The sequence below is a fragment of the Bidens hawaiensis genome, unplaced genomic scaffold (genome assembly GCF_021521415.1).
Source record: "Bidens hawaiensis isolate Kalapana, Puna unplaced genomic scaffold, B.hawaiensis_p1.1 tig00014618_1, whole genome shotgun sequence".
Taxonomy (NCBI): domain Eukaryota; kingdom Viridiplantae; phylum Streptophyta; class Magnoliopsida; order Asterales; family Asteraceae; genus Bidens; species Bidens hawaiensis.
This window is the reverse complement of record NW_027492275.1, coordinates 289,523-361,611: the sequence shown is the minus strand read 5'-3', so window position 1 is coordinate 361,611 and position 72,089 is coordinate 289,523. Positions and strand designations below refer to the sequence as shown.

At 38.0% G+C, this 72,089-nt stretch overlaps 2 protein-coding genes and 1 non-coding gene across 3 annotated transcripts; 1 reads left to right on the top strand and 2 right to left on the bottom strand.

Moving 5' to 3' along the window:
• Positions 1 to 24,961: 24,961 nt before the first annotated feature.
• Positions 24,962 to 29,530, bottom strand: LOC143547108 (uncharacterized). Its single transcript, XM_077038613.1, has 4 exons — positions 29,353 to 29,530; positions 29,159 to 29,263; positions 28,930 to 29,016; positions 24,962 to 25,653 (listed from the first exon to the last, which is right to left on the bottom strand). Exons 1-4 carry the CDS (start codon positions 29,461 to 29,463, stop codon positions 25,180 to 25,182), a joined length of 777 nt encoding a protein of 258 aa, XP_076894728.1. The 5' UTR covers positions 29,464 to 29,530; the 3' UTR covers positions 24,962 to 25,179.
• Positions 29,531 to 45,887: 16,357 nt separating this feature from the next.
• On the top strand, positions 45,888 to 45,964 carry LOC143547116 (small nucleolar RNA snoR53Y). The gene has a single exon (XR_013137722.1). It is a non-coding gene; the product is annotated as a small nucleolar RNA snoR53Y (small nucleolar RNA).
• Positions 45,965 to 49,927: 3,963 nt separating this feature from the next.
• Positions 49,928 to 56,128, bottom strand: LOC143547113 (uncharacterized). The gene is made up of 16 exons (XM_077038618.1): positions 55,838 to 56,128; positions 54,783 to 54,977; positions 54,618 to 54,692; positions 54,341 to 54,508; positions 53,968 to 54,131; positions 53,659 to 53,880; positions 52,954 to 53,080; positions 52,663 to 52,851; positions 52,499 to 52,585; positions 51,887 to 52,041; positions 51,684 to 51,803; positions 51,368 to 51,593; positions 51,217 to 51,276; positions 50,466 to 50,639; positions 50,278 to 50,387; positions 49,928 to 50,199 (listed from the first exon to the last, which is right to left on the bottom strand). Exons 1-16 carry the CDS (start codon positions 56,027 to 56,029, stop codon positions 50,034 to 50,036), a joined length of 2,430 nt encoding a protein of 809 aa, XP_076894733.1. The 5' UTR covers positions 56,030 to 56,128; the 3' UTR covers positions 49,928 to 50,033.
• Positions 56,129 to 72,089: the final 15,961 nt, after the last annotated feature.

Here is a 72,089-nt window from a genome sequence, read left to right as displayed (position 1 = left end):
AAATCGTATATCTGATCTAATGCCCAAATATACTCATCTAAAATGTTTATGATTTTATGTTTCTCTCAAGTTCGGATTTTTCAACCATCCAATAACCAATGTGTTTATGGTCCCATTTTGATGTGGGCCCAAGTATTGAAGACCGGGCTATTATGTATTTGGAGGCCCAAGATTGCGCTATAAAATGTGGCCCACGAAAACGAGCATAACTTGGCCCAAGAAGCTCTGTTTCAGGCCTATTACCAGTCAAATCGAAGCTTAAGACGAGGAGAACATTGTGGTAAACGGCCTATGGCGTTTGGCCCCTGTCCGAAGCCCAAAAACACCTCCTAAATAAAGTTTTGGGTCTTTTTATGTTTTTTCAGCACTTTTTATACTTTTGTTTTTGGGTTTGTGTTTAACCCATGGCTCATTTCGTATTAGACTCTTTATTTATATGCTGGTTATGTAATCTGAATGGACAGACTTGAGTTTTAATAATTATCAATTTTCTCTTCATTTTCCCTAAACCTTTGGGTGGTGTTTTGGACAAAAATATGTTAAGGATAATGTATCCAAATCCGTAAATGTGAGGTTTAGTGCTACGATAATAACAATGATTATACGAATGAAGTAAGAAGGAACATCGTGATTTGTTGCGAGGAAAAACCCTTGATCTTGTTTAGATCAAAGGAAAAGAACCTCGGGTGATGACAACTCGTCTATCACCACTTTATTAATATCAAAAAAGGGTTACAATGGGTGGAGTTGTTGAACAATGATTACAATAAAGCTAAGTGTGTTAGATTATAGAGAACTTATGAGCTAAACTTCGCAGTTGTTAACTAATGAGTGCGTACGTGTGTCTACCTAATGTTGATCACAACTCAATATATAAAGAAAAAGAAATTAACAAACTAACAACTAGGTCCTATTAATCCGCTAGTCCTTCACTCTTCTCCACCGTGCTATTTGACCACGTGCTTATAGAAGTTCAGTAGCGAAATAGGTGGTAGACTAAGTCTAGGAGCCGTTGCAGTTATTAAACATCAGTCTTCATATGACAATCATCCATCAATAGTAATGTTGACTAAGGATCCTGGATCTAGACTCAGCTAGAGAATTCTCCAGAAGGATAATTGATCCAAGCTCATCATAAAAAATAACGTATCCTCGGTGGTTAATTATTTGTGGCTCAACAATTGCCCCCAATTTGGCGGTTGTTGATAACTTTACTGCTGTCAAGTGGCATTCAAAATTCAAAAACAGCTGTCAAATTGTTAATACGAAAAGACATAATTAGGGATTAGATAAAAAATAATTAAACAATGTAGGGACCAAATAGAAAAATTTACTCCCTTCATATTCGCTTCATTCTATAAGTTTCTCACACTTCTTTCATCCTAATCCAGGTTATCCTTTATCTTCCTTTCTCTCTTTCGTATCTAATGTCTATCGATAGTCACTTGTCACATTCATCTAACCAAATGGCCGAAGATATGAAAAGCCAAGGTTTAATCCAAAACCGTTCATCAGAAATTTGCAAATTTATGGACCCTGAGATCGACCAAATAACACCCTCTTTTCCTCCTAACAACGTGTTTAGACCTTATGATTCTTCAACCCTAAGCGATGCATCCTCAAAGGTGTGGGTTTTCTTTCCGGCTTGTCCTTTCTTACTCGGCTACTCGTATCCATTCCCAGAATTTACCCAGAGGTTCTTCACCCTTACCGGCATTAGCTATATCCTGGCTATGCCGATGATATGGCAAGCTTTGTGGACCCTTGAAGAGATAATAGCAGAGCACGATCTTGAGTTTGGACTCTCTGAACTTTCCTTTCTTGATTCCTTGTATACCCATGGTTCCACCCGCTATCTGCTTAAATCCAAACCCCACCAACCGATTCCGCTCGATAAAGTCACCTAAAACAATTAGGCGGGGTAGGATTTCTGTTTTCTAATGTTGGTCATTGATTTAGGTTTGAATACTGATTTGCTTCTTTATTTGGTACAGTGGAGAATTTTGCGCATCTTGCTAAGCTTCCGGGATCCAAGGAAAGGGTAGCTGCATTCCACAAGTTAAGCCCAACCATCCGATCCTTTAAGATCAGAATCTCCGATTCAGATGCAGAAGTCGAACGGTCATATACTTCTCCCCAAAGCAATATGTCAAGTAAGTATAAATTGTAAAGATAAGTATTTAATTTTATCAATAAAAAGGAAAAACTTATTTGTTTTATTGCGTTTGAAGGCATGTCGAAGTCTGCTAACAAGTCTGCTACTAAGTTTTCGTTGGACGACATTGACCATTTGATCTCTCCAAAGATGGTTAAAAAGGAACCATCCAAGTATGTTGTTCCTGCTCCCAGCCCTCACATTGTGACCGCTAGGGCTAAAGCTCAGTCTGGGAAGAAGAGGAAGCAACCGGAATCTCACGCTGAAGTCTAAAATGTTGAGAAGCATCTTCAAGAGGAGGTCACTCAAGCACTTACTGAGGTAAGGATCCTCAATTCTGTTTTTCATCTTTGCCAAATATTTGTTGTTAATACGAGCTTCTGACTTGTAGGGTGCCCAAGGTTTTCACTCCTATTACGGGCCTATCATCAAAGATCTCGAGGAGACTCTGACGGGAATGAGGACTCTTGTTGCTGCCAAGGATAAGCATGTTTCCAAGCTGACAAAGGAGAAAAAGAAAGCCGATTCCCAAGTTCACGCCATGGAAATGAAGATGAAAAAGGGGATCAAGGCGGCAACTGATGAGACAAAGATGTCAGCAGCTAAGTTTATACTGCAGGAAATGATCCGGTTTGTGACTGAGGTGAACTACATTTCCTTCGACAGGACCAACTTGGAGGTGGATGAATGGAAGAAATCTTTGGCAAGGCTGGACGGAGCAGAGGAGAGAGAGGATGCTGGTGAGAAGGAGAAGGCTGCAGAAGAAGGCGAGGCTGGGATAAGTGGTGCGAAGGATGCAGGTGATGATAGTGAAGGAAAAGAGGCAGCCAATGAAGGGGATGTTGTGAAGACGGACAATGAATGATGATAAAGACAAGTCCCGAGCCCAGTTTTGTTTTTCTTTTGTTGATGTTTTTATGAACAATTTGGTTGTGTACTTTAAGACAATAGTAACTTAGGATAAAGGATTTAGCATCCTTAAGACAATTAATAGGGGTAGCAAAGGTGGAGGGATCCTCTGTTTGTGGGGATAAAGCCTTTGATGCCCCTGTCTTTAATTTCCTACACTAGTTTGAATCGTTAGTAACAACTTGCTTTAACCCGGATGGATGGTCCATCTTTTGAATGGTGAAGTCCGGGTTGGTTTTCGATAACACTAAGTAAGTTTAATAAACAATATCTTTTGAATATCTGTGGATTGAAAGTTTGTTTAATATGTAAGAAATTTGGCAAAGATATCTACAAGTCAGAAGCTCGGATAAACAACAAATATTTGGCAAAGATGACAAACGGAATTGAGGATCCTTTCCTAAGTAAGTGCTTGTGACCGCCTCTTGAAGATGCTTCTCAACATTTTAGACTTCAGCGTGAGATTCCGGTTGCTCCTCTTCTTCTCGGACTGAGCTTTAGCCCTAGCGGTCACAATGTGAGGGCTGGGAGCAGGAACAACATACTTGGATGGTTCCTTTTTAACCATCTTTGGAGAGATCAAATGGTCAATGTCGTCCAGCGAAAACTTACTAGCAGACTTGTTAGCAGACTTCGACATGCCTTCAAACGCAATAAAACAAATAAGTTTTTCCTTTTTATTGATAAAATTAAATACTTATCTTTACAATTTATACTTACTTGACATATTGCTTTGAGGAGAAGTATCTGACCGTTCGACTTCTGAATCTGAATCGGAGATTCTGATCTTAATGGATCAGATGGTTGGGCTCAACTTGAAGAATGCAGCTACCATTTCCTTGGTTCCCGGAAGCTTAGCAAGATTCTGATCTTATCTTTGAGGTAAAGATATTCTATCCAAATATCTGGGGACTCGCTCAAACCGGGATTTAGCCCAAATATGAGACAACATGAAAATGTTGTAAACCGGTGGTATGGTACGTCTACAGTAAATCGTAGGATCCTCCACACAGCCGAAAATAACGAAATTGTCAGCCACTAAACGTGTACTGGTCCCTCTGCCCCGGACTATACGTTGGATAGCGTGCGCTCCAGGCGAGAGTGTAGAAACTCTAATTTATAAGAAATGTGAAAACCTTTAAACCTTGGGGGATATGACCATCAGGGGTCATATCCAATCGTGGGTTAGGCAAAGGGAAATAGTAAACTACCTTAAAATATAAAGGAGAGGTGGCCAACCTCTTGATCATCAAACATATTATTAGAACCCTGCATTGTTACTTAAAACTTGAAAGAAACAAATCGTTAAGAATATATTATCCTTGAATTAATATTAAGAAACTGAAAAGAATAAGTGATCAGATAGATATTACCAATTTTAGGATCCTTGATCCTGTAAGGATACTCCATCCTCGGAGGATACCGGATCCTGATCAGAAAAAGTATTTCTTGAGATGGATGGCATTCCATGCTCTTGGTAATCTGTTGCATTCCATAGTGAGCAAATGATATGCCCCCTTCCCCGCTTCTGACTCAATCAAATAGGGACCTTCCTGTTAGGGCTGATATTTTCTGCTGAGGATATGCTCTTCTTAAAAAAGTGACTGGATCAATTATCTTCCCGAAGAGTTCCAGAACCATGTGTGATTATAAAGAAAATAAAAGAAGAAAAAGATGGATACCTGATGCGTCGATTGGATGTGTGATTATAAAGAAATAGGGCCGCATATATAGGCGGTTATCATTAACTCGAGGGCTAAATGGTAATTATTTCTGGCAAAATCGTCCCATCATCCAGTTTTCGCAGAAGTTCAGAATTCAAAATGACAGTTGTGTTCCACTATCACCCGCCATTTTGGGGGCAATTGTCAGGGCTGATATTTTCTGCTGAGGATATGTTATTCTTAAAAGATGTGACTGGATCAATTATCCTCCCGAAGAGTTCCAGAACCATGTCGAAGATCAAGGGTCCTCAGAGGTTAATATTATTAACAATTGTTTCACACGTGTAGGTTATTGTTCAACAGAAGTAACGGCTATATGACTTGGTCCACCTTAAATCTCGCTACTGGAAGCTACCAGCACGTGGTCAAGGAGCGTTGGAAGAGTAGTGGAATAGTGGTGGATAGTTAGGACTTTTTGTTACATGTATTTTCTTTATATACATTGAGATATGATCGATTAGATATCATCACTTGTACTCACACACACTAGAGCAGAATCAATAACTCTCTCTACACACTAGCTTACTTTGTAACATCGATCACAATCTCCAAACACTTGTAACCTTTTTTGTTATTAATAAATTGGTGATCGACGAGTTGTCATCACCCGGGGTTTTTTTTCTTTTGATCTGAAAAAGATCAAAGGGTTTTTCCTCGCAACAAATCGTTGTGTTCATTTCATTTTTGTTCATATAATCATTGTTATCATCATAGCACTAGACCTCACATTTACAGATTTCGCTACATTATCCTTAGTTGATTTTTATCCAAAACAATTTGGCACCCACCGTGGGGCAATTGGTGCTATAATCCACATACTCCTATCAATTTTCGATTTTTTCATACCCATATTACTATCAATGGCCTCTCAATCAACCTCTGCTTCGTCAACCATGCCATCATCGGTTCCTCTCTCATCAAGGACTTTGCCACCGATGCCTCCGCCAATTACGGGAGCACAACGGCCTGCTGCTGTTGGAAGCAAGACGCAACTACTAGTCTTCCAGAGCTCTAAAACCGCTGCTGTTGCGCCGGTGGTTAATACTAACAATGATGTTTCATCTATGTTTTCGCGGGTTAAAGAATATATGGAGCAGCAGAATAAGACCAACCAGAGGATCCTTCGTGAGATAGAATATCTCAAGAAGACTAAGAGGCCAACGGAGGATCACACTCCTCTGATGCCCAGGATGCTGGATTTCACCAGTCCAGGATGCATGGCTCAGTTTCGCAAGGATATTCTATCCTTCAACAGGGGTCCATGGGTCCACAGGCTCAAGGATCCTCACTGTTTCAGTCAGGATCATCTATCCTTCAACAGAGGTCCATGGGTCAATAGACTCAAGGGTTCTCGTTAGTTCAGTCAGGATCATCTATCCTTCAACAAGGGTCACTGGGTCAACAAACTCAAGAATCCTCACATTTCCAACAAGGATCACCCATCCTTCAAGGGGGATCCACTGGGCTATATGTTCAAGGAGCCTATAATCCCCAACCTCCAGGATCCTCATTTCAGAATCAAGGATCCTTAGGAGTTCAACATCAACGATCCTCCGAAGTGCATGAAAGAGATTTCATTCCCATGCAGACTATAGCGTCGGGTGGTCCAACTCCTGTAGCAGACTCCTCTTACCCCATCTACTCATTCGGTATGCCGACCTTCACCCAGCAGAGAGGTAACTTGTATGATCATATACCCTTAGATGCTAACCGTGGTTCCATGCAGGATGCATGTATCAATCAAGCTATGGCCAAGGAACTACAAAAGCTCGAGGATATGATATCCAGTGTTCCCGGAGTAATACGCCCTATTCCCGAGATACCCGAGGGGAGCCACAATTGTCCATATTTGTTCCTCCAATATGTGATGCTGAAATCCCTAAACAATTCCAGACCCCCAACATGAAGATCTATGATGAAACCACAAATCTAGAGGAGCACGTTGCACAATCCAGGGAGAGGATGGAGATCAATCCTATTCCTGAAAGGCTTAAGGAAGCCTGTCTATGCAAAGGTTTCGGATCCACACTGACAGGATCGACATTAAAATAGCTGCTAAGTCTTCCTCCCTTCTCTGTTACTTCATTTTCTCATTTAGTTAACTTGTTCAATAGTCAATTTTCCTGTAGTAGGAAATTTGAGAAGTTAACTAGTGACTTATACCGAGTTATCCAACCTAGTGATGAATCCCTTAGGGATTTTGTTACTAAGTTTGGTAGGGAAGCTCTTGAAATCCCAAACCTTGACATGGCTACTGCTGTTGAGGCATTCAAGATGGGACTTCACAAGGTCTCACCCTTTTTATGATGATCTTGTGATGACTCCATGCAGGACCTTAGATGAAGTAAGGAACATGACGCTTAGATTCATTCGGTTGGAAGATGATAAGAGGATCCAGGATCGTCTGGGGAATCAAACAAAGCAAGAATCCCCCGACAAGAAACAAGGATTTTCCTACAAGAACAACAACTCGAATCCCTACACCAAGTTTAACAATCAAAATGTTCGAGCTGTTGAAGAAGGGGATGATGATGAAGATTATCCTTGCATCTCAGAATATTGCTTTTCCGTAGATACCTATGGCTTAATATGTGCTATGAAGGATCTAGGGGAGAAAGCAAGATGGCCCCGAAAGAACGAAAAGCTAACTGCCTTCAAAGACAAGTCTAAGTGGTGTGCCTTCCACGAAGATTTTGGCCACATGACAGACGAGTGCATTGGCTTAAGGAGGGAAATTGGATACCTCCTAAGCAAGAGCCACTTTAAAGAACTCTTGGGAAGGAAGAAATCCAAAATCCAGGATCCTGAAGATCTTCCTCAACGAGCAACACCACCACCACCAGATGCTCACGTGATCAACTTCGTCTCCAAAGACTACGACATATTTCAAACTTCTTGTTCTATAGAAGAGTTCAAGTTGGATGACGAAAGAAGACTACTCATCCCCACTACCCGAATAACTGATGGGAGAATCTTCTTCGATTCGAGTATCCAAGATCCTCACCAGGATGAACTGGATGTGCGAATGGTCAATTTCATCTCTGGAGGTTCAGACATATGTGGGACTTCCTTTTCCACAGCAAAAAGGCTCGCCAAAGAGATCAAATTGGATAATGGAGACCGACCAATAGTATCCACCACCTTAACGACAGATAAAAGGATCTTCTTCGATGAGGAAGATAAACTAAACATCCAAGATCCTCACCATGACGGTTTGATCATTATTTATTTATCGCTAACCATTATGTACGCAGGATCCTAATTGACGGTGGAAGCTCGGTCAACATCATTCAGCATGATGTCCTTAAGAAGATGAACATACCAGATTCGGAGATCATTCCTAGAACGTCAGTGCTAGTTGGTTTCAGTGGAGAAACCAAGAAGACATTGGGGGACATCAACCTCCCAATTTACATTGAAGGGTTAAATTCATATAAAAAATTTTGTGTTATTGATAACCTTTCTTGTTGCAATGTTATTCTTGGTAGGCCCTGGCTGCATGGAATGAAGGCGGTGGCCTCAACTTACCACCAATGCATCAAATTACCTACTCCATGGGGGGTTGTGAAGATAGTTGGTGATCAGGCGGAGGCCAAAAACAGTTATTCTTCATCGATGAAGCCAACAACCAAGCAAACTATAGCATAGAAACCACAGCAACATCCTAGGGACGTACTGGAAGCTCGGGAGAAAGATATTAAAGAAGTATCCTTGGACCCCGAGGATCCAGAAGTAAAGGTGTTCCTAGGATCTAATATCCCCAGAAAGATCGAGGAGGATATGATATCCTACTTAGGGCGAAGAAAATCTATCTTTGCATTTAAACATTCAGACATGACAGGTATTTCAAAGGAGGTAATCACTCATAAATTAGGCCTTGATTTATCTATTAAACCCGTCCATCAGAAGCGAAGAAAATTCGCTCCTGAGAGGAACAACATCATACAAGAAGAAGTTGAAAAACTTCTTAAGGCCGGTATGATCAGTGAGGTTAAGTATCCTCGATGGTTAGCTAATGTGGTTGTTGTTTCTTGATGTGTGAAAATCGTATATAATATTAAAAACCAAGTTTTACCGACTTCACCTAAAAAACCACACACAATCGGCAAGTGTACCGGACGCAATGTAGCTAGAAAGTAAGAACGGATATCAAACCTAGGACAGTATGGGTAAACTCTTATTATTAAACCTAAAAGATTACTAAACTCGACTTTCTTTTGATTTTTTATAATTTTTTTATATTAATTAAACTAATAAAACTCAAGTAATTAATAATTAAACTAAAAATAAAACTTTATAAAAATCGGGTTTTAAAACAAATATGAGAAACAACTACCTAGGTAATGGAATCCCACTAGTTAAATAAATAGTTAACGAACTTGAATTGGTTGAAAAACAATATCTTTAAAAAATATGAAATTAAAGACCACTAAAATACGCTAGATCGCCTCCCGGCCTCACCAACGAAACCTTAAAACTCTAATGACATGTGAAGCTCAATTGTTAAAGGTTTGGATCACCTCCCGGTCTCACCTTGCCTTATAATATTATGGTACCCCAAAACCCGAATCACCTCCCGGTCTATTCGAATACAATATATATTAATATAAAGGGGGTATTTTTAATTAACTTGAACACAACTTGTATCACAATAATCTTAGGGACCTAGGATAACTCACTCCCGTACAATTATTACCCAAACCCGCAAAAGACAAAGATGACACAACACTAAATCACCTCCCGGTCTCTCTAGTGAAAGAACAATAAAAATCTAACAAACTTTTATAAATTACTCCTACGGTAATTTCGACCATATACCGCAAACAAGTTGAAAATACAAAGTAGACAACCTAATCATATGTCTAACAATCACCAAAAATTATTAAACACAAGTGGAGTAAATATTAAAGAAACAAACTAGATTCAATTACTCAACAATATTATGACCAAACCAATTAAAAACCTTTACCATAATATTAAATCAACCAAAGTCAATAGTAGTCCGTCAAACCATTAATATAAACTAGTATTCAACCAAAACCTAGGTAGTGTAAAGTCTTTAGCTACTCATAATAAAGTATGAAACAAAAGTAATAATAATATTCTTGTTGTTCATAGAAAAATAAATGAATAAAAGGTACAAAGTAGTCATACACCACAATAAATATTCTCTCTGTTTTGCATTACACAGCAGCCAAGAGACGAAAAATAATAATATTCTTCTTTTCTTCCTTTAACTTGTTCGCACAGTAGCCCAATAACATCAACCTTTTTTTGTTGACTTCGTCTCACCTCCCGTGAACTCCAAAATCACCAAAAAAAACACCAAAACCAATATATCTCTATATTCTGTCTGCCGTTCGTCTCTTTATTAATATTCATAGTGTAGGGTTTTTATTAATTCTCCATAATTAACAAAACTTGAGCCCCACTCCAAACTCCACCAACAAGTTTAATTTCATAGGCCCAATTCTCTTTCTCTTTTTGTTTACTTGCTTAGCCTTGGAGTCCATTTTCTCTTAAATCACAAACCGTCTCATAATGTTTCTTTTGTGATGGGCTTATGATCTTTTATTATTAGTGTATGGCCCACCAAGCTAGATATACCACCGAAATCATCTTGATTTTCCTGTCAACATTAAATAAACAGTGGATATTAAGATTTTGGCATCATACTTTTAAATAGTAAAATTTTAATAACAATAATACTACTAAATACTAATATATGATGTCTAGTATTATGTAAATGAGTTGGACTCTTCGCTCATTGGTCTCAAGTTTTGAAAATACTATAACTTAGCTCGTTTAAAATTTAACCTTTAAAATCCAAATATGAGCCAATTAGATATAATTTAATAACAACTAGCCCAAAAACTACTCAAAAGTGTAGGGAATATCTATGTATTTTATATATATTTTAGCCCATATCAAATATCCCCACACTTAAACCTTTTTCGTCCCCGAAAAATATATATATCGCAATGGAATCAGAATTCAAGACTAGTTTTCAAAACATATAGGTTATCTTTTAAGCACAGATAAACGCAAAAACCGCGATTGCCGATATTTTTGTCCACTTAAACCCAGCCACCAGCCTATCAAGCCCCCCTTTGCATTAAGCGTTTTAAGTTCAAAAACCACGGCTACACCTACCCCATCTCAGACAAAGAGAGCTAGAAAGAACTAGAGTCAAAGCAAACGGGTTTGACAAATCACCATAAGCCAATAACTCGTTGATGGTACTAATTAGATGCACTCGGTGAAATTTGATGGATGAATGGCCCTGTGGAGGTCGTACGAGCTATTCCTAAATATTATTGGACTTTGTCCTATAAATTCCTAATTTGATATTTATTGATTAAGAACCTTCGAGCCCCAATAGTGTATCCTCAGAGTCACTATCCCCTTGGTAACACGTAAACTCTAAGTCCCGTCTAGTATGTGCATCTTTGGCCACTTTTTCTATTTTTGAGAATGCTTCTTTGGCATTTTTTCATTACATAACTTTCTCATGGTCATTTGTTTTTCGGACCAACTTTTGATAATACACATAACTTTCAAAACATACTTCTCACTTTTTCTTTTTCTTTTTCTTTTTCGCTTTTTTTTCTTTTTTTTCTTTCTTTTCTTTTTTTTAATCACCCTAAAGTATAGAAGTATTTCTAAGCTCGTAAAAAGATGGACATGTGGTGGTGTGCTGGTTGAGTGCATCTAAGTCTTACCATCTCAAAGTTTTTAAATTATGGTAATCCTCCCTAAGCATCGAAATTCGGTTTCACCGTTTTTCAAATTATTGGATATATAAAACTTGCTAAAGAGGACCATCAAAGCTAGTTGGGCCTACTTACACATCCCAAGCTTAGTGCGTTATCTTACATTTAATCTCATATATAATAGTAGTTTTAAAAACCAATCTCAAATTTTTCTATCATATTCCATTATTTGCAATAAATTTCATTAAAATTTCGGGACATTTTTTTTTTACTTTTTTAACCATTTTTTTTATTTTTATATTTTATATTTTTTTATAATAAAATTTGAAACTTTTTTTTTATTTTTATTTTTAACTTTTTTTAACCAAAAGAAAACATCAGTTCTCATCTCCACACTTAAAATCTATATTGTCCTCAATGTAGGAATAGAAAAAGACAGAAAATAAAGCAGAATAAAAAATGTAAATAAATAAAACAATAAATTGGAACAGACTCCCCTAGTAATAATGCAGTATCTTCACAAGTCTTGTTCCAAGGCGACCGTATAACATTTCATTCGCGGCCGCAGCTTCTGGGTGTCCTCTATAATATGATAGGCTCAGAAAATCCTCATCCGGATGGAGATTGAGTACGAACAAGAAAAGTTCGAGTGAACGGAAAAACATGAGGCTACTTTGAGAGCCTTAAAGGATTACTTATCCTCAGCTCCAGCTCTGATGAAGCCTGTGGATGGAGAATCCTTATATCTCTACTTAGCCGTGTCAGTTAATGCTGTAAGTGCTGTTCTTGTAAAAGAACATGAAGGTGAACAACAACCCTTCTATTATGTGAGTAAGAGTCTCTTAGATGCGGAAGCCAAGTATTCTCATTTAGAAAAGTTAATTCTCACACTTATTATGGCCTCTACTAAATTAAGACATTACTTTGAGACTCATACTATTATTTTAAAAACTAATTATCCTGTTAAGAATGTCCTTAGAAAGCCAGAGTTATCAGGTAGGATGACCAAGTTGGCTGTGAAGCTGAGTGCATATGATATTCAGTACGAGCCAAGAACAGCCATCAAGACACAAGCACTCGCAGACTTCGTGGCTGATTTCAGTAGCGATATGCAGAAAGAAGCTGACTTGGAGGTTCAACAACTAGAAGAGACCAAGGATCCTTGGATACTCTTCACTGATGGAGCTTCTAACGTGAGAAGAACATGATTGGGTATCCTACTGAAATCGCCACAGGGGGACACATTACCCTAGTCCATAGCTTGTGAGTTTCAAGAAACAAACAATGAAGCAAAGTATGAAGCTCTAATCGCAGGTTTGCAATTAGCCAAAAGTATGAGGATCAGGTATCTTCAAGTATATGTAGATTCTTTATTAATAGCTAACCACTTTAACGGCTCATATGCTGTTAAAGGTGAGAAACTAATCAAATATTTAGATGTTGTGAAGGAGTTAGCAAAATCCTTCGAAATATTTAGTATTGTATAGGTAACAAGGGAAGAGAATGCCGGGGAGGATGCCCTGGCAAATTTAGCCTCATCCTTGAAGATTCCAATCATTCATATTCTCTCACCAGCAATAGGGGAACAAGAAGTTGGGGAGATAACGAATGACAAAGAGATTGTACTTTGGGATCCATTATCCTCGAATTACCAAGGATCATGGATCCACCTGATCAAATAATACATTAAGACTGGAGAGATTCCTGCCACTGAGAATCCCAAATCCTTCAAACCCAAGGTATCACAATATATTATATTACATGATATGCTATACAGGAAATCTCTTGCAGGACCATACTTGAGATGCATCGAGGATCCTGAGATCCAAGAAGTACTCAAGGACTTCCACGAAGGAGATTGCGGCAACCACACAGGTGGAAGAGCATTATTTTCCAGGATACTTAGGACCGGATACTTCTGGCCGTAAATGAAGAAAGATGCGACGGAGTATGCAAGGAAATGTGATGCTTGTTAAAGACATGCTAACATCCTCCATCAGCCAGCTGAACCTATGTATCCTATATCCTCTTTATGGCCTTTCATGAAGTGGGGCATGGACATTGTAGGCAAGCTACCAAAGGCACCAGGCGGAAATGTCTTTATGCTTGCTATGACTAACCACTTCTCCAAATGGATTGAAGTAGAAGCGTTCGTACAGGTCCGTGAAAGGGAAGTTATATCTTTTATCTAACGAAATATTATAACTAGATTTGGTATCCCTTCTGAAATTGTATGTGGCAATGGTTCCTAGTTTATCGGGAAAAGAACCACTAACTTTTGTGACAGTTGGGGCATCAAGATGATAACCTCTACTCCAATGCATCCTCAAGCTAATGGTCAAGCGGAGTCTAGCAACAAAATTATCATCAACAATCTGAAAAAAAGCAAGGATCCAAGAAGGGAAAATGGGCCGAGGAGCTACCTTATGTTCTTTGGGCCGACAAGACAACACCCAAGAATGCAACAGGCCAGACACCCTTCTCATTGGTGTTTGGTTCAGAAGCAGTAATTCCCACAGAGATGGTGGTTCCTACAGCAAGAACGAGAATCCGTGATCCTGAAGCCAATGAGGAAATCCTTCTTGAAGACTTGGATACTGTTGAAGAACTCAGAGACCTGGCCAAGATCAGAATAGCAGCTTATCAACAGAGGGTAGCTGGGGCATACAACAGAAATATAAGGATCAGAAGATTTCAAGAAGGAGATTTGGTTTTGAGGAAAGCCTTCTAAAATACAACCAATCTGGCTGATGGAAGTTAGCACCTAAGTGGTAAGGTCCTTATCAGATCGAGTCGGAGGCAGGAAAAGGGGCATATCATTTGCTCACGATGGAATGCAACAGGTTACCAAGAGCATGGAATGCAATCCATCTCAAGAAGTACTTTTTCTTATCAGGATTTAATATCCTGTGAGGATATATTATCCTTAAAGGATCAAGGATCCCCAAAAATGGTAAAATCTATTCTATCCTTTATCCTTTTTAGTTTCCCAATTTTCAATTTATGGATAATATACTCTTAACGATTTGTTTCTTCCAAGTTTTAAGTATCAATGCAGGATATTAATAAGATGTGTAATAACCAAGAGGTTGGCCACCTCTCCTTTACATTTAAGGTACACCATTGTTTTCCTTGTCCTAGCCCACGTTTGGGTATGACCCCCGATGGTCATATCCTCTAAGGTTTAAAGGTTTTCACCTTTCTTATAAATAGAGTTTCTACACTCCCGCCTGGAGCGCACGCTATCCAACGTATAGTCCGGGGCAGCGGGACCAGTACACGCTTAGTGGCTGACAATTTTGTTGTCTTAGGCTATATGGAGGATCCTACGATTTATGGTAGACGTACCATACCACCGGTTTATAACGTTTTCACGTTATCTTACGTTTGGGCTAAATCCCAGTTTGGACGAGTCCCCAGTTAACATCCGTATTTGGGCTTGACCCTAGTTTTGGGCTTGTCCCCAGTTCACGGGCTTGTCCCCGGTTCACAGTGACGAAAACACAATGACAAACAAAAAGACAATGACAAACAACGACCACATTATTACACAACGGTGTTATTAATATTAAAAAAAACACAATGATCAGTTGAAAGACACAGTGACGAAAAAAACACAATGACAAACAAAAAGACACAATGACGAAAAAAACACAATGATGACAAATAGGAAAACACAATGATGAAAAAAGACACATTTGTAAGTAAAAAGACACAATGACGTAAAATTTTATTTTTTTATATATAATAAAATCATACTCATATTTTGTTATTATGGTGAATTTTATTTATTTTTTAAATATCATATGAAAAAATGACGTTTAAAAATGATGGGGAAATTAGCATGTGACTTGCATGCGGAGAGAGAAAATGCGAACTATTACTTTTCTACATTTTTCCTTTGATTCATAATTAACACATGTTAATTAATTATGGTTTCTCACACTTCTCATTTTTGTTGGCATTTGTAGAATAACTCAACCCATTAAATGCATTCGGATATGTAATAAAATCCCAAAATAGATAACAAACTATCAAATATGTTATTGTATAACTAATTTGGTAGCATGATATTTGACTCACGTAAATAATACTATCTCTGTCTCATTGTAAGTGTCCTAGTTTGACTTTTCAAGTCTTTCTTTTGCAACCTTGACCGTAAATATTTTTGTTTGTGTCATATAATACTTGATGAAAATTATATCAATGTAAAATACATTTAAAACCCAATTCATTCATATATTTTACATCAAGTATTATATAACACAAACAAAAATATTGTCGGTCAAAGTTAAACAAGAAAGACTTAAAAAATCAAACTATGACACTTATAATGGGACGGAGGGAGTACCACATATTGAATTTTTTTTTAGTTATGAAAATAATCATTTGACTAATCTATCTTTTATCTTTCTTAATTTTCAATTTCAACTAATAACAAGCTATCATGTGTTAATTTGTTCAAAGTTATCCATTAGGATTTCCATACGTGTTTCTTGCTATTTAAACTTTTACAATTAATTACCCAAGAAAATTAGAAACATATAATCTGTATAATGTTAAGACTTATGGGCATTATGGTTCTGGGTAATTGAATGTGCGCAGATTTGAATAATTAACCGAATACCATCCCGTTTCATATACGCGAAACTTTTAAAACTAAACACGTACTCAATCCCATACCAAAAATATGTTCAAAATTTTTCACGTTTCAAGCTTTTGCTTATCATGTTCGGTTTCATCTGTCATCCCTATTAATCTATTGTTGTTAAGAGGGTGAAACAATATATAAATGAAACTATAAATTATTTAGTTTGGGCTAGTGACATGAAACTTGCATTTATTGTGAAAAGTAGCCATTTTTTTACGAAACAGGTCTAGACCCTAATCATATCGTCTTGAGTAGACAATGGGATATTGGGATTGTGAATTGTGTGCATTATACTATCTTGATTGTTAAAAACTAAAATTCAAGGTCCAGATGAATCTTAATTCTTGTTGTAGAATGGTTATGGTCTTTACTTGGACATACCAAAAGTTGCATATATTCACTAGGGGTGTTTACGTTCGGTTTTCGCGGTTTTTACGTCAAACCGTAACTAAACCGTAACCAAACCGTTAGTTACGGTTTTTTATTTTCGTAAACCAAAACCAAACCGGTTGAACGTTTAAACCGAACCAAACCGAACCGTTAGTAACGGTTTGGTTTCACGGTTTAGGCTTGTTGATGTTTTATACAAAATGCCCAAAATAATTATGATATGTAATTATATAGCTCTTCATAATTTACAAAATTTAACAAATACCGTTACAACAATTGATTTATGGCTTCTTATTATCAAATTTGAAAGACAAATAAAAGTCTTTTGCGTTTTAAATTGGGCTTAGCCCACATTTTTTATATTTACAAGTAGTATTTATATTTAGTGTGTTTGTTATAAGCATTAATAATTTTTATTTAATTATTTCTATTAGTATATTTGTATACACATACATATACAATATAATATAATATATTTAGACAATATATACAACTAAATCATACGGTCCGGTCCGGTTTATACGGTTGGTTTTGGGTATAAACCGTAAACCAAACCGTTCGTTACGGTTTGAAAATGTTGAAACCAACCGACCGAAAATTAAGAAAGAAAACCAACCGTGAAACCAAACCGATGACCGGTTTGGGCGGTTTCACGGTTTCAAACCGAACCATGAACACTTTGTTATTTGTTTGAGTTTTACTTGAAATGTCTCAAGTCCAAGTTTTTCTAAGTCCCATTTTAGTAACTTTTTTTTCTTTTTAGTAAACTAGCATTGTGTATTTAGTTGGAGTATTTAATAGCTAAAAAAAAAATTTGTGTATGATGATTTCCAGACATATTCACACATCACACATTCACAACTCATTCATTGTAATTTTTTTTTCATTATTAATGATCTTACATGTTTTTTTTAAATTAACATATTGTTTTATTATGGTATCATATTATATAATATTCTATAATAATGCCCGACCGGCCCGAAAAAATTAACATTTAATTGTGTGAAATTTGAACATCGAAAAAAGGTGAACCAATAGAAAAAAAATCATGCGATCTGCCACTGGAAGCAAGGGGCAAAAAGTTTGCTGCGTGTGAGGTTTTGTGGTTTGGTGGCATAATAGGTGAGGCGGTATGGTTGGCGCCCCCGACTACAATCACAAAGTACGATCTAAAAACCCATTAACTCACATTAGCACAATCATAGAGGTTGTTACTTACATTAAGAAAAAACTAGACATACTACATACAAAGAAGCAGCAATTGTATGCGTAAAACTTGCATCACTATGCAATTTATCATTATCTTATATTATTATTATTATTATTATTATTATTATTATTATTATTATTATTATCATAGGCTGTCTTTAATGTAGTCGTTTTTTCGGTTAGGAAGAAGTTGTCAAAACTTGTCATACCAAAGTTGGTTGCCTATTAGATGTCTTCGTCCTCTTTGGGTCATCCATTGGATTGAGACATATTTAGTGTTACAAATGTTTAAAATTTAAATACTCAAAATCTAAATTAACTCTAATGATTGTATAATTAATGGTTTTTACAACCAGACCAATTGTTTCATAAGTCCATTGGCCGGATCACTTTCAAAAACCGAATGATGTCAAAACTATTTTATCGTTTCTAACGAGCAAAGAGTATACCACAAATTTGAAACAAAATCAAAATCTAGCCCGAACACACAATTTGGTTCATTGGTACAACTTGTAGTTGTATGGTCTATTCAAATAGACTCAACTGGACTGGTTATGTAACCAGTTTTGGTCCGGGTCTAAAAGAAGTGAGTATGATAGAACTAATACGGGTTAAATCCAGAATAGAAATATGAAATACATAGCTTGTAATATTATCCTATAACTATTTATCATGTACCAATATTCATGGGCGCAGCTATGAAGGGACCCGGGGTGGCCCCGGCCACTGCCATTTTCTCCGTTAGTAGGGTAAATTTCCCGATTTTTCCCGAAATTTTTTATAGGTATTAAGCGCGGTCACCCCCAACGTATTTTTCCAAAAGGCTACCGGTCACCACTGATTTTTTTTTAAATATGATACCCCATCGTTTGAAATTTTTTATAAAACCTCGCAAGTTTTGTAAACAAAAGTTATAAAATGGTAACCAGATAAAAAAAAGCTTTATTTTTGTTAAACTTCAAATTGAGGGGCTACTTGTAAAAATCAAACTTGTTTAAACAAAACAAAACAAACAAACAAAAAAGACCGGGATTATTTTTTATTAGGGTTTGAAAATTGGAAAAACCCTCACCCCTGTTGTACGTTCTTGCCGTAGACCAACCAGCCAACCAGGTGACCACCGTCCGCCGTCCACCCCACCGCGTACCGCCGGCGCTCAGCCTTGGTCAACAAGGTATTACTTCATCTTTTTGTTATTGTTAAACATTGTATGATTTATATTGATTAGTGTTTAAGGATTATAAACTTAGGGTTTGTAATTGTAGAATTGGGGATTTGGGGAAATTAATCAAACTAGGCTTGTAATTGGCATTCTATGGTGAAAGTTTACTTTAACTCACCCTATTGAATATTCTTAATTAGGTCAATCATGAAAAAGCAAGAGACTATAATTTTTTTTTTCAAAAAAAGCGGTGATGAACAAACGAGTAAACGACAAAGAGCTTCAACTAGTGAGCCGGTTAATAATGAAGCTCCACAACAACCACAATCAAATACTAATTAATCAAGGAATTCAAAAATCTTAAAGGTCGTCGAGCTGCTTTGTAGTTCTTCTTCTAAGGTACTCAGCCTTCCACTCGGTTCTCGTATTATTATGAATATTTTATGTCTTTTTTGGTTAAAAAATCATCTAGTTTTTTTTTTTACTTTTATTGTAAGAACAATCGTTTGATTGAATGAAAAACTTTTTGATATATACATGTCATATTGTTTGATCCAATCCGAACCACCGACACGAACCGAATTATCGACCCGAAAATTTTTGGGTCCGTGACTTCGGTCACGCTGTGACGAAACCCAAGCTTCGCCACTGCCAATATTTAGACTTAGACATATTAAAATGATTAAAAACTTAGATATGTTTTACATGTGTTGAATAATGAATATGGAATCCAAACTAGATATTGTTGAGTACGTCTATAAACTGATGACCCTACTACCTTTCAGATTCATATACCTTGACAATAACTAGATATTGGGGTTTACGTGTGTCGAAGCATCGACATGAAATGAATCTGACCTGATCCATTACGATGTTTCCACGGATTTTGAGATGAACGAACCGCATCTTGAGCTTCTCCTCCGGCTGCTCCGGATCTGCAGTGACTTTTTTGGGGGTGTGGAGGTGACCGCTAAGATGATCTTGAAGATCTCTTTTTCACAGACACAAAAACTGGTGGTGGCACTTATTGAGCATGGCCTCTAATAAGGAGGTGAAGACCCCCTTATATAGAAAGCCTCATGGCCACCATCATGGTACCCTAATAGGGTTACCTCCACAAAACCCCCTCAGCCCAATAACATTGTATTAGTCCATATAATAAGATAAGCCAAATATATAATAAATTTAGGATTGTAAAACCGGGTTTAATACCATACCCCTACAAGCCCCCCCAAGTCCAGCGTTGCTCCTGGGCGCGCAAGCGCTTAGGTGGAGCGCTGGACTTTATAAGGTGTGTTAGGGCGGTTTTTTCCCTTTTCTTCGGCTTTATCCTTCGAGTTTTGGGAGATTTTCTCCATGATGGTGACGTGTTGTGGTTTAATGATAATGATGGTGCGCTAGTATGAATAAGATATAGCACGCATCATAATAATAGTGGCGCGGGGCCTGATAAAAGATAGAGTGCGCGTCATAACTTGCGCGCGAGGAAGCTTACGAGCTATAAAAATGATACAGCTTGCGCGCGAGGCGACTTACGAGCTGACTAAAAAAAAAGCCTGCGCGCGTGAGGCGACTTACGGGGCAATGAAAATAACAAAAGCCTGCGCGCGGGGCGTCTTACGGGCTGTAATAATAATAGAAGCCTGCGCGCGTGGCGTCTTACGGGTCTGAGAATAGTAAGGGCCTGCGCGCGTGGCGTCTTACGGGTCTGAATCATAAAGCCTGCGCGCGGGGCGTCTTACGGGCAATGAGAATAATAAAAGCCTGCGCGCGTGGCGTCTTACCAGCTATAATAATAATAAAAGCTTGCGCGCGAGGCGTCTTACGAGCTCTAAGAATAGTAAAAGCTTGCGCGCGAGGCGTCTTACGAGCTACAAGGATAACGAAGCTTGCGCGCGTGGCGTCTTACGAGCTGTAATAATAATAAAAGCCTGCGCGCGAGGCGTCTTACGAGCTATAAGAATAATGAAGCTTGCGCGCGTGGCGTCTTACGAGCTGTAATAATAATAAAAGCTTGCGCGCGAGGCGTCTTACGAGCTATAAGAATAATGAAGCTTGCGCGTGTGGCGTCTTACGAGCTGTAATAATAATAAAAGCTTGCGCGCGTGGCGTCTTACGCGCTATGAGAATATAAAAGTCTGCGCGTGGGCGACTTACGGGTCCTGAAAATAATAAAGCCTGCGCGCGGAGCGACTTACGGGCAATGAGAATAATAAGCATGCGCGCGGGGCGTCTTACGGGTCTGAGAATAATAAGCCTGCGCGCGGAGCGACTGACGGGCAATGAGAATAATAAGCCTGGTGCGTGGCCAACGGGTTTATGAGGATTCCCAACCTTTAAGTATGGCGCAGAGCCGTATGGGAAATTATGAGGATTCCCAGCCTTTAAGTATGGCGCGGAGCCGTATGGGAAATTATGAGGATTCCCAGCCTTTAAGCATGGCGCGGAGCCGTATGGGAAATTATGAGGATTCCCAGCCTTTAAGCATGGCGCGGAGCCGTATGGGAAATTATGAGGATTCCCAGCCTTTAAGCATGGCGCGGAGCCGTGTGGGAAATTATGAGGATTCCCAGCCTTTAAGCATGGCGCGGAGCCGTGTGGGAAATTATGAGGATTCCCAGCCTTTAAGCATGGCGCGGAGCCGTATGAGAAATTATGAGGATTCCCAGCCTTTAAGCATGGCGCGGAGCCGTATGAGAAATTATGAGGATTCCCAGCCTTTAAGTATGGCGCGGAGCCGTATGGGAAATTATGAGGATTTTCAGCCTTTATCGCTTACGCGCGGCCTGCGCAATGCCTCCTTTGTTCTCACGCGCAGATGTGGTGCGTGAGCGTGCATGATGCGTGAGCATCTGATATGCCTGAGCATACGTGGAGCCCAATAACATGCGATGCGTGAGCAGAGGAGATGCGTGGGCATGTGATATGCGTGAGCATACGTGATGCGTGAGCATACGCGATGCGTGAGCATACGTGGTATGCGTGAGCATGCGTGATGCGTACACGTGTGACATGCGTGAGCCGAGGCGTAGAGTGATCGCCGGGAGCGCGCATGCGACCCGCTGTGGCGTAGTAATCGCCGGGAGCGCGTATGCGGCCCGCTGTGGCGTAGTAATCGCCGGGAGCGCGCATGCGGCCCGCTGTGGCGTAGAGACCGCCGGGGCGCGCATGCGGCCCGCTGTGGCGTAGAGACCGCCGGGGCGCGCATACGTCCCGCTTTGGCGTAAAGACTGCCGGGGCGCGCATACGACCCGCTTTGGCGTAGAGACCGCCGGGGCGCGCATACGTCCCGCTTTGGCGTAAAGACCGCCGGGGCGCGCATACGTCCCGCTTTGGCGCAGAGACCGCCGGGGCGCGCATACGTCCCGCTTTGGCGTAGAGACCGCCGGGGCGCGCATACGTCCCGCTCTGGCGTAGAGATCGCCGGGGCGCGCATGTGGCCCGCCTTGGCGCGAGTGATCCAAAGATTTTGAATATCCCATCAGGTAGGTTTTATGAAAAAACCAACAGATCTGATAGGGTTTTTGGATTTATGAATGTGCAGTGTGGCTGCTGCTCAAACGAACCCAGATCTGAGAAACAAAGATCTAAAGGTTTTTCCCCAAAGCTCGGTGGTTTCTTCCTGTATATTTCCAGATCTGGAAATACTTTAGATCTACGGGTTTTTTGGATTTCCGTAGGTCATCTGAAAGAAGAAACCGTGTATCCGAGGTATCGATGAAGAGATTGGAGGGCCGAGACGAGAAGCAAAGTGCAGTTCATTGCCGTCCCACGGATGGCGCCAATGTCGAAGCATGAAATGAATCTGACCTGATCCATGACGATGTTTCCACGGATTTTGAGATGAACGAACTGCATCTTGAGCTTCTCCTCCGGCTGCTCCGGATCTGCAGTGACTTTTTTGGGGGTGTGGAGGTGACCGCTAAGATGATCTTGAAGATCTCTTTTTCACAGACACAAAAACTGGTGGTGACAGTTATTGAGCATGGCCTCTAATAAGGAGGTGAAGACCCCCTTATATAGAAAGCCTCATGGCCACCATCATGGTACCCTAATAGGGTTACCTCCACAAAACCCCTTCAGCCCAATAACATTGTATTAGTCCATATAATAAGATAAGCCAAATATATAATAAATTTAGGATTGTAAAACCGGGTTTAATACCATACCCCTACAACGTGTATTTACCAATGAATACAACATATTTTACTTTTGTATTAATGTATTTATTGCTAGGAAATACGTTTATTCACCTGTGATGTTTACTTGTTGAATATGCAATATATTCGGTGAATACCAACTACATTATAATGCATTCTCAATCATGAAAATAGATCTACGTAAAATAGATCTTCGTCTCACGTATTTGACTGGTAGAAAGTGGTTCATATTTTTTTCAAATGATTCTTATGGTCATGTATACATGGAGCTCAATATAATTGGATTTTTCATGCTAAGTGTAGGTGTGTTGTTAGTCAATGATCAAACTTTTTAATAGATAAAATTTAGACAATTACAAGGGTTTTTTATTTATTTACTTACTTTATATATGTAATATTACTTTGAGTTTTTATTCATGTTTTATATATGTGTAATCACAAGTTAGATATGTGTGTTTACATGTGTAAATAAACCAATTAGATATAAATAATTACTTGAGAGTTTTCATTCATGTTTTATTCGTTTATATATAACACATATATATAATATAATTCAACCAATTATTGTTGTAGCGTATTCTAGAACAATAAAGTCATCGCCATTAACTAATGGTTTCAAATGTTTATTAAGATTTGTTGGATTATACCAAGTGATTATCCATAAGTACAGCTAAGTCAGTTCTAAAGTAGATTAAGTACTTAAGATAATGAAAATGAAGGTTAGCATGAGATAATGTCATTGGTAATCCAGCCAAAAGAGTGGGTTTACTTAGATCCAAATCAATAATTAGATTAAACTGTGCTCTTGGCCATCATTAATTATTGGTAGGTTAGATTCATTCCAATCAATTTGTTTAAAAATCGCCATTGGGGTGGTGGTCCAATGGTAGAGGCAAAGCCTCTAAAAAACACCTAATGTTTGTGAAGGTTGTGGGTTCAAGTCCCACTTCAGGGATTAAGAAATTTGCCTTTCAAAAAAAAATTTGTTTAAAAATCATTAAAACCCTCTGTTTATATTTTTGTGGGTGTATATTCTGTTAGAAAAAAATTTAAAAAGTCTCATTTTTATTTAAAACCATAAAATATATATAGGAGAAACAATTTAAAAGGTCAAACTACTTTGCGCACTCTTATCAATATAAAATTTGTAGCCCGGAAAGATATCCGCTCACCCTTTAGTTGGATCGATGTCGACCACAAATAGAAGAAACATGACTACGACAAGTATCTAGAACGACAAGTTGTTAAAACTTTAGCTTAATCATTTCGGTATACCTAACTTGACCTAATACAAGTCAATCCAAAAGATATTTGATTTTTATAAAAGTTAATAGAGATAACCATTTAAGTTTGTAAACAATAGAATAAAGTTGATGCCATGACACGCAAATTAAACTAAAGCGTGTCAAAACAGAAATAAATCTTTGTCAGAGTACACTTGAATATGAATAGTTTTTATATATCCGTGAATATGCTACTAACCAATATGATAAAACGCAGTTTACATTAGACATTTGACTGTTAGGAAGATTAAAGACAGAAAGCTTACTAGAGGGACTCAAGTGGAAACATATTGGATCCTAGATCCAACTTACTTTAAATTAGACAACCATCTAAATGTAAATTAGATAACCATCTAATTGAATGGGAAAGAAAACATGGGGACATAACATAACAAAAAAAGACAAAATGAAGTGGATCCCACTACACATTAATGGGACTACACCATGTTATAATAAAGATAAACCTCCTTTGATAAAATGCTATTGGCCAAAGGAAAAAAGATCCCACTAATCACATGGGATATTATCATTGTATCAATATTATGAGTCCCTTTATAACAACTGCCAGACAATCAAATTAGATGATATCAATCAATCATTCATTCATTTATTCAGGTTCTGTTAGACTTGTGAAATGTTGTTGATACTTGTGTAACAACTAACAATATATCATATACACATTCTAAATTCAATTTTTAAACATGTGTTGGCCAAAGTATCATCTTATTCTAACTAGATTATTCATTATTCAATCAATAAGGCTGCTAATTAATATCCATAACAGAATATACTAAAGCAAATAGAATGATGAGAATCTTACATTTTAGGTTGGTGGAGGGCCATGATAGCTGTTTTGTGCATCTGAAAGTAGGAAGAAACCAACAGAACCAAGAAGCATCACTAGCAAATAGCTCAGCAGCACAAACTTTACTTTCTTTGAAAACCGCTCAACTACCGAACCCTTATCTTCATGTGAAGTACAGAACTGTTCGATCACTGTCTTGATCAATGCATCCAGAAGTTTCTTGTAATTGGGCTCAATGTCAGATGAATTCAAAACCTGAATTATTGATTCCCTTAGATGCTTTACTAATGGTTCTGGCTTGACTGATTTTGATTCTTCTATTGTAGCTTCATGAATCACAGCATCTGTAGTTATTTTGAATGTTGATGATGGTGGAGTTGTTTCAGCAGTTGTTATGCATGACAGAGGAGTTGTTGCATCAGGTGACTTGGATGACAATGGAGTCGTGATAAACGATGGTGAAATATGTTGATTAAAAGACGCGATGTAGCTCTGAAATATGAAGAGGAAACTTATGTTACTACAGAATTAAATACTGTAATAGCGAATATTAGCACATAGCATATGGTAATGACTAGCTAATGCTAATTGAAGTGTGAACTCATATTACACTATAAGCATGAACATGAGCTCAGATTGGAGAAATAAGCAATAATAAACGGTTAATATGATATAAAGACCAATGGAAGAAAGTACTGCATTTGAATCAGATCACTTATGGCATTAAATTTCAAAGGAACAGTTTTTACCTAAGAGATGTAATCAGTTCTAACTTCTAAGAAGCAAACATTTACAATGTTTTCGCTCTAAACTTTTATTCTTGAAAAATTGAGGAGCAACTCTAAACTACATATTTAGATCCTATAATAACAATAATCAGAATAATTAGCCAATGTTAATTTAAGTTGTCCAATTTCAATCAATGTCATTCATGTGATGAGCTTCGTCAGATGATTTGCCGTGTAAACAATTAAGTTTCTGGTCTTCTTATAAAGCGTGTTTCTAGTCTTCTTATAAAGTGTAAACTCATATCACATTCTAAGCAAAATAATGACATCAGATTAATAAAGATAAGAAATCATAAACTGTAAATATGAAATAATCACCTAGGGCATTTACATTCTAGTTAATTTTAATTCAAGTGTGAGCTCATATCACATTCTAAGAAGGAAAACGAGCTCCGATTAGAAATATAAGCAAATAATAGTTGTTAATAAAAATTCTCACCAAGTGTAGAATGTACTGTGTTTGAAACAGATCACCTATGCATTGCTTTCCAAATGAATATTTTTCACCTAATAACTAGTATCACTTGTTCTAAGAAACAAACATTCACAAGGTTTTCGCTCTAAATTACAGTAATTACTACATAATTAAATTCTATAACAGCCTATATAACCTATGGCGTTAAATCAGATCACCTATGGCATTTACACCGTTTTTGGCCTAGGGCTGCAAACGAGGCGAGCTGCTAGAGATCGGCTCGTGAATAAACTCGTTCGAGCCGAGATTAAACGAGCCCGAGCCTAAAAGTAAGCTCGTTAAATAAATGAGCTCGAGCCCGAGCTTCGCTTATTGAGCTAGATCCGGCTCGCGAGCCTAAACGAGCTTGTCATTGATATAATTTCTTAAATTATATATTTATATATGTCGAATAGTTATTAATATATAGATATATAATATGTTATGAAAAATAAATAAATAATATATATTATGTTATATATAAACTTATAGTATGCAAACGATTATAAATATATAAAAATTAATTAAGAAATTGTAAACGAGCGGAGCTCGAGCTTGAAAAATTACTCACGATCCGAGCTCGAGCTTTAGAAATAGAGATTGAAACAAGCCAAACTCGAGCTCAAGCTCTGTGTAAGTTAAACGAGCCGAGCTTGAGCATAGTCGAGCTCAGGCTTGGCTCGCTCGTTTGCACCGTCTGTTTTTGCCCTAATTTTCTATCACTGATGTAAACATGCATGTTTACACTCTAAACCCTTGGATCCATATCACTTCACTTCTCCACAACACTAAAACAGGCACACACATTCTAAGCAGGCAAACAAAATCATATCGGAGAAATAAACAATCATAAACGGTTAATAGGAAATAATCACCAAGTGTAGAAAGTACCGTGTTTGAATCAGATCACTTAGTTTGTACCGAATAACTGTTATCACGTGTTCTAAGAACCAAACATTTACAATAATTTCGCTCTAAATTTCTATTTCTGAAAATTTGAAGAGTACCACTAAGCAACTACGTAATTAAATCCTATAATAACAAAATTCTAAGCAGGATCAAATATTGTAATAACAAAGATTAGCACATAACAAAGGGTAATGACTAGCTGGTGATATTTTATGTATGAGCTCATATCACACTCTAAGCAGGAAAACAAACTCTCATTGGAGAAATAAACAATCATAAACGGTGAATAACTGAATATGATATAATCACTAAGTATAGAAAGTGCCGTGTTTGAATCAGATCACCTATGGCATTAAAATTTCAAAAGAACGGTTTGTACCGAATAATTGTTATCATTTGTTCTAAGAAGCAAACATTTACAATATTTTCTCTCTTAACACTCTATTTCTGAATATTTGAAGAGTACCACTAAATTACAACATAATCAGATCATACAATCACAAAAATTAGCATAATTAGCCAATTTTAATTTAAATAATCCAATTTCTATCAGTGTCATTTATGTGATGATTTACTGTGCAAACAATATACTTTCTGGTGTTCTTTTAAAGTGTAAACTCGTATAACATCTAAGCAGGATAATGGCATCAGATTGAAAAAATAAGAAATCGTAAACTGTAAATATGAAATAATCACCACATGTAGAAATTGCTCATCTATGCCATTTACATTCTAGCCAATTTTAATTTAAGTGTGTGCTCATATCACATTCTAGGCAGGAACACGAGCTCCAACTAGAGAAATAATAAACAGTTAATATGAAAATATCACAAAGTGTAGAGAGTACTGTGTTTGAAACAGATCACCTATGCATTAAATTCCAAATGAACAGTTTTCACCTAATAACTATTAATATCAGTAGTTCTAACTTCTAAGAAGCAAACATTCAGAATGTTTTCGCTCTAGATTACAGTAATTACTACATAATTAAATCCTCTAATAACCTATATCAATATAAGACCACCTATGGCATTAAATCAGATCACCTATAGCACTTTCATTGTTTGAGCCCAAATATTCTATTTCTGATGTAAATATGCATGTTTACACTTTAAATGTTTAAATCCATATCATTTCACTTCTCGATTGATTGATCAGCGTCAATAGTACCGTGTCCGAATCAGATCGCCTATGAGACTAAATTTTAAATGAACAACAGTTTGCACCAGATATTGTACTAAGAAGCAAACATTTACAATGTTTTCGCCCTAAATTACTAGATAATTAAATCCTATAATAACAAAAATTAGCATGATTAGCCAATGTTAATTTAAGTTGTCCAGTTTCTAATGTCATTCATGTTATAAGCTCTATCAGATGATTTACCACACAAACAATTAAGTTTCAGGTGTTCTAAGCAGGATAATAACATCATATTGAAAAAATTAAAAATCATAAACAGTAAATATAAGCAATCAGAACAGCTATGTAATTTACAATGTTTTTGCCCTAATCTTCTAAACCTAATGCATATAGGCATGTTTACACTCTAAACTCTTAGATCCATACCACTTCACTTATCCACAACACTAAAACCGAACCGAACTGAAAATATACCTCAATGGATGCTTGATCATCGTAAAACTCAAACGCCTCTGAGATCAAAGAGCCTCTAGCCGACTCAATGTCATCGGAAACCGGAGGCTGATCAGAGTTCAAGTCCGTTTTAGTTATCTGTACATTACAAAATCAATCACGAAAATAAGAAATTCAAATTAAACAGTCGAATACGTAGAATTAGGTTAAATGAAAACAGCGATATAAGAATTGAATTCAAATAACATACATCTACTACGATTGATTGATCAGCTTCAGCTAACGAGATCTTCTCAATTGAATCCTCTACAGTAATCGGAGTGAAACCGGAACTCGCGGCGTTCGGTTTCGTAGTCTGTTACATCAGATCGATACGATTTAAACCACAATTGTAAACAAAACGTGACGATTAGTGATTAATAATAATAATATTGTGTTTGTTACCTTTTGTTGCTGGTGATGTGGCTTCTTTGATGGAGGATTAATGGATTTAAGCTTGCGAGTGGAAGGAAGAGGTAAGTGTTCGCTCTTTGGAGTTTGAAGTTCGTCTTTCATTTCGCTGTTGAGTACGGACAAATTGGGAGTGGTTTTGGCGCCAGAGTTTTCAAGAGTGTTTGTTTATAGAGGAACGGTGAATATGAATGTGAATGAGAGAGAGAGTTAGTTACAGGATGGCCCGTTAAGTTTGTTTCAATTGGGAAAACAATTCAATGGGCCGAGCTAGTGTGAACTACAGGTGTAAAAAAACCAGTTTCTACCAAACTAGATCCCAAACCAAACCAGACGGCGGTTCGTATAGCGGTTTGGGTATTCATAATCAAACCGGTTTTTTTTGTCTTAAACTGGTTTAAAATCAGTTAAAAAGGTTCAGTTTGTAAAATAACCGGTTTTGTACACCTCTAGAGTGAACTATGAGACTGCGGTAATCTAAAATTTTAGTTTCATATCTTATTGTGACAGTGGCGTAGGAACTTTTAAAACGGGAAGGCCGAAAAAATTAGAAATTTAATTTATTACACAAAAAATCAAAATTTTCACCAAATAAAAAAAAGTAACTAGTTCTTTTAGTTTGTTTAGTTTGGGCTATCAAAAATCATATATTATCCATCACTTCTTATTCTAAAAATATTACTATAAATATGTGTTATATTTAAAAAGTTCTTAGCTAAAAAACATAGGGGTCGAAACCTTAAAGCTCAAAAACATAGGGGCTGACCCCTCCTCGCCCTTAAAGAGTTCCACCCAATGGCAGTTTGGTGTGAGATATCGGTATACTTATTACATTATAAACAATTGTAAGTTGAGATTCCAAATATATTTCTTACTATTCTGTTTTTTATGTAATTTGGTTACCAAAGGAAATTAGAAACAGAAATCAAAAATCAATGAATTAGTAGATTCTTCTATTATCAAGGATAAAGACAATAAGTATGGTGAAAAAAATATGTATACATGTATTGTTCAAGTAAATGGGTATGTATCTTTTGGGTAATCTAATCAAAATTCTTCTAATACGGCAAGTCTCATACATGTAAGATTTATTAAGTTAATCTCCAATCCGGTCTCATACTTGTAAAGATTTTCTAAATTAATCTCCTACCCGGTCTCATACCTAAATACATATCCCAAATGTTTAAGGTTTGCATATCTGGTTCAAGTTGTCTATCATCCATATGTGTAAAACGAGTCAAGTTGTTTGTGAGCTACTCAGAATTAGATCGATAAATTTTAAAACATGTCGAGCTTCATAATTTTTAATAATACGAGCTCAAATAGTGTGAGGCTGAGACTCAAATCCAGCTTAATTACACTCTTGGAACAGGGAAGCAAATGGTCTATAAAGCTGTTATGCCTTATCATTTTGTTTTACATTTGAATATAAATGACTAATAAATTACATAAATCATCGTTTTGTTTAAAGTATAAAACAATATGAAAACCGTTCTCTCGTAGAAATATTTACAGAAATGATTCATATGAAACTATTTGTTACTGTATATATATGAAGAAACACTAAGTGACCCCGGGCAGATTACGGATAATCTGGGGGTTAAATAGATGTTTCCCACGAGGGGTTAGGTCCGGCAAAGATGGTTCTTCTGATGACCTGCAAAACAGACACCGTGAGCTTGTCACTGAGAAGGGGGGGGTACCTCCTTGTGACCACCCTCCGGTGTGAGAATCAGACTAGATTGCTCTTGAATATAAGTGTATATTAAGAGGTTGCTAGAGAAGATAAGATAATATAAGATGTCATAAGATAATCCTACCATTCCAAGGTGTTGGAGTATTTATAGCCGAAGGTAGGTTTCCAAGAAGGTACAGCCGGCTGAATAGTATTTATGTTCTGCCAACTGTGGGCTACGCACATGCCATGCTGGTGGTTGGTGGGTAGGCAGCGGCTGATAGTGACCAGGCCGGCTGTGTACTATTCCTGTTCCACCAACTGCAGGCTATGCACGTCCTCCGACAGGTTGGTGAGTAGGCAGCGGCTGATAGTGACATACAGTATAAGAGCGTGCTGCTCGTCATACTGTTGTCAGTGAGCTGTCGTATCTTTGGTCAGATCTTTTGTCCATACCTCGTCAGGTACAGTACAAAAGATCCTCCAGTATCGTACGGACTGGCTCATTTGGGCGGGAGTTTTCCCGGCTTTGTGCGGGAGTGTTCCCGGCTTGCTCACTCCTTCTTCAGGTGACATTACTGAATTATTTAAGAGTTAAGTGCCTTGTGCGTGTAGCCTTGCTGCGCGGGTAGCCTTCCCTGATGGCTTGTATCCGCAGCTGCGGGAACAGGCGGGGTACACCATTGGGAGGCTTTTCCTGCGGGAACAGCTTGCGTACTGCGCGTAAGGACGTCACGTCTCTGAGCATGGTGGGTCCTGTGGATCCAGTTGGTTTCTGCGCAGACGTCTCTCTTCAAGGTGAGTCTTGCGAGTTTAGCCTTTGCGCAGACGTCCCTGTTGAAGGTGAGTCTTGCGGGTTCAACTGCGCAGACGTCCCTCTTTGAGGTGAGTCTTGCGGGTCCAACTGGGCTCTGCTGGGACCTACCTCTTCAAGTCCCCCCAGTCCAATGTTCTTCTCATGAATTGTTAATAAGTGAGGTGAACTTTTGGACTTAAGCAAAGGGTTTTGAAAAGGGTTTAGTTTTAAGGTTTTCTATGGGGATTCTTCCCGCGGAAGTCCTAATGTCACGTGCAGAAATTCCCGACTTTTCTGCTTGATCTTTGGGTATGATGCGGGTAGGTCTGTAACCTCCTCGCAAGTCAGGAGCGTTGAGTTCCACTTGTGTAGATTCTCCATGAGGTTTTGGTAGTTTTGAACATAGTGATCAATTATGTTAAAACAACTAATTCCATCTTGGAGCTTCAAACAATCTAGTTCTCGACGTTCCCGCTATGCGGGGATGTTATTCCCGTTTCCGCAAGCATGGCCCAGAAGATCCTTCTTGGTTTCAATTCCCTGCGGAGTGCTCGGTATGTGAAGGGTTTCGCCTTGACACTGTACCCGCACTCGTCTTATGGTTACTTTACTTCCAAGGTATTCCTGGCTTCAATTCCCTGCGGGTGCTAAGTATCTGAAGGGTTTTGCCTTGACACTGTACCCGCACCCATCTTATAGTTACTTGGTTGCCGAGGTATTCTTGGCTTCAATTCCCTGCAGGTGCTAAGTATGTGAAGGGTTTTGCCTTAACACTGTACTCGCACATGTCTTATAGTAACTTGGTTGCCAAGGTAAGGGGTATAGTCCCGCTTACTTTTGAATCTTTTTGAAATTCGAAGAGTTGGTGAAAGGATAAGAACAGTCCAAACTGTTGAAACGTCGTCCGACGGTTTCTTCTGACAGTGTCAGGACGTGCAGGAAGTTATGGCGACGTGACAGTATATGGTCATTCCAGACGCTTTTTCAGGCGCATGGGCACGCGTGGCCGCGAAGTTTACGGCACGCGTCCTGTCAACAGCTGTTGCCAGCTTGCTTTTTCCACGTGTCAATAGTTTCATTGCACCAGCGTTTTCCTCTCTCTTCCGCATTAAATTTATCGCATTCATTGCGATGTGTATATAAAGGGAGGAGAGGTTGCATCTCAACTCACAGTTTCACCTCTCTTCTTCTTCTAAACGATTTCCGGCGAATACTCTAACTTTTCTGTCGAGCATTCTCCTGAAATTGTTCTTTACATTCAAAACATGTCTTCCGTTCATGATCTTGAGGCTACTGCCGAGGAGTCTGACGTGTATGTCGAGAATCCGTCTACTTCTGATAAGGACGATAAGAGTACTGCTGGTGAGTGCCAGTGTGCTCTTACCGTCGACCTGTACCAGTACATTGTTAGGAAGTTCATGCTCGAGTCTTTCGAGCCTGAGTTTCCTAACCCTCATCAGACGGTGTACGATGCCCCCAAGGGTAAGATAGGGGTGTATGCCGCATTCTTCGTTTATGGGAATCTCAGGTTCCCATTGACGAAGTTTGTGTACCGTGTTTTGAAGAGACACGGTGTACATCTGACGGAGGTACATCCAATGGCGATCGCCAAGATTCGCCATTTTGAATGGGTGTGCCTCATTCTGGGCGTGGAGCCCCATGTCGACCGCCTGATGACCTTCTATTCCTGGAGGTGCATCCAGGGGTGGTATACCTTGGTCACTCGGATCAAGGGTTTGAAGATCTACGCTACCGAGCGCAGTCTTCGGTCTTGGAAGCGGGAGTTCTTCTATATCTCCGCTCGCGTCGTCCCCATAGCGATGACGTTCAAGAACGGGAGAGCTCTCCCGAACCTTCACGCCTTCAACTACGAGGAGGCGGAATGGTTCTCCAAGATTTCCCGGGTCCAGTCTCCGGTTTACCGCTTTGCGGAGTCCGGGATGGTGATGCTCGGGATGAGCCGGGTGTAAAAAGATGCTGGGGCGGAGGCGCCACAGATCCCCATCGTCCTCGAATACGGTTTGAACTCTATCCCTTACGGTATGCTTCATCTTCTTTGCTGATTTAAATTTTTCTTCTAACTGTTTTTCTTTTGTTTTCAGAGGGAAACGACCTACAATCGCTCCTGTATCCGTGGGAAGCTGGTGGTCCCGCTCGGATGGGTACCCGTGCTCTTGATGAGAACGAGTTGCCCTTCTTGGAGCAAACGGCGGATCGGTTTGTGGAGGTCTACCCGCCGAGCCACCCGATTCTGAGCGCCACGCGGCCAGATAGGGAGTTATTTAACCCTCGCCCTGTTAATGCTCAAACCTCTGCTGGAATTCCTCTAATTTTGTCATCTTCTGATGAGGAATCCGCAGATGGTCCTTTCTTCACGCGGAAGAAGAAGGCTGCTGGTGGGAAGGGCAAGGCGAAGGTTGCCTCTACTGCCGATCCGGTGAATCGGTCTGATTCAGAGACCGAAAGCGAGGAGGTGGCGGGGAACCCTGGTGGTGGTGAGACAACAGTCTCGGAGGTTGAGACAGCTGCCACTGCCGCGCGACCAAGTTCTATGACGGTGACCGGCGTGAAGAGGCCGGCTCTGTCGGGTTCGTCCCCGCCGGTCAGAACCTTCAAGTTGAAGAGAACTCGTAAGTATAAATTAATTTTACCCGCAATTTCTTTCCGCCATTGTTTTTAATATCTTGTCTTCATGCAGGCGTGGATGCTACCGCATTCCAAGGTGATGCGGGGAGGAGCAGCTCTGGACCCATGACGGTAGGTTTGGTCAACCTACCCGAGGCGATGACCCAGGCTGCTGCGCCTGTTTGCAGCATTGGTTTAGTTGCTCATCCGGTTGAGGCAACTGTTCCAATTGTGACGTCTCCGCCGGCTGTCAGTGCCATATTCACTGCGTCCTTCACTGAGCCGGCGGTGAGTTTTTCTGCGGGTTCCTCCGCAGCGGCGGCCACGGTTGTGAGTTCACCTCCAGTGAGTTCACCACCGGTGGTCTCTACCGCGGCGGCTTCAACCGTGCCTCCGGCACCGGCGACTACTTCGCCCCCGGCCGATTCAGCAGGTATGTTTGGGGCTTCTAGCCAATCTTTGCCTCCTTCCCATCTGCCTGACCTCTTGGATGGATATCCGTTAGGTTCAGGTGATGGGTTCGGCGGCTACCGGCCTGTTGTCGACCCTACAGGTGCGTAAGGTGAATTTGGCCTTTTTATATTATTTTTGTTTTTTATCATCTTTTCCTAACTGCTTTTTGTTTTTGCAGTGTCGGATTCCAATGAAGTGTATGTTCGACGTTGGAACATCCGCCGAGGAACAACTCTTCGGACGGCCGTGGACTGCGTCCAGTGGGCGCGCCACGCCGCCCCAAGTGGGGCGCTGGGGGAAGTTATGTCAAGCTACCAGGAGGGTAGGCTGACAAACGAGCTTCGGATTCTCCTTGCCCGGATGCAGCCGCGCGTCGAGCTGCTTTGTCGTGAAAACGACAAGTTAAAAGCGGCTCGTATCCAAGAAGTAGCTCAGGCGCGAGCTATCCGGGAGGAGAACAGGAGATTCTCCGCCGTTGCTGCGGAGAAGGAGAAGGCCTTCAAGGCCCTTGAGGTTGAAGTTCAGGCCCGTCTCGAGGCCCGTTCCAAGGCTACCCAAGCTGTTAACGAACAGCTTCGGTTGGCTAAGGAAACTGCACGGAACGCAACTGAGAGGGCCACCAAGGCTGAAGCTGTTGTTGAGCCTCTACGCACTGAGAATGAGGAGCTCAAAGCCAAATTAGAGAGGCTCCAGCAGGCTCATGATGCCTTGGCCATGGAAGATGCCAAGAAGCTCCAAGAGATCTTGGACCAGAGGGGGGTGCTTGACCAAACTGAGCGTAAGCTAAAGGGCGTCGAAGAGGCTTTGCCAACCTTACAAAGAACGAAGCCGGACGCGCCCGTAATGAAGCTCAAGCTGCCCTCCAGGAGGCTCTGGTTACCAAGGAATGGCTTCTACGAGAAGCGTTGTCGCAGGTATGCATAGCTTCATAATATCTTTACGCTTTTCTTTGTACTTAGAAAAGGTTTTGATACTTGTATTTTTCTTGTTGTAGGTTGTGCATCGAGTCTTCACGGACACATCATATGACGATGCCATGAGCGCAGCCCTCAACGCTTCTCATGAGGATGGGGAAAAGGCTGGCTTCCTGCTTGGTCTAGGGTTCGTTGAGAAGGGCATCCCGCCTTCCAACTTCCCTTTATATGATGTAGATACTGAAGCTGCTTATGACCAAGCAGTGAACCAGTATGCTGCCTTCCCGCATCCAGTGGTGGAGAAGGTGAACGAAGTTGCTGCTGCTGATGATGGGCTAACCATTCTCAAGACCTTCCTTGAACCGCCACAGCCAACTGATGGTGCGGGTACAAGTGGGTTTGGAGGGAGTGGTCCTGAAGCTTGAACCTTTAGATCCCTTCCCACTGTTAGGATAGGTTTGTTTTTGTATAGATTTACACTCTTGTAGGCGGGTAGATACCCGGCCATTCTTGTAATACTTGAATTTTTATGGAATGTATAAATCTTTGTGCGGGTAGGACCGCCACTTTCACTGTATGACTTGCTTTATAAACGTTATATGACTTGCTCATGCATATTATAGTTTAATTTGGCACTTGTTTTACCGCATAAACAATATATGATTCGCTTGTGTATACTTTAGTTTAACTTAGCAATTTCTTAAGTACTTTGGATAAGTTATCCTTTCAACGTGGCAGATAATAGGTTAAAGTTTTGCTTCCTCTTTCGTGATTGTGCGGGTAAGACCGTCACTTTCACTTAGTGGGATGGCTAAACTTTACCTATATCTGACCTGCGTGGAGGTTTTCCTCATTTTTTCCTTGAGATTTTCTAAGTGTTCTGAATAAGTTAACCTTTCGACGCGCGGTTGTCAATAGGTTAATGTTCAGTTTCCTCTATTATGATTGTGCGGGTAGGACCGTCACTTTCATTTGGTAGGATGACCAAACTTTACCAATGACTGACCTGCGTGAAGGTTTTCCTCATCTTTTCCTTAGAAATTCTTGCCGTTTTTTGTGGTTATGCGGGTTTTGCCGCCTTCCACACGCAACGACTTCTTTTCACACTTATTTATGCGGTGAATACCGGCATATCAGTGTTTTGAATAAATTAACCGTTCGACGCGCGGTTGTCAATAGGTTAGTTCGGTTTCCTCTATCATGATTTGTGCGGGTAGGACCGTCACTTTCATTTAATGGGATGACCTAACTTTACCTATAACTGACCTGCGTGAAGGTTGGCCGTTTTTTGTGTTTATGCGGGTTTTGCCGCCTTCCACACGCAACGACTTTTCACACTTATTTATGCGGTGAATACCGGCATATCAGTGTTTTGAATAAATTAACCGTTCGACACGCGGTTGTCAATAGGTTAGTTCGGTTTCCTCTATCATGATTTGTGCGGTTAGGACCGGCACTTTCATTTAGTGGGATAACTGAACTTCACCTATAACTGACCTGCGTGAAGGTTTTCCTTATATTTTCTTTAGAAATTTGTCGTTTTGTGTTTATGCGGGTTTTGCCGCCTTCCACACGCAACGACTTGCTTTCCCACTTATGTATGCGGTGAAGACCGGCATATCAGTGTGGAACGTTCATAAGTATAAATGTAAGACCAGCGTCAATGTGATAAGAAGAATCATTTCCATTAGAAGTGGCTCTGGGCCTTTACTTTTACAAGTTTGGAATTGATCTACATGCAGATTGTGTAATTGAGCTCCCTTCCATGTTCTTGGGAGTGTCATCGAGCCTTTCGAGCCGATATGCACTTGGTTCGGAATCTCGTTGTTTACGCAGTATGTAGTCTCCGACATTGAAGCTGCAGTTTTATTCGTGTTTTCCCCAACTGGGGTTCTACACGCATTAGCCTGCTCAGCGTTCATTACGCCACGAGGTGCGTGAGCGTCCCATCTCTGACAAATGCTTCGACGATGTCCTTCAAGTCTACGCATTCCTCGGTGTTGTGGCCTCTTATCCTGTGGAAGTCACAGAATTTGCTCTGATCAGCGTTGTGACGCTCTCGGATTATTGGAGCCTTTGGCCATGGGAGCCTCTCGGTGTCGAATATCTCGGTGACGCTTTTGGTGAGTGGCGTCCATCTGGAGTTCCGGTTCGACGACCGCATGTTATCCTTTCCGCCTAACCGAGGGTGCGAGCCGGATGAGGTGTCAAAGTTTACCCTTGACTGCCAAATGCCTAGCTTCCTCTTTTTGTTTAGTCGGGCGGTAAGGACATTGTTTTCTCTTGTTTTCTAGGTGTAGAGGTTTGTGCTCTGGGGAAGATCTCTACCCAGTTGCTTTTCCGTTTCCGCGAAGCGCTTAGCTGCTGTCATGATGGCATCCCATGTGGATGGCATGCCATCTTTACCCGTTAAGGTGCGGATGAGCTCTGGGTCTTTCGCGCCCTGGATGAAAGCAGCGCGAACAAGATCTTCGCTAATATTGCCCAGACTTAGCTTCTTTGAGTTGAAGCGAGTGATGAAGTCTAGTAAAGACTCATCTTCCTCTCGGATGCAGGTGAGGATTGTCCATTGTTCTTCAGTGTACTTTCTTTGTTGACTGAAGTGTTTGCTGAACTTCTGTTGGAAGTCTGCCCAATCGTAGATGTGGTGGACCGGTAGACGGTCGAACCACGCTCTGGCTTCTCCAACCAGCGTCATCTGGAACATATAACACCACGTGGGTTCCGTCCAGTTGCTGACGGTTGCCCCCGCTATGAATCTGTTCAAATGATCGTCTGGGTCGGATATACCATCATAAGTGCCGATGTTGGGCATCTGCTTGGCACTCTTCGGGGCGATTGCTTCCGCAATGTCCCTTGCAAACTTGGAAGTTCCCGCATTTGCAACAGTTGGTCTAAAAGCTTTGGAGAAGTCACGTGGGTTTCTACCCGCGTTTTTTGGTTTGAAAGTTTCTCCAAAATTCCTTCTCGGTTGGAAGTCCGTTTCCTTACGCTTCCCTTTCGCCCTATGGCGAGGGTTTGCGTCGGTGTCGGATTCCTCCCGATCATGGTCCGAATACTCGCACTCCCTGCTCATGTTAAGCTGTTGTCGAGTGCTTTCGAATTCGTCAGCCTGTTGGAGTGAACGTAAGCGTTCATCCAACTCAGCTTGGAATTCCCTCTGACGTGCTTCCGCCCACGATTTAACTTGTTCAAGTGTTTGGCGGGGGAGCCTCGTCTGTTGTCTTTCCGCCTGGGTATTAATGAATCCCAGGGGATGATTGTTTACTGCACTTGCCCCGGCTCGGGTATCCGGGGTAGTGTTCGTAAAATTTACTGCACTTGCTCCGGCTTGAGTAACCGGGGTAGTGTTCTTAAAATTTGTGTGATCACCGGTGTTCCTCCCAGTAGCTGGGGTTGTGATTACCGGGATTTCTTGGTCACTCGCTGGCTTTGGCAACGGAGTAACCTTAACCATCTTTCCAGAAGTTTGAAAAAACTGAAAAAGAAGTAGTTCTAGCTTTTATGCATGGATGGCGCCAATGAAGAAACACTAAGTGACCCCGGGCAGATTACGGATAATCTGGGGGTTAAATAGATGTTTCCCACGAGGGGTTAGGTCCGGCAAAGATGGTTCTTCTGATGACCTGCAAAACAGACACCGTGAGCTTGTCACTGAGAAGGGGGGGTACCTCCTTGTGACCACCCTCCGGTGTGAGAATCAGACTAGATTGCTCTTGAATATAAGTGTATATTAAGAGGTTGCTAGAGAAGATAAGATAATATAATATGTCATAAGATAATCCTACCATTCCAAGGTGTTGGAGTATTTATAGCCGAAGGTAGGTTTCCAAGAAGGTACAGCCGGCTGAATAGTATTCATGTTCTGCCAACTGTGGGCTACGCACATGCCATGCTGGTGGTTGGTGGGTAGGCAGCGGCTGATAGTGACCAGGCCGGCTGTGTACTATTCCTGTTCCACCAACTGCAGGCTATGCACGTCCTCCGACAGGTTGGTGAGTAGGCAGCGGCTGATAGTGACATACAGTATAAGAGCGTGCTGCTCGTCATACTGTTGTCAGTGAGCTGTCGTATCTTTGGTCAGATCTTTTGTCCATACCTCGTCAGGTACAGTACAAAAGATCCTCCAGTATCGTACGGACTGGCTCATTTGGGCGGGAGTTTTCCCAGCTTTGTGCGGGAGTGTTCCTGGCTTGCTCACTCCTTCTTCAGGTGACATTACTGAATTATTTAAGAGTTAAGTGCCTTGTGCGTGTAGCCTTGCTGCGCGGGTAGCCTTCCCTGATGGCTTGTATCCGCAGCTGCGGGAACAGGCGGGGTACACCATTGGGAGGCTTTTCCTGCGGGAACAGCTTGCGTACTGCGCGTAAGGACGTCACGTCTCTGAGCATGGTGGGTCCTACGGATCCAGTTGGTTTCTGCGCAGACGTCTCTCTTCAAGGTGAGTCTTGCGAGTTTAGCCTTTGCGCAGACGTCCCTGTTGAAGGTGAGTCTTGCGGGTTCAACTGCGCAGACGTCCCTCTTTGAGGTGAGTCTTGCGGGTCCAAGTGGGCTCTGCTAGGACCTACCTCTTCAATATACCATCAACTTAAGTCCTAGTTAATATATATAATGCCAAGCTAGTCATCCACCATTAGATATTTAGATCCAATCCCAAAATGGAACTTTAATTTTTCTTTAACCTTAATCATAATTACTTTGTTTAGTGGATAAAACTATTTAACCTCCACAATACAAATCACTATTAACCAACTACTACCTTTGACATTCATCTATAAATTCAACTCTTAATTAATCTTAAAATTGTACCAGACCAAATACCTTAAACTTCAAAGACTATATATGTAAGTCATGCTTTGAAGAATTTTTATTCTTTTTTTAAATACTTCTTTGCTTGTAAATCTATTGTAACCACATGTTACGAAGTTTTTCTTTGTTATCTTTTTAGGATAAAAGGGTTGCATCATGAAGATCATCTTTGCTATGCTAGTACCAATGGTTGCATTCTATATGATCCTTGAAGCTAACGCAAGTAGGCATTACACGGAAGAGCGTATGTTGCTAACCAACATGAGAAGCTTTTCACCACACCGTCATGGCGTGAATGAGAACTCCATTCCTTTACTCGATGTTAAGGAATCAACGACGACAATGAATACAAAAAGGGCTAGCACTAGTGACGTGGCGGGAAGTGATGGACAACAAAAAGATTCATCTACCGACACTCATCATTACTTTTCTTGTGCTAAACAGTCTGATTGTGCCAAATCCATCACCGAAAAAGAGCCATAGTTTCTCTAGTTGTGATCATTGTGGTTAATTTGTATAATAATGTGTGGCGTAGAGCGTATAATAGTGTGAGACTTTGAGTGTGTGTGCACCTGTAAGAAAGAGAAACAAAATGGATCAAGAAATGTTTGATTCATTAGCATCTACTAAGTTTCGAATCTTATGTTTGTGTGATGAAGATTGAAGAGTGAATCTAGGGTTCTCATTATTGTAAATATGTTATGTATGCAATTTTAGAGCTTGAAAGTATCATGTGTAGGAGTGAGCATAACCCAATTCGGACCGTTGGGAAAAACCAACCTGGAGCGATTGATTATATAGTGGGTTTAGAATATTTGTATTAACGAATTTCGGTCCTCGTTAGTTCGATACAAAACTGGAATGTGTGTTGTTATGGAAGTTCTATACTCCTTTGTATTAGAATATCTTCAATGGAGGCAACCTTAAGCTCAAAAATGGAGAGGATGAGAAATATTCAATCGATGATGTACATCCGTGCGATATGAGAAAAAGATGAGAGTTACAGCACGTCAGCACCACAACAACAAATTTTCACAAACCGTCACAAGAACTTCACATTAAATTCCAAACTTCATTTCAAAAAACCAATTTTTTTCTACAAGGACAAAACTCCACAAAATCATCACATATTTCTACAATTAAATTATATTTATTTAATCAAATTATTGTTAGGATCGTGAAGTTTTTCAAATAATTGTTTCTTGGGATTTTGTGGATACCAACAAGTGTGGCCTTATGAGACTAAACTATTGACCCTATGGTAAATAATTAAAAGGTTACAAAAACTAAACCTATGGCTTAATAGACCATACATATGCATGACTAAATCGCCTTAAAGTGCTTAATGGATTGCTTTGTTATGTAGTTCCCATGAACCTTTGCAAGTGTTCTTCTAAATCTGTTGTTAGACCATGGCTTGCTGGTATTATTTCATATTAGATCACTTGTTATTCTTTGGCGTGTTCACACGCTTATCCTCAATAGTCAATACATATTGCTACAAACGTGCACAATCACATGCCACATTAACAAAGCACTATAAACTAAAAGTATTCATATAGTTTGCAATGAACCATGCTTAACAAACGACATTCCAATTCATAGCATCATCACAATTAGGCTCAAATGACTAAAAAGTGGAAGGAAGGAGGGTAATATCATCGACATATAAGAAAATGATATATGACATCCACACCTTAAAGGTAAACAAATTTATAGTACACTTTATTATGATAAGTCCATGATAAGTGATGTACACAACAAATCTTTGGTATCACACATGCTCAACTTGTCTGATGCCTCAAAGAATCTTCTTAAGCTAACAAACACGATCTGGAATCTGGATACGATGGGTGAACATACACATGAGTTGTCTCGTGAGCACACCCGTCACATATCGAGTTCACCATCCTGGAAAACTGTTCTGAAATCAAGCTAATTGATATGTCATGCGCGAGAGAAAAATAGCTTAACAATGTGAATATTATCGTGGTCGTCTAGTTTATGGTGGATATAGTTAGTGATTTTGGAATAACAGGAAATGAAAGAAGATCCAGATCGTGTTTGTGATTGTAAAACAATAAAAACCTTTTAGCTATTGAGAACTTATATAACAAAATGTGTGATACTATGATTAACTTTAGAATGTTCAGCTGATAGAAGTGTTGCTAAATCGAGTAATAAGTGAAATATATCTGATGATAATATATAATATATAAATAAACAATATCCAAATTAAGGGCATATCTGTAATGGCTAGTGACCTATTTTGGTACTTATTTCATTTGAATTTTTTGTTGACAATTATGAAAAAAGCCACTACAAACCCCATTATGGACAAAAAATTAAACTTAGAAAATGGATATACAGAAACCTGAGATGTCCAAAATCCCACCCACTATATCATTTGCACACGTTTCTGTAAAGAGTTGTGCTCTAAATTTTCATCTTGCGATGTTCAAATATTATGAAAAGCTGAAAATATTTTTTAGGGAACAAATCGCTTGATGGAGACTGCAACAAATAGTTGTATGCTCTATTATAGTATTTTAGTTGTTTTCGGCTTCGTCTTTGTTTTTTCTGAGACGTCTTGTTACTTGTAAGTAGTTCGTTTTTGTTTTTTTTATAAAAGTTGGTCTTTCACAACAAAAAAAACAAATAATTAAATAAAAAGAATGTGATACGTTAACATGTAGCCTGTTGCCTAATTAATTAGTGTTTAAATATTAAATTTCGATCATTTACATTTATTGTTGTAAGAAAAATGTATGTATGTGGTGGATCGTAACTCATAAGTTGTTTTTCTAGGTAACTCATAAGTTGTTTTTCTAGGTTTTTTATCGGTTGTTATAAGAAAAGGTATTCAATTCAATGAACAACAATTCAAACCTAACAATGGACGGTAAATAAGTGGAATTGGTTGCTAATGTATGTTTAGAATTTTGATGACAAGACTAATTATAGCTACAAACATTTAAATATTTTTATAAAAATAAAAGGCTAATATATATGATCAACTTTCAAACTATAAAACCATCGATATCTAAATAGTTCTATTTAATTACTATACAATAAATCGAGAATATTTATATTAATAATTGAAGTATATCTTTATAACTTATATAAGTTGCCATTGCGACAGGAAAGAAAAACAAAATTGATAGAAAAAAAAACTAATGAAACACAAAGACAGTATCAACTTAAGTACATTAGAGATAAAAAGTAATTAACACTAGTGGTAACATTCATTAATGAATCCTAAACATATATTATTGAGTAAAATTTCATAATTACAATAAGACTCATAATTACTTCCTCTATTCATTTTGTTAGTGCTAAACTTTCTTATCCTCCTGGCTGCCACTATATTTATTAATTAATGTCACTAGTGATAGTAGAAAATTAGAATTAGAAATCTTCACCATTGTAATCAAACTCCATTGAAATCCTTTTACAACTAGTTACCTCCGCCCAACAAATAAAATATAAGGTAAAGTTTGCTATCTCTGCCTTTTCACCACAATACCAAAACTAGTTATTACATTTTTTAACTAGTTCTAGCTACACACATATTGATTTAGTTGTTTTTTTTTTAATAAAAGCTCGTTGTTAACTTCATGTCGATGACGATGAAGAAGATTTGGCTTGCGATATTTGTAGCCCTAGTGTTGGGGTTTGGAAACGCTAAAGCAGAAGTAGAACTTGGGCGAAGAGTTGGGTTTAGACGAACAAAGTATCATAGCGATGATGATGGATATATTGACGCAGAAGTGGATAGACATCGTCCAAGTTTTCCGTAAACCGATATATAGTTACTCAAGCAAACTCTTATGCCATCTTACACGAGGTAGGTTATTGAAGATGCTATAAATGAATAATACCGATCTGCTAAGACCAACCCAAATCTATATACAGTGCAAATTCATCTTACTTATTTTTTTGGTTTGTTTTAGTATGATAAATCACAAACACGTATATGTTATATATGTAAGTTTGTTGTATTTTCAAGATACAAATAAAACATGTAATGTTATATATCATGGACTACATCCGTTCATCGGGAAACATTAGAAGAAGCAAATATATATAAGCTTATTGTTACATAACATAATTTCGTCTTTGTTGTTTTTTTCTTTTTCATCTCTCTTATATCATGATTATTCTTTTTTATATACTATAACTCTATAAGTACTAATGATTGAATTGAATGAGCTAAAAACACTTTAAATTCATTTCAATAAATAAAAGAAAATACGTCTTTTCAACCATTTTTTTAAACTAAAATTTATGCACTTTGAGGTAGATGCGCAAATAATAGTTAATCAGTTTTTTTAGAAAGTCGGTTACTAACGATAACCAATTGATAGTTAAATGGTCAAAACCGGTTCCTAACGGTTTTTTAAGGGCAAACCCCTAACCTATGTAAGCAGTCCAGTTAGATTATTACATGTTAACCTACTGAAATTAACCTATTACCAGTTCCTTTGTAAAAATCCCTGATCGGTCCCGAACCTATGGCTAATATCGGTTTATGAATCGGTTTTGATTAACCGGTTAGGAATATGATTTACATTTCTACTTAGAGGCCCACAGTGTGAGAAACAATTGCTTGATTTGATGCATAATGCAGCCTAGAAAGCTAGTCTGATCCTATATATATATATATAATATAGCGATGAAGATTGAAGTTGCATCCCAGCTCACTCTGAAACCTTAATGGGTATGTTTGGCATGAAGCTTTTAGGAGCTACAAGCTTCAAGCTTTTAAGAAAAAACTCCTACTCAATTAAAAGCTCTGTTTGGTTCAAGGAGCTTGAAGCTTTTAGGGCAGGAGAAAAAGCTTAAAGCTTAAAGCTTCTACTAGTAGCGTTTAGAAAGAGCTACAAGCTTTTAGTATGATAATTTACTTAAATAATCTTCCAAAATAAATACATTTACTATTATTGATTTTAGTTATGCCCATTTTAGTAATTTTATACGTTTTATTAAAATCTCCAGCTACTCTGTCAAACATCTAAATATATCTAAAGAGCTACAGCTAACAGCTACCAGCTACAGCTTCCAGTCACCAGCTTTCAGCTACCAGCCAACAGCTACCAGCTAGTTTTGTCAAACATACCCAATATGTTTAAGGTTATGGATTATACTTGCTTCATGTCTATCTGAGCTTTCAAGATTCTTTTATTTAATTTGTGTTAGGTTTTTAATAAATTTTGTTTTGTTTATAAAAGTTGTGTCTTTTTTTACAAAGAGGCATGTTCCCTGTGATGTATGAATTTGACCATGCTAATTCTGATATTGATGAAACATTTTTCAGTCATTTATGAGGGAACACCTAAAATTCATTCTATTTGTTTAATTGATTTTGGTTAATTATTTTTTAAATAACTTACTCTTCGTACACTTAAGATCATTTATCACATTTTTATTTATTCTTTTTCTAAGTGTGTATCATATATAAATATTCTTTTTTTATTACTTTCAGTTGATTTGTTTTAACAAGTTATGTTTTAAATTTACCCGATGCCTGGTTTTTGTAAGTATAACCACTTCTTGAAGTTTTCAATATGTGTCTTGTTTTGCTTATGTTTTAGATGATGGGTTAGGTTATGTGTTTGAAGATGGATGCAATTCTTGGATGAAGATGTTGATGCAGAGCCGTAGAATTAAAAGGGAGGTGTGTGAGGGAAAACGGATCTTGAATTAGCTTGTTGTTTTGAGGACTGCAAATCAGAGACCTTGGTGTTTCTTGCTCTTTTGTGTGTGTAGATGTATATTGTATTGTTGTGGAATAATAAAAGATGGTTTCGAACCTGACAAAATGATTGTTCATACTCTGGATTATAGAACTCTATCTAATTTAGAAACTCTTTGTAAGAATAACTCTATTGCTATAAAAACTAAAAGAATGGTACATTTTTAGCTCTATACAGAGCTACAGTTCAGAATTGTTTCCCTTGCATCTTCTTACATTGCCAAATTATAATATAATAATTTTCCACATCATGTTAGCATCTTTCTGTTTGAATGCTTTCATATTTTACAAATTTTGACCGTATGGGAGTATGGAGATTGTTTTTCTGATCGTAAATCCAAATATGGTTTAGGAGTTTAATTCGCACGTCTTTAAACCACGATCTAGAATTTGATAGTAACGTACAGATCGAGATTCTTGGAAAAAATTTAAGTTTAGTACCTCACACAGTTAGGCCAGTGGAATGAATATTTCATGGTGGACTTAAAGATTTGGAGAACTTCCTTTAGAGAAAAAGTTGGCACTACTTTACATTTTGCTTTACAAATGAGACAGGTATTCTTGGATCGTGCAAGACTTGAGAGTTTTAAAATATCAGTGTTGGTTAAATTTGTAAAGGAAAAGTGAATACGGTGCTGTAAGCCGTCTAACCTTACACGCAAAACACATCAAACTACGTAGTTTTGATTAAAAACCTAATTTTGTTTTTTTTTTCAAGATGATCCCTATTTGTATTGACAAACAAAAAACCATCAAACTTCTCTAAATTCGTTAGGTCATGTGCAATGTCTTCTTCCTCGTCATGTGTTCATAAAGTGAACTTGATATCCTCAAACCTAAACCAATAAAATCTCTTTATTGCAAGACCAGTTTCATTCCGAACCAAACAGTTTCGTATGTTCGTTCATACCTGCACGGTTGCACAGCAGTGCCTGAGCTACACCGAAAAAAATTGATCAATTACCCAATTTTAGAAAGTGATTAATTAATTGATCCTAATCACCAATATAAATAAATTAGCAACATATATCTTTGAAAAAATTTAAATAAATTGGAAAAAGAGATCCACACCAGTGATCAGTTAATTCAAAATTGGAGTATGGAGTCCTGATTGCGATACAACTAGTTGGGTGGGTTATGGCAGAAAACAAAGAAATATGGTATATAATTAAAAAACCGTAACAGGGTTTGCAACAAAAACATATATTTGGTTGTGTTGAGTTCATCTTATCAACATATGAGGAGGAAGAACGCATTGTATAGGGGACGAACGAACGTACCTAGAGTCTTTTTGCTTTTCATTATTGTTAAGAAAGTTATGTTTTTAATCAAAACTACGTAGTTTTGATAAGTTTTTCGTGTAAGGTTAGACGGCTAACAGCACCGTATTCACTTTCCCCAATTTGTAATTGGGGTATAATGCAACCATGGTCGGGTTGGTCCAAGAGAGATCGTTTTTCACTTCTTCAATTCTGGACCTTCTTTTTTTGATTGAGTCAAATTATTTTTCGGGTTATCTGTTTTTTTGTTTTGTGCATGTTTTTGTGAGTATTTTGTAATGGGTCATCCTCTCTAGTTTCAAACTGGTGAAGGTTTTTTTAATAATAATTTTTGCCGTTAAAAAACCATGTTGCCACTTTGAGCCATCAAATTGCATACATGATACATATGAGAAAAACATTTTTTTTCTCTTAATTTGCATCTCTCTGAACAAGTTCCTGGATAAAAAGTTTCAAGGTTTTGACGATATTGATGCTAGTGACGATATTGATGCTAGTGACGATATCCTTGATATGGAGCCGGAACTGCTAACTAGCATGAATGCGCTAACTATGAATATGATGCCTGAAGATGAAGACCTACTTTATATCACCCTTCATTTCGAATTAGCAAAAGCAATGTCTCCTTGCATAATATGGATTCCAAACATTCATGATCTAGATGTAATAAGTCAAATGACTTCTCCCTAGGTACCAAGGTGTTCAGAGGTTTGGCAACTGCACGTAACCTCCATTTAATCAGCTACTTGAATCTTAAATGTCAAACACATATTTAGATAGTATAATTATAGAGTAAATTACATGGAATGTTCATGTAGTACATCTAAATCTCACTTGTCTAATATTTTGTTTTAAAATGTATGAACGTTTAAAAAGTATAAGCTAATTTGTAAAAATAACTATTTTATCCTTCAAAAAGAGAAAAGGATGATAAAAAATCATCACCCCATTTTCTGATGATGCATTGAAGATGTGTATTTGTATGTGATTTATGTGAGGAAGGTCAATGTATTTAGGAGCGGGAAGAATAGAGAGAGTGAAGAATGACAACGTTAAATTTATAAAAAGAGAGAGAAAGGGATGGGGCAGGATTGTACTATTTTATTATCATGTTTGATTACAATGGAATGATCATCCCTTTATTATTATTATTATTATTATTATTATTATTATTATTAGTAATAATTATTATTGTTATTATGAATATTCATATTAACTCATTTTTATGATCCGTGAGTTTCAACGAGATTATTGAACTGGATAAAAACAATCGTAAATATGTTAGATCATGCATGCGTGTTGTGAGTGTTGACTCGTCAAATAATAATAATAATACTGATAATACAATAATAAATGTAATATAATAGTAGTTATATTTTCTTATACAAAAACTACGATAATATAGTAATAGTATATTATTATATTCTATTGTTATTATGAATAAGAATAGTTATATTAATAGTAATAATAAAATAAAATTATTATGAATTGTTTATTCCATTCCATAAAGGAATGAAAAAAAAAACACCTATTACTAAAAGAATGAAAACTCTATATTTAGAAGGAATTCCATTCATTATGGAATGGTTATTTCCATTATCACATGACAACCAAACATGATTTTTTTCATTCCCTTAAAATGACTCATTTCATTCCATCTCTCATTCATTTATACCAAACACTACCTAAATGTGTCTCACCGACACCCGTTGCTGATGGTCTAACACCTTTTTTTTATCGGACCGCCCCTCTTATCCGTGAACAAAATACCAAGAACCTCCTTCAACCTTCATCAAATGACTCAGGCACGCTATTGCAACTTCAAATCCTAGGAAGATGTTTTTTTTTTTCTTAACATAAGTGGTATGTTAGTCATCTTAAAAAAAAACCTTAACTAAAACTTTAACATCAAGCAGTGTCTTAGATCAAAAGCATACAACTTTAACAATAAAGACGATAAAATGTAATTTCGGAAAGTGAAATTCAACATCCGACTGTAAATTGCTCTTAAAGGATACAAGCTTTTGACCAGAACCTACCACTCTCTAAATGGAAGCTAAACATCATTTGTGTTCTCTAAATGGTACAATACATTTAAGATCACAGTTGATAGTAAAATAGTTTATCAGAAGTACGTATAATGTGATAGCTTTATATCAATAGGGTACTTGATTATATTACTTATTTAGTTGAAATAAAGTTATATTTTCAATTACATGTAGCTTAGTCCTCAAATAATCGTTATTATTTTTGTACCACCCACAATAAAATATTGGGTTATATAATGATTTAATCAGCAAAAAGTTCATATATGTGGGGACTTTTACACATTACAAAAAAGTTAACAATTTAGCCATTAGTGAATGAATCACCTAACAGAAGATGAAAAGAAAATGACAACAAAATAAACAAAGATACCTAGTATCAGAATCGCGGCATATACCACACTTTGCGACGACTGCTTCGGAGACTGGTACTTGACCTCACAACATTGCATTTTTTCCCTCTCATACTCCAATACATGCTCCACATAACTGCATTAATAATAAATTATAAACACCCACAATAATTCAATACATAACCAATAATCTATATTTTCATCATAAACTTACTTTTGTGTGAAAACAGAATTTTGAAGAATTTCAGTGCTGTTAACATTTGCATCTTGTAGACGATGGTCGTACAGAAGTGAAGATAGATCCACAAGTTGTTCCTCAAGACCCTGTTATTACTTATTCAACAAAAGTGCCACATAAGCGTTTCAGTTGAGATTATGTAAGATATTGAAGGAAAAACTTACATCCAAATATTTTTCTAGCTTTTCAACTAATTCGTGTGGGAATGGTTCGGGTAAGTTTGTCTCTTTTTTGTAGAATTTTTCTATCCAAAGCTCGGTGGTTGTCTTATTCTTCTTGCCTTTTATTGGTTCACCGAGAGGCGTTCTCAAATATTCACTAGCAAAAGCTTGGACAGACTGAAACATATTACTAGACTAAGTAAGCACACTTTGTGATGGTTAAGGCATGTAAATGAACAGAACTTCCAATGAACTGTTAGTGAAGCAATTGGCAGAAAGTTTTATTATGTTTGTTTATTTAATAAACAGATTCACGTGTTCCGTTCATTTATTTATGTTTGTGGACATTCGTTTATGTTTGTTTGTTTACGTTCATTTATGTTCGTTAGTTTAAGCTTGTTTGTTTACCTTCGTTATTATATTCATTTAAATTTTTGACCCATTACAACTTGGTATAGTTTTCATAACTTTTTAGACCCAACACATTGTTCTTCACGTTACATTTATCTGGTTTTAGCTCACTAATGTACGTTCCTTTGTGTTCGGTAATGTTTGTTCATTTACATTCATGACCATCTGTTTATACTGTTAACGAACAAACATGAACATGCTCATTTTCGTAATGAACACGAACAAGAAAATCCAGTTCGTTATTTGTTCGTGTTCGATAATTTGTACAGCTAAAGTTAAACGAACGAACACAAACATGCTCCATTCGTGTTCGGTCAAATCGTTTACAAGTCTAGTCTTTTACCTCTGATGTCTCTCGAATCCTATGAAGAGCAGAATCTACACGGGCATATATCGTGTTCCTCTGTAAAAAAACAATAAATGTTTTTAAATATAGCTACTTGCATTAAATAATAATTTATTTACAAAAAGAATATTCCAAATGGATGTCTTACCAATGCAACATCCTGTAGCAATTGACTGAGTTTAGAAGCATTAGAAAATGGTCCAAACGGATGGCAACCCGCAGCCAATAACCAATTGACAACTGGTCTTTCATGAATATGAGAAGCCTTTTCATATGGTGCACTTAATCCACCTACAACAGAAGCTAATCCCGCCACTATATGGCGTTGTGCTTGTGACGGGACAACATGCCTTCTTTCTTTTTCTGACACATAACTAAAAAAACAGAATATAAATTTCTATATAAAACATGTTAAAGTGTTACAAATTACAATATGAAATATGAAATATGAAACATGAAATAACCTTAAGGGAATATTTTCACTTTGATGTTGAAGTACAATAACAGCATCATTACTCGTCCACAACAGGCTTTCATCATCCATCATAAGGTGTGGATCCACATCAGCTAATGATAACACAAAGCTGCAAGTGAAGACAATATTTTATTTATCTTTCTAAAACAGTCATGTGATAAAAATACTTAAAAGAACAATAATATTACTCACACAGGAACCACTCTCGTTCCATAGGTACGATGCAGGTCCCCTAGTTTCTTTTGCACTGTTTTAATTTTCTTCTTTTTAGATTTAGGTTTAGGTGCCCAAGTAGGTTTATGTTTTATAACTGAATCACTCAAACGATCCGCCTCATCAACCCAAGTCTGTAAGGAAATGAAATGAAATATTGTCAGTTTACAGTTTACAAGTGTAAGTCACACTTGTAAACGAACATGCTCCTTTCGTGTTCGTTTATATTTGCTCGTTAACAGTATAAACGAACGGTTCACGAACGTAAACGAATGAACTTAACTTAGCTAAAACCAATTAAAAGTAAATGTAAGAAATTGTTGGGCTTAAAAAATTATTAAAACTAGGCTATACAGTAATGGACCAAAAAATTAAAAGAACATATTAACAAAAGTAAGTGAACGCAAACAAACGAATACAAATGAACAAACGAGACATGTATTTATGTTCGTTTGATACTTTGTTTAACTAGATGAACATGATTTTTGTTCGTGTTCATTCGTTTATTAAATAAACAAATTTCTCACTGAACATTAAGTTCATTTACAAGCCTAAGTGTGACATTAATACCTGAATTAAAAAATAACCAACCTGACGGAGAAAATATTTATCAGAAAGGGATGGCTGGGAGACTTCTAGTAAACCGGCTGCTAATACATCAGCTGATCGTTCCATTTCCTATATTAAGAATCTTATATGTATATAAGAATATGTGTTTAAAAAAAATAAAATTAAAGGGTTAAATCTGTCTTCACCTCTTTAAGGATTGCACCGTCAAGATATGTTTTTGTGTGCACGTGAAAGCGGCCATCTCTTTTTGTTTCTTGGAGGGAATGACCACGCATTGCTTTTGAAACAGCAATTGCTAATTTCTCATGAAGATGTAAAGAATGTGAACCACCAACAATCACTACATCTTCTCCTTTGTGCACCATCTTTTTTACCTGAAAATGGTGAGGGAAAATATTATATGTTGGAAGATGACAGATATGCCCCTACCCTCCGTAAGCAATAAGGAAATAGAAACGAAAACATATGAAACTCGCCTCGGTTTCAATGGCTTCGATGTCTATACTGTAGTTATAGCCTTTGTTCATGATATTGTAACGGTTATGATTTTGTAGAACGATGATTGGTATAAGTAATCTTGTTGCAAGATCTACAGTTTCAAACCTGAATCCATCACATAGAACTAGACATGTAAACAAACAGGACGAAGACGGAAGGGGGCTTATTTGTGTTCATTCATTTAACTTTAACTGAACAAAAAAACGAACACGAACGGATTTTCTTGTTTATGTTCATTCATTAAAAAAATGCACGTGTTCGTGTTTGTTTATGTTCGTTCGTTAATATTCTAAAAGCGGTACACAAACATAAATGAACACAACCGATAATAAACCAATGTGCTAACTAATCGTTGATATCAAAATGTCTAAAATACCATCATCAATAGTCATTACATAAAAATTTCATAATTAGACAAATAGATCTAAACAGAGGGTTTTAAAATATGAAAAATGAATTGATTTCAAATTAATATTAGTAATAATAAACTTGAATGCATATTTAAGTGAACATAAACGAATGAACGAATATAAACAACATAAATGAAAAAACATTCATGCACGTAAATTAACGACTGTGAACATTCACTGAGCGTTCGGTCCGTTTACATGCCTAGATATAATTGAAAAAAATACATACAAAACAAAAAATCATAGTTGGGAGACAATTTAGCATAAGCAAACCTGACATCTGGAGCAATAACATGTTGAACTGTTATACCAATTAAAGCAGCTAGTTGACCAATAAAGTTATCATGTGTGATGGAATGATGACTAGCAGCAAATGAACTTTTAGCAAACGTTAAATCACGCAAGCGAGGAATCGTTTTTGTGCTGACACTTCCTTCTTCAGTTTCAATTTTTCCATGTGTACATGGGCCTGCTGAGATGTCAATTACAACAAACCTGCCACCATTTAAAACAGTTTAACTTGAATTAATACATATAATAATCATTTTCTAATCATGAAAATTAGTGACTTGTATAGTGTACCTGCCAGAGCCAAGCCATACTTGAGATGCTCCACCTCCGTTATAATGATAACGATAAATATACCCTCCCTCTTGTTGTTTAATATCATCTTCAGTTAACTCGTTAGGTTTTGTATACATTAAACTATCAAGATCAGTATTATTATTTCTAGGATCCATTCTAACCTGTAAAACAATAGCCAATCAATATTAAACCATTATGACAAACTTCACAACAGTGGAACAATAATGAAACTTGAGTGGTTTATATAGTGAAAAAAAAAGTAAAAGTAACTTTCTTAGAACAAAATTGAAACTTGAAAGTCGGTTATTGTTTAATGATTGTATCCTTAAATAGTGGATAATAATAGAACATTAAAGATTTTAAAGCACACCTTATCAAAATTCACAATAAATATTGCTGTTGGCATAGGTCTGTCTGCTTCATCAGCATTATATCTCATATTCTCATAGTCAAACAAGTAGGAATAAAGCTTCTGAAATTCTGGCTCCACAACTGATGCATCTACATCAAATGCCGGAACTTCCCTTCCATAATCAGCCTAAAAGTAAAACATATAAAGCGTAATAAGTAACTTAACATCAAGTATCATATCAAAAGTACCATAAAGTCACTTGTAGATAGATAAATAACTGCAAATATGCAATCACCTCTCTGGCGGTTCCAGCAGGAACCATGGCTGCTTTCAGAGCCTTTTCAAGTGCTATCAGTTCTGGTTGTGCTGCCTGTAATAAGTAACAAGTTTACAAATATATACTCAAAACGGTTACTGCGAAAATAAACTAAAGATTAGTTTTGAAGCAAGATCTGCTTACTGGAAATGCATTGAAGACCATGTGATGCTCAATGTCAAGGTGTTCACCGGTTTCTAGACATGAAGGCCTGTGAGATGGAAAGCCTACTTGAAGAAATTCTTCTAATTTCCGTGAATCTAATGCGTATCTATAACCTCCATCTCCACTGAAACCAACTAGAACAATATTTATCTCAAGTGGAACTTGAAAGGGAACCTGCATTTTAATGGCATCACAAAGTAATCTTACTGTATAACAACACATTTGCACGTGTTAATACAAAATGTATTTATATATTCACATAAAATGAGCAACCAACTAAATCCATTTGCATAACTAGATCTGTACAGATAACTAGAACAACTGTTATATATATGCAATGAAGAGAGTAGCTGCAATTAGGGGTGTAAACAAGCCAAGCCGTTTGGTAGCTACACGAGATCAGCTCGCACAAAATCTCAAATCGAGCAAACTTAAAAGCCTAAAAATAAGCTTGTTTAATAAACAAACCTGAGCCCGAGCTTCAGTTATTGAGCTCGAGCCGGCTCGTGAGCCTATTATTTATATAACTTTTATTTAATATATTTAATATAATTGTATTGAATAATTATTATGTATAAAAGTATGAGAAAAATAAGTAAATAACATATATTATGTAAAAACTATATTTAAATATATAATATTGAAGTCAAATTGCGTAGCCGCATTGCATAGATAATATTGAAAAACTACTCATTAGCCACGCTCGAGCTCGGCTCTTTTACCTAGCCGCATCGCATAGATAATACTGAAGTCAAATTGCTAATACGTTCAAACTTATGTTAAGTTTAAAATGTAGTTTAACCTAGCTAATCTAATATAGAGAAATTGCACTCCAATTCATTAACAAATTAAGCATATTATTATATAGTTATTGACTAACGGAACCGGTATATCAGTAGAATTCAGTTCAATCGTTGATAGATGACGTAATCTAAGAGCTTGTACCGTCTAATCATGATTATTTAGAATCAAACTTAATTCGAGCATGCATACATACATACATAGAAATTACCGTCAGATTATCAATTGTTTACCTCAGCGCGAGAATGAAGCATGCTACGAACATCAGATCGAACGCTTTCTTTAACATCTTGAAACGCACTGTGATGCCATTGCTGCTGATGATGACCTGGATCTCGTCTGTAAGCTTGAGGTGTAACGGATTCTGAAGGTTTAAGTGAAATGATTATTACACATAACAAGTAGATGCTGCCAATTGACGCCATTTTAGAACATGAAGCTTTCTTTCTTAAAACCCTAATAATTTACTTTCTTCTTCGGTTTTTCAATTTTAAGTTTACCGGAGAAGACTAGCGCAGTCTCACTTGTCTTGTTTATCTAAACCGGTTAAACAAGTTGACTCGAACCTGACTCGTTTAAGAAAAAAACATATTGACCCGACCACGACTCATTTAATAAACAAGTCAAATTGAACATGACCGGTTTGATTAAAGAGTTCAGCTCAAACAAGTGCCTTTAACATCTTGAAACGCATTGTAATGCCATTGGTGCTGATGATGATGACCTGATGATGACCTGAATCGCCACGCCGCATGCGGCTGTCAAAACTACATATGCACTCCCAAGTGGGGGAATCGGTTCCAATAATGCACCGCTACCATTAGCGTCTCATGGTCACCTGGAAGAGGCCATGATGGGCAACCAACCTCTCTATACTGATAGTCGATAACATATATGGAAACTGTTATAAACAAATTAATATATCAACAAACAATTTAAAAAAAACGACAAATTGCAATTTTTGTCCTTTAAACGTAATCTTAATATATGAACCAGGTCGTTTAAAAATTTCACTTTCATTCTTGTCCTTTAAATGACTAGGTGTCTCACTTTGAGTCCTTTTAATTAATGTCGGTCCAAATCTCTAGTTAAGTCATATCATAACTTAACTGGTTTATAAATTGGGTACTTTAAAGAATTTACTTTAGTAAAAATATATATTTTAGACCAAATTAACATGTGTTAAAAACATATCTTAATGGTCGGCCCAGACAAATTTTTACACGTGTAAACTTAACACAATTTTTTAACACACCTTAGTGGTTATGTTGATCAGTACACTAACTGTTGTCGTGTCATAGTTCTGTGTTAAAATCATCTAATTAGTATTAGTCTTCGACAGCAGATTCAAGGATTGCTGAAACAGTGGATGCGACCACATCACTCGAGGCACCGACATTGGTCCGACAGTCAGTGGGGGTAGATTTAGTTCTTCTGGCAAGAGCATGAATCGTGCGTCGAAAATGAGGTGTCAGCCGAAATGTGCGTGTGGGAACACTTCTCCTACTCGCGTGAAATGAATCATGCTGTAGTGATCCGCCATACAAGTGAAGTCTCCTAACCCGCAGATTGAGCATCACATTCGGTGGCAAAGCCATACCCGAAACATCAATTCAACACGTTTTTATTGATCGATCGGAGCTAAATCAATACATATAAACCCTAAACTGAGCCGTGAAAATGATTCATAATTGAGATTGAGGTAACGAATTTGTTGATACGGACATGTTTAGTTTGATGAAATCGGTGAATTGATTCTTCAAAGTCGATGATGGTGGTGATGTAAGGAATCTGATGAAATTGGTGAGATTTGGGGATCATAGAATGAAGTCGACAACCGGTAATTGATTCGTATTTATATTTATTTTCATTTCTTTGTGGGTTTGAGTTTGGTGATTTCTGGATGTATATAATTAGGGGTTTTGATGTTATGAACTCAAATGCATCTTCTAAGATTCATTTTTGTAAAAGAAAATTTAATTGATGCCATTGTTCTCTAAGTTGCGGGTTCAAGGTCCTCGGATGGCGTCAATGAAGAAACATGGACCTCATCCTGGTTGGATGTAGGTCGATGTTCTCCGGGATGAAGATGAATAGAACAACACTTCGTATTCTTTGGCTCGTTCCAGATCTGAAACTATAAGTGACACGTGAAATGTATAGTGTGCTTTGGGTTAGCGGGGTGAGACTAATCCGACTCAAAACAACCATCATCACCGCCATTATGGTGGCCACTCTAGTGCATACAAGGGTGTATGACACAAGAGAGAGTATAGGTTTAGAGAGAAGGAAATAAACTCGAGGAGAATGAGACATCCTCTTTTTTATAGGTGGAGAAGAGTGGAGCCATAGTGGGCCTTTCCATAGCTTGGGCCTTGTAATGGTTGTTTTGGTTGGACTGGGTCTGCGCTCTTATGTGTTGGAATTTTTGGGATGTAAACTCCATTGTTTGTATGTGTGAACATGTGATTGATGCATTTTTAGTATCTTCTTTCTATTGTATGTTTGATCTTTTTTAAGAGTTATTGTTTCTTATCAATGATTTAGATAATTTGTTTTATCTTACGATTCATGTTCCATAATTTAATTTTCCTAGTTAATTGATAGCCATAACTTAGGGGATTCTAGCATATGTAGTTACTTTCATCATCTGAATTAATTTAAGTAATTTACTAGTTTATCAATCTATTAATTAATTAGGTTTTTAGTTTATTAATATAATAATTCATTAGGGTTAAGGTAATATTATAGTTTATTATTATTTCATTAATTAGAGTTTAGTTTTAGTTTACTATTCTTTAGTATAAATGTAACATCACGTAAAATTCGGGCCAAAAATGTCAAGTTTTCAAAGTCAATGGACCAATTCTGCCAACTTCTAAACTCAAAGGGCAAAAATAAAAATTATGTTTTCTTGTCCTTTCACGATACGCGACAGGACAAAAGACAATCCCATCGCGTACCGCGATGGGACGTGGTCAAACCTTCTAGACAAAGTCAACGGCGATACGCGATCGCCGTTGAGCCAACGCCATCGCGATACGCGATGACGTGGCCTGACACGTTGTGACACGTGTGCCACGTGGCAAGCGGTGGCACAACGTGTGCCACGTGCCGCCACTTGGTGCCACGTGTCACAACGCCTGCCACGTGTTGACACGTGGCAGGTCTATACACTGTGTCATCAAGCCTATATCGCGGTATGCGATAGGCTTCTAAGTGACCCATCGCGTACCGCGATGGGATCCAAAAATTGCTATAAATAGGGCAGTCACGAACTCAGCCCTCTCACACCTCAGAAGACACATTTACTCTCTCTCTAGCTTTCTCTCACTACCTCGAAATACGTGCCAACGATCTGTCTCGATAAACGTGCCCCGAAACCTCATTTTCCGTGTCCGTTACCTCGATTTACGTGCCACTCCCCGACATCCGGAACAAGAAGGAAGTACTGCCCGATGACCCGGTGAATTTCTCGAAGTGCGTTCCAAAAGTGTTGACGTCTCAAAAGGCGTGCCAAGTGTGGAAGGAAGTATTGATCAAGTAAAAGTATATAAGCGAGCGGCGTCGAAGTGCTGCCCAAGTGTCAAGGGTATTTCTAAGCCGACAAAGATAGGCATAATGCCCGACCAAAATAATATTAAAATATTATAAAGGCTTAATGCCTAAGTCAGAATAATACTCGATGAATATAAAAAGAGAGAAAATGTATAACAAAGAAAATAAATCCTTAAACCGTGGTAGAAAGCCTTGAACGGATCTCTGCCCGGAAAACTCGGTAAGAAGCTTTGAACCTTCTAAGGTCACTGCTGGAAACTGCATTTTCCAGCAGTACCCCCTCTCTTCTTTTGTTCATATCTCACAAACCACTTGGTATTTTTGGGTGATTCTTGTTTAGGAATCCAAGGAAACTCGCAAGGATCACGAACCACCTTTTGAACATCCATTTCCGGCTTCATTTCAGCATTAGGTAAGCCGAAAACTCGAGTTGTAACAGTTTATGGTGGCTGGAAAAACACAGATTCTGTCCAGCCACGGTTTCATCATTTTACTTGACCCTAGTTCACCTATTTCATGTTATTTAAACATAATGTAGACCCTCAACATCGTGATTAACGTCAAGGAACTTGGATCTCGCCTTAAACCCGCTCAAGAACGCTCAAAAACCGACATTCCCAAGGTACTAATGCCATAAAATGTTTAGTAGAAAAACATGGACTAAGCCTAAGATACATATACATAACGAGGTGATGAATCATTAATATAAACTTGAAGTGTGTTAAAATGACATATAATGAAGGATAAATCATGTTAAGTAAAAGTTATAAAGGATTTATAAAGGTGTTAAAGGTGTTTAGGGAATATGGAAAATTAGTTAAGGGAATGAATAATTTTGATGATGATATAACACATAATTATAAAAGAATGAATAACGGTGATACAAAACGGATTCTTGAATGTGTATAAGTTAATAAGGAAGTTGATAACTTAAGCAAAACCGTGTCGGGTTATCATAAAAGTAAAAATAATAATAGTAATAATAATAGTGATAATAATAATAATAATGATAAAATATGAGTACTAGTAATAAAGATAAAAGTATAAATAAAAGTGCACATTAAACATAAGGTGCAACCCTTGCATCAGGTTTTGGAAATAAAAATAACGATGATTGTACGGGTAAAATACAAGGTACACGTATATTCCTATATACGCAAATGAAAATATAAATACCCATGTATAATGTTATAAAAACAAAGGATGTGTATAAGAGTTATAAAAGTAAAAGATAACTTTATGTTACGAAGACGAAAATACTAATAATACTTATCATATACATGAGGAAATGATATATACAATTAATACACATATATTCCTATATATGTGCCATACGTATAAATATAAAATACGGGTTTTTGTGATGGACATTGCGAGTAACTGGAAGGGTGGAGGTGCCGGTAGTCGGGACGTCCTGTCTAGGCTGGTAAACGAATATATCATAGATGGGTCCGTTACCTACCTGGGGACTAACGATGAGAGCTCCAAAACCTATTAGGCTAAAGCATGTCACGAACGTCATGATTACCGACGAATAATTTGTATCGAGCATTCCCTAATGCTCGGAGGATATATATATAAAGAGGATATAACGGATATACATAACAAGTATAAGACGTTGTCTAACGTCTGTATCGCTAATGTATAAAAAGTATACATATATACCGTCACCTCATAAGTATGTATCGGGCTAAGTATTAATAGTAGTATGAATATTATGTACTGAAGTACGTATGTATACGATATGATACAGGAACTCACCAAGTATAACGGAACATTATTCCTCATTTAAGGTGAGTCTCACAGCCCCTATTTTCACTATTTTCACTATGTTTTAAACTGTTTTCGGGGCGAGGGACACGTGTTTAAATATGTTTTATCATGGTGTATATCTTGATTTACAATGTGCGTGTACATGAGATATTTGGCGCGCTCATGGTACATAAAGTCCCCGGTATATATTGTAACCATAAACTATAGGCAACTATAGCCGAGGAACTCTACGGGTAGTACTACTGGTCTGACCAACCCACTCGTAAGTGGTCGCGCCACTTTATAAGACGGGTGCTTAGTTTTCCGATTTATTTATTCCCTCGTGGACTTGTGGGATGTTATGTGGGGCTTTATGGTGTATATATATAGTCAAGGAATGGTTACGAACTCATGTATTCACGTTACACTGCAAGTCATGGATACTGCATTCATGACGTTATGAGAATTATATTATAAAGCATTTTATCGAGTCACAAAACTTGTGAACTCACTCAGTTTATACTGATTAAATTATTTTACGTGTCTTTCAGGTATTTAGCTACGTGGAGAGGTCACGGTGTCTCACTACGGTTTTATGTTTAACTATGGAAATTTCATGTATGAGGATTTTATATTTTGGAGTTTTCACGGTTATATCTCCCTTCGGCAGGACATAACTGTGAAATCTCAATATGTTATATGTAAACTTTTTTTATGGATATTTTTGTAAAACTTATATTATGAATGAAATCCTCATGTATTTTATCATATAGTTGTTGCTTAACCGCGCTCTCGAAAAACCTTTCATGAGTTGCACACCGGTTGTTTCCGCCTATGGACCGGGTGTGACACATTCCGATCAATGGAGGTGGCATACTGGCACATCAACAATGGATTCTGCCGATTCCCGCGTCAACAAAGCAGGACCATCTCACAAACCCAAGATGAGGGTGACAATGCCATATGAGAAGATCCACATGCCGGCAATGACCGAAGAGGAACTAGAAGAGGAACCGGAAGAAAGAACTGATTCCAAGGAAGAACATCCGGACAACCCGAATGAAGTAACCACACCAATGGAAGAGCAACACTCAACCCCAAGCTACGGATCAGTCGACCCGTATATACAATTCCTCCATGAACTCAAGGGTAAGGCATCATCAAGTTTCCCACCTTACCAAGGCGAGATTCCGTCCATTGAAGAACAGGCGAATGAAATCCATGAACAGAATGAAGCTGCCAACGCATTCTTCAATTATCCCTCCGATGTGACATTTCCGTATCCAAACCCGAAGAACCACTATGACATTGTAATGATGGGTTACCGCGACCCACCTCCAAGATACGGGTATCCGACTGACATGCCTCAGTCCCAGGAGGAGTATTTGGACCGAGCCTTACACGAAACTGATGACCTTAGGAAAAATATTGCTATGGATGAAAAGAAAAAAAAGAAGATGGGAGACAAGCTTCTTCACAAATGCAACAAGCTCACCAAAGTAGTGAAGAATTTTATAAAGGATTAAGAAGATAAAGATGATGTGTTTAAGAGATGAAGTTTGTGTGTAATATAGTTTGTATGATATGTATCATATGTAAACGTAAGGATAGGACCTTATATATCGTTGAAACGATATATAAGTAAGTTGTAAAATAATATACATATCATTTATGATATGTATATGATTGTGAAATAAATAAAACTTGTATAATAAGAAAAGAAATGTGTTAAAGTTCAGATAAAAGAAAAGATTAAAAGAAAAAGAATGTCTAGACAAAGTGATAATCGTGAGGCATCCCGAAAGGAAGCCGAGAAACGTGAAATGAAAGGGAAAGGTCCCGAGAAAGAACGAGAGGAACCAATTCCCGACAAGTATATGAATCAAATACAACAAATGATTAGAAAAGCTGTTCAAGAAGAATCTGAAAATAGATCTCGTTCTAGACAAACAAAACATACTCAATCTGAAAATCCTTCCCGAAAATCTGTTTCAAAACCCCGTACTCGACCTTCACGTGAGGAAGAGAGTGAGCATGATTCAAACGACGATAAGGGTGTTAGAAAAGAATTTAAGAAACTTAAGATAAGTGGATGCTCGTTCAAAGACTTTAAGTACTACGGGCCAAAAGAATTTCACGGCGACAAATGAGCCATCACCACGGTTAGGTGGCTCGAAGATATGGAAACGATCGTCATTAAGCAAATGTTCGGACGAGGAGAAGGTACAATACTCCGCCTTGATGTTCAAAGGCGAAGCGCTTGAGTGGTGGAACACGCTAGTAATGAGTAGAGGAAGGGAAGTAATGTAAAAATTGACGTGGAATGAGTTTAAAGAGTTGGTGATGTCGAAGTTCTGTCCGATGCACGAGACAGATCAAATTCAAACAAAGTTCTTGGCTCACAAGGTTATCGGAACAAACCTTCGTGAGTATAACACGAAATTCCACGAATATTGTCGTTTGGTACCCCAGCTAGTCACACCTGAGTCTAGCAAAGTTACACGTTACATTTGGGGTTTGCCACGAGATATTCGTGACATGGTAAGGTCACACCTACCACAAACCGCTGACTCCGCGATGGAGTTGGCTGGATATCTGATGGGCGGAATGATCCGCAACAAGGAGGAGGATAAGAAGGTTGTGCCAGCACATGATTCGAGGAAAGGCGGAGATACCCGCTTCAAGGGTAAGGGAATCGACCAACGAAGGCATGGTTCCAATCTTGGCATCCCTTAATGCAAAATTTGCAAGAAATATCATAGAGGTAGATGCAACTTCGCCTCACGAGTCTGTGAATCATGTAATCGATCCGGCCACGCCACGACCGATTGTTGGAAAAAGAAGATGATCTGCTACAACTGCAAAGAAATGGGGCATCTTAGCTTTGAGTGCCCTAAAAACAAACCCGCGACGGGTGGTGCGGGTGGTAGCAATCAGAAGAACGAGCCCAAGAAGGGCAATGCAAGAATCTTCGTCCTTGATACGAAGAAGGCGGCCGACACACCGGAAACAATCACCGGTACGTTTCTTGTTAACAACGCTTATGCTAGGGTCTTGTTTGATTCAGGTGCCAACTTAAGTTTTATAGATTATAAGTTTTGTAGTCTATTAAACGAACCTTTAATCAAACTCAATAAAACTCTAAGCGTTGAGACCGCTAATGGCGAAACTGTAAAAATTACTGAAGCCTTAGAAAATGGAACAATCTTTCTAGCCGGTTACGTTTTGCCTATTCATTTGTTACCCATGACTCTTGCCGGTTTTGATGCTGTATTGGGTATGGATTGGTTATCCGACAACCATGCTTGTATCCTTTGCAACAGCAAGACCGTTGAACTTCAAGCCCCTGAAAAACGTACTATATGAATTGAGGGGATAAAGACGCAGGCCAAGTTACCCTAATTTCCATGATAAGGGCTAACAAATGTCTAAATCAAGGATGCTTAGCCTTCATGGCCTACGTCACCGAAGAATCAAAACCTAAAGAAATCAAAGACGTTCCCATTGTTTCCGATTATGCGGATGTTTTCCCTAATGAACTCCCCGGCATTCCTCCCGATCGTGAAGTAGAATTTAGAATTGATCTAATTCCTGGAACTGCTCTGATCGCTAAAGCTCCATATCGCCTCGCACCAACTGAGATGAAGGAATTGAAGAAACAATTGGACGAACTTCTCGAGAAAGGCTTTATACGACCAAGTTCATCGCCATGGGGAGCGCCGATACTATTTGTTAAGAAGAAAGATGGATCCATGCGGATTTGTATTGACTACCGAGCTCTCAACAAAGTCACAATCAAGAACCGTTATCCACTTCCACGTATCGATGACCTATTCGATCAGCTTCAAGGTGCTAGCTACTTTTCCAAGATCGATCTTCGTTCCGGCTATCACCAACTTAAAGTTCAATCCGAAGACATTCCGAAAACCGCCTTTCGAACAAGGTATGGCCATTATGAGTTCACCATTATGCCATTTGGACTTACTAATGCGCCAGCCGCGTTTATGGACATGATGAACCGCATCTGCAAACCTTACTTGGATAAATTCGTTATCGTCTTCATCGACGACATACTTATTTACTCTAAGTCTAAGTATGATCATGAAGTCCACCTTCGAACCCTACTTGAAATCCTTAGAACTGAGAAATTGTACGCCAGTTCTCGAAATACGAATTCTGGTTGCACGAAGTGCAATTTCTTGGTCACGTCATCAATGTCAATGGTATTCAAGTAGATCCCGTTAAGATTGAAGCTATCTCGAAGTGGGAGGTTCCAAAATCGCCAACCGAGATTCGAAGTTTCTTGGGATTGGTCGGCTACTACCGTAGGTTCATCGAAAACTTCTCCCGAATCGTTGTTCCCTTAACTTCTTTAACTCGCAAAAACGTCAAGTATGAATGGGGAGCAAAGCAACAAGAGGCGTTCGATATACTTAAACAAAAGCTTACCCAAGCACCTATACTGGCCTTGCCAGAAGGTACCGAAGATTTCGTTGTCTTTAGTGATGCATCCCATTCCATCTTGGGATGTGTGCTAATGCAACGAAAGAAAGTAATCGCCTACGCCTCTCGTCAACTCAAGGTGCACGAAAAGTACTACACAACTCACGATCTAGAGTTAGGCGCCATAATCTTCGCACTTAAGATATGGAGACACTATCTCTATGGAGTAAGATTTATCGTGTACACCGATCATAAAAGCTTGAAACACATCTTTGAGCAAAAAGAGTTTAACATGCGCCAACGACGCTGGATGGAAACTCTCAACGACTATGATTGTGAAATCATTTATAACGAAGGTAAAGCCAACGTTGTTGTTGATGCCTTAAGTCGTAAAGAGCATGAAAAGCCAAAAAGAGTCTGAGCGTTAAGGCTAGAACTTCAAATCGATCTTATTGACCAAATCAAATCTACTCAAGCTCAAGCTATCCACGAAAACAAGATCTCCGATGAAAAACGAAACGGCACCATTGACTCGCTTGTCAAAGGTGATGATGGTATCCTTAGAATGGGAAACCGGATTTGGGTACCGATCGTTGGAGACTTGCGCGAAAAGATCATGAACGAAGCCCATAAGTCCAAGTATACGATGCACCCCGGTAGTGAAAAAATGTATCAAAATCTTAAATCGAACTACTGGTGGAACGGAAAGAAAAAGGACACCGCTTCGCACGTTGCGAAATGTTTTACTTGCTTGAAAGTCAAGGTTGAACATCAAAAGCCTTCGGGATTGCTTCAGCAACCCAAACTTCCCGTGAGGAAGTGGGAGTTAATAACCATGGATTTTATAACCAAACTCCCAAAGACGACTCGACAACATAAAGCTATATGGGTGATTGTGGACCGTTTAACTAAGTCCGCACATTTCATACCTATCAATGAGTCGTACTCAATGGATAGATTAGCGCATATTTATGTGAACAACATCGTTGCTTTGCATGGAGTACCGCTATCTATAATTTCTGATCGAGATAGCCGTTTCACGTCTCACTTTTGGAAAAGCTTCCATCAAGCACTCGGTACAAAGTTAAACCTTAGCACCGCCTATCATCCACAAACTGATGGGCAAAGCGAAAGGACTATCCAAACGTTGGAAGATATGCTCCGCGCTTGCGTTATTGACTTAGGTGGAAGTTGGGACGACCACTTACCCCTAATGGAATTTTCGTATAACAATAGCTATCACGCGAGTATTCAAGCCGCACCATTCTAGGCGTTATATGGTCGTAAATGTAGAACGCTCGTGTGCTGGTCTGAAACTGGAAATAATCAATTGTCTGGACCCGAAGTAGTCCAAGAGACCACCGATAAAGTTCTTCAAATCCGCGAACGACTTAAGACGGCACGTGATCGCCAAAAGAGTTACGCCGATGTCCGTCGTTAGCCGTTAGAGTTTAGTGTCGGTGACAAAGTTCTTTTGAAAGTCTCGCCATGGAAAGGCGTAGTCCGATTCGGCAAGAAAGGCAAACTAAGTCCTCGATTCGTTGGACCTTTCGAGGTACTCGAACGAATTGGTACTGTCGCATATCGTTTACGACTACCCGAGGAAATGCAAGGGATACACGACGTATTCCATGTTTCGAATCTAAGAAAGTGTCTAGCCGATGAATCTCTTTCAATGCCCCTAAAAGACGTAGAAATCAATGAAAATTTAAAATTTGTAGAACGTCCCATCCAAATCGAAGATTCAAAACTAAATAAACTTAAAAAACGAACATTGAAAATCGTGAATGTAAGATGGGATTCCCGAACAGGACCCGAGTGCACATGGGAACTCGAGTCCGAAATGAGAAAGAAATACCCCCACTTGTTCTCGTAAGCAATCTCGAGGACGAGATTTATTTCAAGGTGGGGAGGATGTAACATCACGTAAAATATATTATTTAAGTGTAATTAGTATACTTAAATAATAAAGAAAATACGTTTCTTAAAGAAGAACAACGTCGGGTTTTTAAATATAAACTAAAGGTTTATAAAGATTACTTTTTAACTAAAGGTTATAAAGTAAAGGAAATAATGAACTAAAGGTTCATCGAGATGATAAAACTAAAGGTCTTAAGCAGGATCGTGTATCCGACTAATAAATGTTATACTCGTACTATAGGTGCGAGATAGCAAGAGGAGAACTAACGGAAGGTGTTGGAAGCCGATCCCATTGAAAAGGTGAATACCCCCCACTTTTACAAACTTGTTTTCAAACAAACAAACATGTTATGTGTAAAACTTTACATGAGGCTACGTGTCTCTAAAAACATTATAAAACTAAAGGTCTTAAGCAGGATCGTGTATCCGACTAATAAATGTTATACTTGTACTATAGGTGCGAGATAGCAAGAGGAGAACTAACGGACGGTGTTGGAAGCCGATCCCATTGAAAAGGTGAATACCCCCCACTTTTACAAACTTGTTTTCAAACAAACAAACATGTTATGTGTAAAACTTTACATGAGGCTACGTGTCTCTAAAAACATTATAAATAAGAGTATAAGCCAGCCCTCAGGCTATGGTATACGTTTGTCTGGATCCTTACATATGTGGAACGCGGTGGGCACATCGCACCACGCTTGGTCACGACCTCCAGCCACGATGGGCCGGACCTAAGTTACGTCCGAGTGGGGAATGGCCATGTGTATATTTATGGTACCTAAGTTATGTCATAAACGCTGCGGTGTTTCGCTGAGGTGATCTCAAGCAGAGACTCGAGTTTATAATGATTGTTTTAACTTGATTATTCCTAAGCCAAGATGGGCCGAGACTTATGTGGTCTCGAGGGGTGATTAAGTAAAGAAAATATTTTTAGCGTCAACATATTCACCAGCATTCGTTGCTGATGTATTTTATTAACATTTTGCAGGTAATAAGGAATAGAGCTTGAAAGACGAAGAAGCTCAAGAATCTGGTGTCTCGGATAATTTTATGTAAATGTAAAATATGGTGATTTTGTAAAACATATAAACAAGTAAACTTAAAACGAGACTTTCGTTTCTTCTTTTGTATTGTAAATATTTTAATAACGATCCTTTGTTTTTATAAAGTCTTCCGCTTAAACCCGCAACTCTGATTTATTTACAAATATGGTACCAACTATGGTTCACACTCCTAGGCCTAGATTGGGGGTGTGACAATAAAATCCCCCTTTAATAATAATATTTAAATAGTCGTGTCATTAAGTCGAGTCTAATTAGCTAGTTACGTAATTTAAAAAGTCTCGTGGGTTCAATATCCGGACTTACTTAGCTATAATAGAGTCGACCGGTACATTTACCGGTCAATAGTTTAAGAGTCTAGAGTATTATTTAGTGTCTAGATTATCGTGTTTTTATATAACTACTTTTAGCACATCACCGTTCTCATCGAACTCTCTCCCAGTCTCTCAGTCAATAGCTATCTTTCTCTTTTACAAATCGGCAACACCATTGGTCACTTAATTGATCTTTGCTAACACAACCACCAATGATATGACCGCTTCTTTATCACATCCACCATGGAACCGTAATCGATCTGCGCAAAAACTACCCAAATCTGTTCGTATGAATACCCCAAAATCTGATAATTATAGAACCCTAATCGATATGGTTTTAAACGATGGTGATGGTGGCTGGTATCTGGCTGGAGATTGTGATTGTGGCTGGTTTAGTGGTGGCTGGAGCCAAAAGTGAGGAATTTGACAAAGAAGGGATTTGGAGATGGTGATGATAGTTTAAAAGTGAGATATTATAAAAGATTGGGGTTTTGTTTTTGTAATTTGTGTTTTAACATTAATCTTTGTATTAGTTACATAAATAGTCCCTTAAGGCTAAGATGACCGAACTACCCTTGTGTGCAAAGTACATGACTGAATTTAACAGAAATATTTAACGCATGTTAGTCGAAATGACGAAAACTATTACAAAATTTTAATTTAAAGGACGTTTTTTGACATTTCTTTTGCTAAAGGAGGTCCATTGAAAAAAAGTTCAAACATAAATGATGAGTCTTGCTATTCTGTCATTTTTTTATTTAATTTCGATTTACATAATGTGCACATATGTACATTATCTTTTATCTTAACTGTACATATATATAAAGAATAATATGTATGAAATTAAAAAATAAGTATTAAACATATATGTATAATTTTTGCTAAACCGATATTTTTTTATTTCTTTTTATGAAACCGGGATAAAAAAATAAAAAAAAAATTGGTTTTTTTAATTTTCGCGTTTTTTTTGTTTTATAAATTATTTTTATTTAAAATAATTTGTTTTGTGGTACAAAATGATTCTCAAAGTTATTAATTTCAAAATGGTTCTCACAGAATCTCAATCACATATATATAGTTTGAAACCTAATCGCTTTCATGCCATATAATCTTAAGTTAATTCGTTAATTTTTCCTCAGCCCTTCTACAACAACAACCGTATCTTGAGTGTTAAGCTTGTATTTTTACGATGAGAACAAGCATATAATTCATCATATAAGTTAGCATTCTGTCAACAAGTCAACCATAAATCTAGTGACCAGCCATTAGAGCAAATAAATGCTCCGGATGTGATGACAAACCATAAATGTATAACGGAAAGCAGTTGGTTGAGAGAAAAATGAGGAATCAAATCTTTTATGTGGGTTGAGTTTTGATTATTTGTAAAAAACAAATTGATTTAACATTAAAAACTAGCCTTAACATTTTTATTAACCATATATATTAACACATTAGTTTTTATCCTCCGTATTACGGGGGTTGTTTTATATTATTTGTTTCTAATATTTACTTATTTTTTGAATTTTAATTTTTTTATTGTATGAAAGTTAATAATATACTTATAGTTTGATGATAAATTGTTTTACAAATAAATGGGATGTTATAACCCGGTTTAAAAGCTATATGGGTTTGACGAGACCCAAAACCCGTTAATTTTTTTTACTATAAAATTGGTTATTTAATTATAAATAATATATATCTTTTTTTTAAATAAATTAGATATTAATTTTTAGTATATCCCTACATTATAGGATTTTTATATCAAATATTTGATGATATTAGTTTTTAATTTAATAAGATGTTATAACTCGTTTAAGAAATATCTAGGATTGATGAGACCCATACCGTGAATTCGCGTCAGATACATGAAAAGCCTCCATCTAAAAATCAAGCAAATCTGGTGACTCCAAAAAAAGGAGCGACCACATCGCGACACGTATTTATAGATTTAAAAGCCTAAAATAATAAATATGGACCAACTTTTATAACAAACATTCAAACAAGTTTGGTACGTTCGGTTATTGTCGGCTTTCAATTTCAGTTCAATTATCGATTTTTAATTACCCTAGTTTTTGTTCTATGTGAGGATGTTATTTACTTAAAGTAGTTATGTGTCTGTGTGTGTTGACATATTGTCAATTACGATGTTACATAAAAACAAAACAAAAACCAACAGTAAACTAAAATGTAAAAGTATCACTACATGACCCACATGTAGCAATAATGAAACAAGTGATAGATCCATACCCGAGTCAACTAAAATATAACAAGTTTCTCAAAATGATCCATATATAGCTACACCGAAACAATCAATAAATCAATACGGTAAGCAACCAAAGCATCTACTCGCATGACGAACAACTGTTTCCCTATCATGTCCTGGTTTAGAATCATGTTCTCGATATTTGTATCAACTAACAAATTCAAGGATTCTTGATACAGTGGATGCGACTGCATCACTCGAGGTACCGGCATTGCTCCATCAGCCGGTGGGGGTGGATCCAGTTGTTGAATCAAGAACATAAATCGTGCGCCGCGAATGAGGTGGTTGCCGAAATGTACAGGCGGGAACACTCCTCCTCCTATCAGCCTGAACTGAATCACACCGTGGTGATCTGGAACACCGGTGAAGTAACCAAGCTCCATATTGAGCATCACACCCTCCATATCCCCTGTACCTGAAACATCAATTCAACACGCCATTATTGATCGATCAGAGCTAAGGGGTGTTTGGGATTCCTTATTTTTCCTCTTTATAATTTTTCATTAAGTTAATAAGTTACAAAATTATAACTTATGGAACTTTTCCTCTCACAGTATAAGCAATACCAATCACCTTATTACTTTTTAAAAAGTTTATAAGTTATAAGTTGGTGTCATAGTCCTGTGTTAAAATCATCTAAGTAATATTAGTCTCCGGCAGCAGATTCAAGGATCGCTGAAATAGTGGATGCGACCACATCACTCGAGGCACCGACATTGGTCCGACAGTCGGTGGGGGTAGATTTAGTTCTTCAGGCAAGAACATGAATCGTGCGTCGCGAATGAGGTGTCAGCCGAAATGTGCGTGTGGGAACACTTCTCCTACTCGCGTGAAACGAATCACGCTGTAGTGATCCGCCATACACGTGAAGTCTCCTAACCCGCATATTGAGCATCACATTCGGTGGCAAAGCCATACCCGAAACATCAATTCAACACGTTATTATTGATCGATTGGAGCTAAATCAATACATATAAATCCTAAACTGAGCCGTGAAAATGATTCATAATTGAGATTGAGGTAACGAATTTGTTGATACGGACCTGTTTAGTTTGATGAAATCGGTGAATTGATTCTTCAAAGTCGATGATGGTGGTGATGTAAGGAATTTGATGAAAATTGGTGAGATTCAGGGATCAGAGAATGAAGTTGACAACCGGTAATTGATTCG

What these genes read in the sequence shown, in the direction of transcription:
- LOC143547108 (XM_077038613.1), bottom strand. Translation starts at nt 29,463, where the DNA reads ATGAAAGACGAACTTCAAACTCCAAAGAGCGAACACTTACCTCTTCCT. An exon ending in CACATCACCAGCAACAAAAG is followed by an intron (nt 29,264 to 29,352) that starts GTAACAAACACA and finishes CTGATGTAACAG; the next exon opens with ACTACGAAACCGAACGCCGC. An exon ending in ATGATCAAGCATCCATTGAG is followed by an intron (nt 25,654 to 28,929) that starts GTATATTTTCAG and finishes TTCATATTTCAG; the next exon opens with AGCTACATCGCGTCTTTTAA.
- LOC143547113 (XM_077038618.1), bottom strand. Translation starts at nt 56,029, where the DNA reads ATGGCGTCAATTGGCAGCATCTACTTGTTATGTGTAATAATCATTTCA. An exon ending in TGCTTCATTCTCGCGCTGAG is followed by an intron (nt 54,978 to 55,837) that starts GTAAACAATTGA and finishes ATTAAAATGCAG; the next exon opens with GTTCCCTTTCAAGTTCCACT. An exon ending in GGAACGAGAGTGGTTCCTGT is followed by an intron (nt 51,804 to 51,886) that starts GTGAGTAATATT and finishes CTTCACTTGCAG; the next exon opens with CTTTGTGTTATCATTAGCTG.